This window comes from Ammospiza caudacuta, chromosome 30, assembly GCF_027887145.1.
Source record: "Ammospiza caudacuta isolate bAmmCau1 chromosome 30, bAmmCau1.pri, whole genome shotgun sequence".
Lineage (NCBI taxonomy): Eukaryota > Metazoa > Chordata > Aves > Passeriformes > Passerellidae > Ammospiza > Ammospiza caudacuta.
Window position 1 is genome coordinate 1,859,297 of NC_080622.1, and position 71,700 is coordinate 1,930,996.

At 55.5% G+C, this 71,700-nt stretch overlaps 1 pseudogene; it reads right to left on the reverse strand.

Moving 5' to 3' along the window:
• Positions 1–40,066: 40,066 nt before the first annotated feature.
• Positions 40,067–56,115, reverse strand: LOC131569332 (Fc receptor-like protein 3; annotated as a pseudogene).
• Between the last annotated feature and the right edge of the window lie 15,585 nt (positions 56,116–71,700).

A 71,700-nucleotide genomic window follows, 5' to 3' on the forward strand; every position in this document is an offset into this window, starting at 1 on the left:
GGATCCTGGAGGGTGGTGGCACGGGGGGACGCTGCAAGAGCCACAGGCTGTGGGATCTGGATGGGGTGACACTCGTGGGTGACGTGTCCCTCTGTGTGTGTCCCCCCTGTATTCACCCCTTGCCCTCTTGGTGACCACAACGTGGGTGTACAGCACCTCCCCCTCCTCTGGGGGGGCCAGGGGATCCGGGGGGGCCCTGAGGGAATAAATGGAATGTGGGGGAGGGAATGAGAGTCTTGGGGATTGGGGTAAAATGGAAGACTGTGGTTTGAGCTTCCCACTCACCTTTCTTGGTTCTTCCTGGCAGCTTCAAAGGAAGGAGTGGACAGGTGACTGTGGGGTCCCAGGACCCTGAACCCTCTCAGGATTCCTGAACTCCCATGGAACCCGCAATCACCCCCAAAGCCCCCCAGAAATTATAAACCTCTCCAAACCCCCCAACCAAGTCAGCCTCAAGAACGCAAGGCTGTTCAGGGACAGGAAAACCCATCACCCTCAGGGCCCCTGAAAGAACCCCAACATCCATGCAGGGCTCTCCAGCACCGAACCATACTCGACAGGATGCCCAGGCAAGGTCACAATATTTAGGCTGTGCGTGCTTCCCTATCGCTCCCCAACTCTGGGGGCCTCTACAGCTCCCTGGGACCCCCTGTCCCCACATTTTTACCCACCCACACGGTGCCTCCGGTGCCAGGTCACAATGACAGCCAAGAGCAGGAGCAGGAACAAAAGGGCCCCACCGACCCCTGCAGCCACTGCAAGAAACAGAGGGGGTCACATCAGGATCACCCATCACCCCAGGGGTCCTACACTCCCTGGTGACCCCGTGTGAACCCACCTGTGACCCAGGGTGAGCCAGGTGTCACCTCCAGGGCCAGCTCAGGGCTGAAGGCCTGGAACACACGATGCCCGTCCTGTCCCAGCTGGTTGGTGGCCATGCACTGGTAGGTGCCTGAATGTCCCACATCGATGTCCCTGAGCTCCAGGAGGGGACCCCGGGCCACCTGCTGCCCATTGTGCAGCCAAGTGAAGGTGACAGGGGCTGAGCCCACCTGCACCGAGCAGTGCAGGGTCACATTGTCACCTGCATGTATCTGGTGTGACAGGTGACCAGGGGTGATGGTGGCATTGGCCACAGGCACTGCAGGGACAAAGACAGGGCTGAGGCCACAGGGAGGGGCTGGCACCTGGTATGGGGGGATAGGGACAAGGGGATGGGGGATGTTGGGGATGGGGTCACATCAGGGAGGGGTGAAGGACACAGGAGAGAGGTGGGGAGACCCAAGAAAGGTGTCAGGAAGACCTGGAGGTCTCCAACCAAGGCACTCGGGGCGTCTCTAGGGGCTCCCTGTGCCCATCCCCACACTCACTGCGCACCGTGATGTGGATCCAGGCACTGCTCTTTCGCACGGCCCCACCCTCGGAGCGCACCTGGCAGCTGTAATTCCCCGAGTGGGACACCCCCATGGCGGGCACCAGCAGACCCCTGTGGGCCCCCCACCACCTGCCCGTCTTGGTAGAACACGTGCAGGAGGGGGGCTCGGGGCCGTAGGGGGCTGGGGGTGCTGATGCAGCTGAGAGTCAGGGGGGACCCCACGGTGGGCTTGGGGGGACCCTCCAGCACAGGCACTGAGAAGAGCTCTGGGTAGGAGAGGGGAGGTGAGGACTGTGACTCTGAGTGTGCTGGGAAGTGGCTTTTTGGGTGTCAGGATATTGGAGTTCCAGCCATGGGGATTCTCACCGTGCACTGTCACTGTCACTGGCGCTGACTGTGCCCACGATGACATTTCAGAATCCACGAAGCCCCTGCAGCTGTAGTTTCCACTGTGGTGCAGCTGCAGAGGGGACAACAACAGCTCGGTCCCACTACGGGACCCCTCCACCTCCTTGTCTCCATGGAAGAATCGCACCTTGGTGACAGGATAGTCCCGCCAGCGCTGGCAGCGCAGTGTCACCGCGTCCCCCTCCAGCAGCTCCCGTGCTGACACCTGCAACTCTAACCGGGCTGCAGGACAGGGGGGTCCTGTCACAACAGGGTCCCATTTGCATGGGGATCCTCCCATTGGGTCACACCCAGTGTACAAGGGGTCCCCAATTCCAACACGGGTTCCCCCACACTGAGATGCTCTGGGATGCTCACCTTGCACTGTCACTGTCACCTGCGGTGACTCCTGCTGCCCCCAGAATCCCACCCAGCCCCTGCAGCTGTACTTGCCGCTTTGGCTCAGCTGCAGAGGGGACAGGGACAGCTTTATACTATCACGGAGTCCCCCCAGTTTCTTCCCTTTGCGGTAGAAGGACACCGAGGTGACCGTGTTGTTCCACCGGCCCCGGCAGCGCAGTGTCAGTGTGTCCCCCTCCAGCAGCGCCCACGCTGGTACCTGCAGCACCAGCCGGTCTGGGGGACAGAGGGGTCCTGTCACACCCAATGGCACCAGGATCCCCCCATTATGTCACACCCAGAGAACCAGGGGTCCCCAGTTCTAACATGGGGGTCCCTCTACACTGGGATGCTCTGGGATTTCCCAAGAGCAGGGGACGGGCTCTGGTCACACAGCAGGTGACCCATGGAGCAGAGACCACTCAGAGCCCTCAGACACCCCGTGGGTGCCAGGCTGGAGACACCCAAATCCCCCTCACCGTCTGAGACTCTCACGGGAGAACTGAGCCCGGTGCCGGGTCTTTCACACGTGTAGGTGCCAATCTCAGTGACAGTGAAGAGATCACGCCTTTCCTGCCACCAACGCTGCCCATCCTTGTACCAGATGGTGGCACCAGCAGTCCCTGAGCCCTGGCAGGTCAGTGTCACCCGGTCCCACAGCACCGCTGGCCTCCAGGGGGGCTCCACCAGGAGCTGGGTGGTCTGGGCACCTGCGGGTGACAGGGGACACCAGCCTGCCTGGGCCACCATGGGGCTGGGGACAGCGGGGTGGGGCCATGGCATCCCCCGAGGACTCACCAGTGAGGCCGAGGGTCTGGGCTGGAAGGGAGAAGGGACAGGGCTGGTTGGGGGTGGCACTACAGGGACAGAGGCACAGAGGCATGGGGTTTAGGGGCTGTTGCCAAATAGTCTGTGTGGGGGCACTGGCATGGCACAGATGTCTCAAGGACAGGGACACAGCAGTCAAGCCATGCTCATGCATGGGGCGCCATTCTGGCACAGGTTACCCCTGCCAGCCCCATCCCCACATCCCCATGGCCCTGTGCCCATCGTCACATTCCAATGGCACCTGGACTCATGGCCCAAGCACATGGTACCGGTCCTGTTGTCCCTGTCCCAACATCTTTGTGTCCCTGTCCCCACAGCTGCTCAAGCTCCAAGGTTCCTTCTGCCACATCCTTGTCCCCACATTCCATCCCCCTGTCCCCACATCTGAGTTCTTTGTTCCTGTTCTGTGTTCCTGTCCCCAAAGCCACCCCACAACTCTGGTCACACTGGGCTCTGCGCTCTGCTGGCATTGGGGACGTCAGGGGACCCCACAGCTCCCCTGTGACCCCTCCCCTCCCCATCCCTGGGGTATCAGGCCCATGCCTGGGGCACTCACCCCACAGGAGCAGCGCCACCTTGCCGGCCATCCCGGTGTCCCCAGCCATGTGCACTGGCTGTCACTCGCTGCTGTGGCCACCGCTCCCCTGGCTGGCGGCTCTTCGGATGAAGGGGAAGGAAGCGAGGTCATGTCCGTCCCCATGTGTAGGTGGCCCTTGGTGGGGGCAGGGTGGCCACAAGCTGGGGACAGGATGGGGACAAGGCTGGGTGGGGCAAGGTGCGATATGGGTTCCCAGGAGGGGGGGGCTTGGTGAGTTTGAGGACGTGGGGATGGGTGTCCTGGGGAATGGAGGTCCTGAGGAGGGGGAATCACTGGGGATGGAGGGGCCAAGGGAATGGGTTGCCCAGGGCTGGGGGAACTCAGGGATGGGAGTCCTGGGGGAACGTGAGCTCCAGGGCTTTGAGGCCATGGGACGGGGACGCTGGGGGAACGGGAGTCCCGTGGGAATGGGCGTCCTGGGAGAATCAAGGTCCTGGAGGAAAGAGGATTTCGGGGAATGGAAAGAAGTGGAGATGGTTCCTTGGAAATGGGGTGCTGGGCCATGGAGATCCTGGGAATGTCAGTACTGGGATGGGGTCCCAGTCAAGGTGGGACTTAAGCAATGGGGCGCCCATGGTTGGTTTCCAGAACAATGGGGGCTGCCAGGGATGAGCAGTTTCTGGATGGCCACAGGGGTCTCAGCTCCTTCCCTGAATCCCTCAGATTTTGGGGTGACCGAGGGCCCAGCACTGCCCCTCCTGGGGTACTCATTCCCTGGGCAGGCAACACGTGGGGGTCTTGGGTAGCTCTGCTTCTGCGCCCTCCCCTGCCTTTGAACTTTCCTCTTTATTTCTCTTTTTTCCTTTTTTTTCTTCACTTTTGTGCCATGTCCCCTCACCCCCGGCTCCTGGCTCAGCAATCCCGGGGAGCACCTGAGCAAGGAAGGGGTTGGGGGCACCCAGGGGAGAGCGAAAATGCGGAGCAGTGGCTTCAGGGAGGGAGGGGGAGATTTTGGGGATGGAGGTGTTGGGCTGTGCCCTCTCTACACTTTCTTTTTCCTGGACAAGAAGGAAGAGGCCGTATGCGCTAAGAGTCAGATGGGAAAAGGGGGAGTTTCTGTCCTGGGGGGCACATCCAGGAGGGTCCTGTCCTGGGGAGATCCTGTCCCAGGGGGTGACACATCCTGGCATGTGGGGGTCCTGTCCCAGGGGGTGGCAGTTCCAGAAATGTCCCTGCACATTCCTGGCTGGGTGCCTGTCCCAGGGGTGGCACATCCTGGGGACCCCTGTCAATGCAAGGCTGGGGCCCAGCCATGGCCCAGCCCCACTGCACAGGGATGGCCATTGCCCAGCCCTGCTCTGGCCAGCCCCAGGGGGCAGCCAGGACCTGAGGGTCCCCATTGTCCCCTTGGCTTTGATTCTGGCAGCTTTAGAACTGCTGCAGAGGTGAGAATTCTGCATGGGCGGAAAGGGCCTGCCTGTGGTTTCCTCTTCCCTTAAAGCAGCACAAAAACCCAAAAGGAGCCCAATTGTTCTTGTCTTTGCAGTAGTTATGGGACCCTCTCAGTCCCTTGGGCAAAGGCACAAAATGATCAATTGTTGCATTTCCAGACTGGTTCCCCTACAGCTGCCCCTGCAGGGGTGGTTTCCAGCCAGCCCTGCTCTGAAAACCATCAAAGGCCCTCACAGAGCCACTGCTTGGGCTCTCTTTGAGTTTTGTGCTTCATGCAGAGCTGAGCAAACCACAGGCAGGCCTTTTCCGACCCCCCACAGAATTCTCACCTCTGCAGCAGCTCTAAATCTGCCAGAATCAAAGCCAAGGGGGAAATGGGGACCCTCAAGTCCTGGCTCCCACCTGGGGCTGGGCAGAGCAGGGCTGGGCAATGGCCATCCCTGTGCAGTGGGGCTGGGCCATGGCTGGGCCCCACCCTTGGAAGGCCACTGGCTTCAAGGAGCAGGAGTTTGGGAGCTCCTTCCTGCTCAGGGTTCCATTCCCCAGCTGCTCTTGCTGGCTCAGATCCAGCAGGGGACGAGCAAGAATGGAGAAGTCTGGACCCCTCTGAAGCTGCCAAGCTCCAGGACTGGACACTCTTCCCCAGCATGTGTCTGCCCTGGGACAGGATCCCCCCAGGACAGGAGCCTCCTGGATGTGCCCCCTAAGGACAGAACCCTCCCCACCATGTGAGAAAGATTTCAAATGGCCTTTTCCTTCTTCTGTGGGAGACAGAAAGTGAAAGTGTTGGGGGGTAAAAGCTGCACTCCCCCAACCCCCACAGCCTCCCCAGCCCTCCCTGCAGACCCCTCACCCCTGCTTCCCCCACCCTGGGCTTCCCCCACCCTGGCCTTCCCCCAGCCTGTTCCCTGCTCCAGGTGCCCCCAAGGACCATCAAGGCACGAACTGGGGGGATGTGAAATTGAGGGGTAAAATGATGGAAATGGAATAAAGAGAGGGAAAAATCACTGGAGGCTGGGGGACACAGACCCAGAGCAGCTCAGAATCTCTCTGGGGTGACACCCTGGACACCGGCACCATGTGGGGGTGGTGCTGGCTCTGGGTCACCCCAAAATCTGAAGCACCCAGGGAAGGAGCTGCAACCCATGGGCTCACCCACACACTGCCCATCCCTGGCACCCCCATTCCCCAGGGAACGGAAACATGGGACCTCCATTCCTTATGTCCCACTCTCTCTGCAGCCCCCATCCCAACACTGACATTCCCTAGCATCTCCATGGCCCAGCACCCCATTCCCAAAGAACCCCCTCTCCTTAATTCCATCTCCTGAAATCTTCCTAGGACCCACCATTCTCCCATCCCATGAACTCAAATCCTTGGAGCCCACATTTCCCTGGGACTCCCATCCCTGAGTCCCCCCAGGTATGGAGACGCTCATTCCAATGGCACCCCCATTGCCAGATATTCCCCCTCCTTAGGACCCCATTTACCAGTGACCCCATTCCTGCCTCCCCAAAACCACCGAGTTCCCCAATCCTGGGAATCCCATGACCCATTTTGTCCCACGCACCCGTGTCCCCAGCCTGTCCCCACCCTGCCCCCACCAAGGGCCACCTACGCATGAGGTTGAGACGTCACCTCGCTTCCTTCCCCATTATCCAAAGAGCCACCAGCCAGGGGAGCGGTGGCCACAGCAGCGAGTGACAGCCGGTGCACATGGCTGGGGACACCAGGATGGCCGGGAAGGTGGCACTGCTCCTCTGGGGTGAGTGCCCGGGGCACGGGCCTGACACCCCAGGTATAGGGAGGGGAGGGGAGCAGGGGGCTGTGGGGTCCCCTGAGGTCCTCAAGGCCAGCAGAGCCAGTCCATGTTACGCACAGTGGACCTGGGTAGGACTGGGGATGTAGGGTGGCTTTGGGGACAGGAAGAGGGGCAGGAATTTGGAGATTGGGATGTGGAGACAGGAATGAGGGAACTGACACCTTTGGGCTCAGGTATCTCTGGGGATAGGGACAAGGGAACTGGGATGCAGGGACAAGAACTATGAGGATGTGGCTATGGGGATGGGATCACGGGGATGGGATCATGAGCAGGTGGGGCCGACGTGGGCCAGCATGGGCTGTGTCCTAGGTGTCCTTGTGCTCGGGGTGTTCTCAGTGTCCCCATGTTCTGCCTCAGCCTGGGGTGGCCTCAATGTCCCTGTTCCCAAGGTGTCTGTGCCACATGGATGTGGTTCATGGGTGGCTGTGACAAAGACATATCCCCTTACCTGTCCAGACTTTTGGGGACCCCCCACACACTTTCCCACAAAAACATCTGTCCCCATGGGGACAGTTGGGGGACAGCCACCACACCCTGTACCCCGCGTGCCTCTGTCCCCATGGTGACACCCCCACTGAGCCCTGTCCCTTCTCCCTTCCAGCCCAGACCCTTGGCGTCACTGGTGACTCTTCAGGGGATGCCATTTCCCCACCCTGCTGTCCCCAGCCCCATATTGGCCCTGGCAGGCTGGTGTCCCCTGTCACCCACAGGTGTCCAGACCACTCAGCTCCTGTTGGAGCTCCCCTGGAGGCCAGCGGTGCTGTGGGACCGGGTGAAACTGACGTGTCAGGGCTCGGGGACTGCTGGTGCCACCAACTGCTACAAGGACAAGCAGCGTTGGTGGCAGGAGGGACAGGACTGCCTCAGTGTCACCGAGAGTGGCATCTACACATGTGACAGACCCGGAACTGGGCACAGCCCCCCCTTGACAGTCTTAGATGGTGAGGGGAGACCTTGAATAATCATGGGGGCCCCAGAGCAGTAAGGGTGGGCTCCATTCTGTGGATGTCCTCACACCCCTCGTGTGACAAGAGCCTGTGCCTTGCACACGGGGACATCACAGTGCACCCCAGAGCACCCCAGAGCACCCGCATGTCCCCGGTGCTTTGGGCACCCACCTCAGACCAGTCTCATCAGTGAGATGTGACCTTCCTGTCCCACAGACCTACGGGCGCTGCAGGTGCCAGCACGGGCACTGCTGGAGGGGGACACCTTGACACTGCGCTGCCGGTGCCGGCAGGACAACCATCTCACCAGGGTGCAATTTTACCGGGAGAAGAAGGATCTCAGGGGGTCCCTCAAGGGGACCAAGCTGTCCCTTTCACCTCTGCAGCTGCACCACAGCGGCCGCTACAGATGTGAGGGCGTAGTGGGGTCCTGGCAGTCACGGTCAGCAGCAGTGACATTGACAGTGCATGGTGAGCAGCCCAATGGCTGGAACTCCAATCTCCTGACACCTCCAAAGCCCCTTCCTAGTGGACTCAGAGTCACAGTCCTCGCCTCTCCTCTCCTTCTCAGAGCTCTTTTCAGTACCAGTGCTTGAGGATCCCCCCAAGCCCACCGTTGAGTGCCACCTGACTCTCAGCTGCCTCAGCACCCCAGCCCCCTGTGGCCCTGAGCCCCCCTCCTGAACATGTTCTACTGGGATGGGCAGGTGGTGGTGGGGGAGGGGAGGGGCGTGCAGAGGTCCTTCAGCTGCTGTTGACCATCATGGAGGTCTCCCATTTGGGCAATTATGGCTTTGAGATGCATTCCGGAGTGGGGGGGGGACGGGGGGTGGGGAGGCGTGTGGAAGAGCAGCACCCGGCTCTTCGTTAGAGTGTGCAGTGAGTGCAGGGATGGGCACAGCAAGATCCAAGGGCCCTCTAGGGTCCCCTGGTGTGACACCTCCATGTCCTCCAGACACCTTTCCAAGACCCTTCCATCACACCCTTTGTCCCTCACACCTCCATGGTGTTACTGCATCCCCAACATTCCCCATCACAACAATCCCTCCGTTCCTATCTCCCCACACCGGCTGCAAGTCCTGCGCTGTGGCCTCAGCCCTGTCTGTGTCCCCGCAGTGCCCGTGGCCAATGCCACCATCACTCCCGGTCCCCTGTCACATCAGGTGCGTGCAGGTGACAATGTGACCCTGCGCTGCTCAGTGCAGGTGGGCTCAGCCCCTGTCACCTGGCTGCACAATGGTCAGGAGGTGGCCCAAGGTCCCCTCCTGGAGCTCAGGGACATCGATGTGGGACATTCGGGCCCCTACAAGTGCGTGGCCACCAACCAGCTGGGACAGGACGGGCACCGTGTGTTCCGGGCACCCAGCCCAGAGCTGTCCCTGGAGGTGACTCTATTGAACAAAGGGACAAAGAGGGACTCAGGTGGGGTCACTCAGGGTCACCAGGGAGTGCAGGACTTCCTTGGGTGATGGGTGACCCTGATGTGTCCCCCTATGTTTCTTGCAGTGGCAGCAGGGGTCGGTGAGGCCCTTTTCTTCCTGCTCTTGCTCCTGGGTGTCATTGTGACCTGGCACTGGTGGCACCGTGGGTCGGTGACAATGGGGGCACGGGGGTCCCAGAGAGCTGTAGAGACCCACAGAATTTGGGAGCGATAGGACAACATCCACAGCCCCAGAAATGTGACCTTTTCTGGGGGTGCTGTAGAGTTTGGGGAGGAGCTGGAGGGTCCTGCAGGGATGTTGGGGGTTCTTTAAGGACCCCTGGGGGTGCTTGGGGGTCTCTGTCCTTAGCAGGCTTTGGGTTTTTGTGGCTGATTTGGGTGGGGGCACTAGGGAGGTTCATGAATTCTGGGGGGCTTCAAGGATACTTTGGGGCCCCATGGGAGTACAGGAATCCTGAGAGGGTTCAGGACAATGCAACCCCACAGTCACTCCTCCCTTGCTTCCATTGCAGCCGCCAGGAAGCAGCAGGAAAGGTGAGTGTGGGGCTCAAACCACACTGTCCCCTTTTACCCCAACCCCCAAGACCTCCCATCCCCTTCCACACATCCCCTTTATTCCCTCATGGCCCCTCCGGATCCCCCGGCCCCCCCAGAGGAGGGGGAGGTGCTGTACACCCACCTTGTGGTCACCAAGAGGGAAGGGGGTGAGTACAGGGGGGACACACACAGAGGAACACATCATGAGGGACACCCCGAGGGTCACCCCATCCAGATCCCACAGCCCGTGTCTCTCCCAGCGTCCCCCCGTGCCACCACCCTCCAGGATCCCCAGGTGACCTACGCGGAGCTGCGAGGACCCCACACGCGACTGCGGGAACACGGTGACATCTACAGGAATGTGCTGTGACACTGGGTGGAACTGTGGGGCACTGGGGGTCCCCACCCATGGGCACCCACTCTTGTGTGGGCTGCCACTAAAAACTGCACCTCTCCCTCCCCATGGAGACACAAAGATCCAAAAGGGCTGAGAGAAGAGCAATTTCCTGAAACATCAATGAGAGAAAATAAAACCAACAGCGACAGCAACAAGGTTCAGAGTTGAAATTGTCACACAACAAACAATTTCCAGGGAAAGCCAACAATAAGGAACAAACTCCAGATATTTCCCCTAAGCACGTTTCCTCCACCAGTAGAACCTGGCAGGGCCCTGGAACTTCCTTGATCTGATGGCCAAAGTGGCCTTTAGTAGGTTCTGGATTCTCTTGTCCCCTGTCCCAAACCGCTCCTCTGCCCTGTTCCCCACACAAGGATCTCACAAAGGACCTGTGGGGGTTCCAGAGCCTCTTCCTTTTCCAGGGCAGTCACGATCAGGCCATGGCACAGGACCAGGTGTCAGAGACAGGAAAAGTTTTATGTCTGGAAACATTTAGGAACAGCTATGTTGCAAGGGTGGGTGAGGCCTTGCTTTTGCTGAGACAGGGCCCCAAATGTCCACCAGTCTGTCAGCCATGGCACACTGGGGACAGTGTGACGCTCTGCCAAAGTCAGGTCCTGAGTGACCAGGTAAACAGAAGTGCCACCTGGAGAGAGGGCCCTGGGTGGCACAATTGGCTTTAAAGAAAGAGCATGAGGTGGCCAAGTCTCTGAACTTGTCTTCTCCTGGGGTGTCTGTCCCATCCACATTGGAACCCAGGAGCTGGTGTCTGGTTTAAATGAGAATTATCTGGAAGGAAAGCGGGAACATGCCTGGAATGGAAAGGAGACCAATGTCCAAAACCTTTTTTAATTTCAAAGATGATGTGTCTTTTAGGCAAAAGTACAGGAAAAGGAATAACAGCTCTTTACTGGGAAATTGATAAACCAGCACAGAACAAACAACACAAACTCAGAACTTTCCCTCCCACTAGCACTGTTAATTTTTGTGGCAGTTAAAACAGCGTCCAGCAGGGGGCGCTGCAGGGAGTACTCCCGGCCAGCAGGGGGCGCCCCGGTCCAGCTCCATCCCCTCAGCGGCCATGGCGGCCTCGGACGGGAGGCAGGAGGGGAAAATGCTCCTTTTGCAAACTCACGGCCACCAATCGGTGCCGGCACCACCATCAGCAATGGCCAGAAGCCGCCAAGGCAGCAGGTTGGATCCCAGTGCCCACTGGCAGCGTAGCAGTTTCCCAGGGCCAGACACACGCCCTGCGCAACACCCATGACTGCTCTCCATGATCCCGAATGGAAGGAAGGCAGCGCCTGACCCCAGGCAGGTCTCAGGTCCACAGCAGCACCTCTGGTGGCTTTACACCACAATTCCTGCAAATCCTCAGCCTTTTACTCAGGTGAGGAGGGCAGGGATTGAACAGCTTTGGGGCCACCTGGAATCCACACAGGATCTCTTCCCACAGCCCCACCACGGCCATGGGGCAGAGCCCCTGCCCAGTATTTCCACATTTCTCCCTTTTATCAGGTGGGCACATCCCAAACCAAAACATTTTTTCCATGAGGTTCCAGAAGGCTGCAGGTATTCTTCAAGAAGGAAGGTCCAGGTCAGGATGTTGAGCAGAATGTGGTGGATTGTGCCGAAGTTTTGTGGTTCTCTCTGTCCCTTACAAAGAGGAACAAATGATCAATTGCTACATTTCCAGGCTGGTTTCCTCACAGCTGCCCCTCCCAGGGAGCATTTTTCAGCCAGCCCTGCTCTGAAAACCATCAGAGGCCCCTCTCAGAGCCACTGCTTGGGCTCCCTTTGCAGTTTGTGCTTCTTGCAGGGCTGGGCAAACCACAGGCAGGCCTTTTTCCTCCACAGAATTCTCACCTCTGCTGCAGGAGCTTCATAGACCCAGAACCCCTCAGAATCTGTTTTGGGTGACCCTCAGGCTACCGGCACCTTGTGGGGGATGTGCTGGGCTCTGGATCACCCAAAATCTGAGGCTCCCAGGGAAAGAGCTGAGACCCATGGGCCCACCCAGGCACTGCCCAACCCTGGCACCTCCATTCCCCTGGAAATCAAATCATGAGTACCCCATTTCTTATGTCTCCCCCTCCCTGGAACCCATATCCCAGTATTCACATTCCCCAGGATCTCCATGGCCCAGGACCCCTCATTCCCAAGGAACCCTCTGCTGTTCATTCCATCCCTAAAATTCCCTTCTGACAGGACCTTGATTTTCACAGGACCCCCATTCCCGCAGGATCCTTCATTCCCCCAGCATCCCCATCCCATGACCTCAAATACATGGAACTCATGTTCCTCTGGCACTCCCATCCCTGAGACCCCTCAGCTGTGGGGACCCCCATTCCCAGTGACTCTCCATCCTCAGCACCCCCATTCCCAGGGACCCCATCCCTGGGACCCCCCATTCCCCTGGACACCCATACCCACATTCACAAACCCCTTGAGCCCCTCATTTCTGGGAACCGCAGAACACTGTGTCCCACCCAGCCTTGTCCCCATCCTGTCCCCACCCTGCCCACAGCCTGTCCCCAGCCTGTGGCCTCCCTGATCCCACCAGGTGCCACCTACGCATGAGGGTAAGACCTGACCTTTCTTCCTTCCCCTGTGGCCAAAGAGCCACCAGCCAGGGGACAGCCACCCCTGGCAGTGAGTGACAGTCAGTGCACATGGCTGGGGACATCAGGATGGCTGGGAAGGTGGCGCTGCTCCTATGGGGTGAGTGCCCTGGGCAAGGGCCTGACATCCCGGGGATGGGGAGGGGACGGGGCACAGGGGGGCTGTGGGGTCTCTTGAGGTACCCAATGCCAGCAGGGCATAGAGCCCAGTGTGACCAGAGTTGTGGAGTAGCTTTGGGGACAGAAACAGGAGACAGGAATGGGGGGACAGGGAGACGAAGATGTGGGGACAAGGATGTGGCAGAAGGAACCTTGGGGCTGGGGCAGCTGTGGGGACCAGGACAGGAACACAGGAATGCAGGGACAGGGACAAAGGGACAAACACCATGTTGATGGACCATGGGGACAGGTGCCATCAGAAATGGACCATGGGCACAGGGCCATGGGGATGTGGCTGTGAGGCTGGCAGGGATGACCTGTCCCAGCACAGCATCTCTATGCCTGAGCAAGGATTGGCTGCTGTGTCCCTGTCCTCAAGACATCTGTGCCACACCATGGCCCCCACTGAGACATTTTGGGAACAGCCCCACACTCCATGCCCCCGTGCAGCTGTCTCTGCGGTGTTACACTCACCCAGCCCTGTCCCTTCTCCCTTCCAGCCCAGACCCTCGGCCTCACTGGTGAGTCCTCGGGGGATGCCATGGCCCCACCCCGCTGTCCCCTACATGGTGGCCCAGGCAGGCTGGTGTCCCCTGTCACTCACAGGTGCCCAGACCATCCAGATCCTTGTGGAGCCCCCCTGGACACCACTGGTGCTGTGGGACTGGGTGACACTGACCTGCCAGGGCTCAGGGACCACCAGTGCCACCACCTGGTACAAGGACATGCAGTGCTTTTTGCAGGAGAGACAGGAGCACTTCACTGTCACCGAGAGTGGCACCTACTGGTGTGACAGACCCGGCACTGGACGCAGCCCCCTCGTGATAGTCTTACAACGTAAGGGGTTTTTGGTGTCCCTAGCCTGGCACCCACGGGCACTCCGATGGCTCTCGGTGGGCTCCGCTCCATGGAGCACCTCCTGTGTGACCAGAGCCTGTACCTGCTCTGGGGACATCCCAGAGCATCCCAGAGTGGGGGAAACCCTGTGGTAACTGGGGACCCCTGGGGTGCTGGGTGTCACAAAATGCGGGGGTCCTGGGGCCTTCAGGTGTGACAGGTCCCCTCTGTCTCCCAGCCTGGATGGTGCTGCAGGTGCCGGGGCAGGCACCTGATAGAATCCCCAACATCCCTGCAGGACCCTCCAACAGCTCCACAGGTCTCTGAGCCATGGTCACTGGGGGCTGAGTCCTGCCCTAGTCAGGGGCTGTGGGTGCTGCCCTATGGCCCCCCTTCTCTGGGGGCCTTCCCACTCCTCTCCTTGACCCCTGTCCTCTCATTGTCACCTACCCACACGGTGCCACCGGTGCCATGACACAATGACCCCTATGAGCAGGAGCAGGAACAAAAGGGCCCCTCCGACCCCTGCAGCCACTGCAAGTACAGAGGGGGACACATCAGGGTCACCCATCACCTCAGGGGTCCTGCACACCCTGGTGACCCTGTGTGACCCCACCTGTGTCCCTGCGTGTCACTGTCTCCGGCGGTGTCACCTCCAGGACACCAGGTGTAATGGTGGCATTGTCCACAGGCACTGCAGGGACACAGACAGGGCTGATGCCACAAGGAGGGGCTGGCAGCCAGGAATGGGATAATAGGGAAAGGGGGATGGGTGTGGTGGGGGATGTCTGGGATGGCATCACACCATGGAGGAGCGAGGGGACACAAGGAGTGATGGCAGGACCTGGTAAAGGTGTCTGGGGGACATGGAGGTGCCCAGGCAGGGCACTCAAGGAGGCTGTGGGGGCTCTCTGTGCCCAGTCCTGCACTCTCAGCACACCACAACGTGGAGCCGGCCGATGCTCTTCCACACAGACCCACCCTCGGAGCGCACCTGGCAGCTGTAATTCCCTGAGGGGGAGACCCCCACAGTGGGCACCAGCAGCTGCGAGGACCCCCGCAGGCCTCTCACCACCTGCCCATCCTGATAGAACACGTGCAGGAGGGGGGCTTGGGGCCGCAGGGGACTGGGGGTGCTGAGGCAGCTGAGAGTAAGAGGGGGACCACTGAGAGGGGTTGGGAGGACCCTCCAGCACCAGGAAGAGCTCAGGGCAGGAGAGGGGAGGGGGATTGATGATCCCGAGTGCCAGGGGAGGGGCTCTGGGGGTGTCGGGGTGGGGGGTGTGGGGTGCTCACCCTGAACTGTCACTGTCACTGGTGCTGACTCCTGCCACCCCCAGGGATTCACCCAGCCCTTGCAGCGATAGCTGCCACTGTGGTTCCGCTGCAGAGGGGACAGGGACGGCTCAGTCCCATTGGAGACCACCCGCAGTTCCTTCTCCTCATGATAGAAGGACATTGAGATGATTGGGTTGTTTCACCAGCCCCGGCAGCGCAGTGTCACCTTGTCCCCCTCCAGCAGTGTCCGTGCTGGCACCTGCAGCACCAGCCAGTCTGCGGGACAGAGGGGTCCTGTCACACTTGATGGCACTGGGACGCCCCCATTAGGTCACACAAGGGACACCAGTTCCCACATGGTTTTCCCCACACTGGGAAGCTCTGTGATGTCCTCAGAGCAGGGGACGGGCTCTGGTAACTCCAGGAGGTGACCCATGGAGTGGTGCCCATCCAGGGCCCTCGGGGTCCCCGTGGGTGCCAGGCTGGGGACACCCAAACACCCTCACCATCTGAGATGTTCACAGGGGGGCTGAGTGCACTGCCGGGTCTGTCACAAGTGTAGGTGCCACTCAGGGCGACAGTGAGGCGGTCGAGTCCTGGTTCCCACCAGCGCTTCCCGTTCTTGTACCAGGTGATGGCACTGGCAGTCCCTGAGCCATGGCAGGTCAGTGTCACCCGGTCCCACAGCACAGGTGGTGTCCAGGGGGGCTCCACGAGGATCTTGGTGTTCTGAGTGCCTGTGGGTGACAGGGGACACCAGCCTGCCAGGGCCAGTGCAGGGCTGGGGACAGTGGGATGGGGCCATGGCATCCCCCGAGGACTCACCAGCAAGGCTAAGGGTCTGGGCTTGAAGGGAGAAGGGACAAGGCTCAGTGGGGGTGGCACTGCAGAGACAGCAGCATGGGGAACCTGGCCATGGGGGCTGCCCCTGAAAGGTCTCAGTGGGGGCACTGGTGTGGCACAGATGTCTCGAGGACAGGGACACAGCAGCCAACCCATACTAAGGCACGGGTTCCCCATGCTCACAAACGTTATCTCCACCAGTGCCACAGCCACACACCCATGGCCTTGTGCCCATGGTCCAATTCCATTGGCACCTGTCCCATGGTAAAAACACATGATACTTGTCTCCTTGTCCCTGCCCCTGCATGCCTGTGTCCCTGTCCCTGTCCCTGCAGCTGCCCCAGCCCCAAGGGTCCTTCTGCCACATACTTGTCCTCACAACTCCATCCTCCTCTCCCTGTCCTCACATCTCGGTTCCACTCTTCCTGTTGCTCTTCTGCCACCCCACAACTCTGGTCATACTGGTCTCCATGCTCTGCTGGCATTGGGGACCTCAGGGGACCCTGCAGCCCCCCTGTGCCCCCTCCCCTCCCCATCCCAGGCGTGTCAGGCCCGTTCCCCGGGCACTCACCCCAAAGGAGCAGCACCACCTTCCCGACCATCCCAGTGTCCCCAGCCATGTGCACTGGCTGTCACTCTGTGCTGTGGCCACCACTCCCCTGGCTGGCGGCTCTTCGGATGAAGGGGAAGGAAGCGAGGTCACGTCCGTCCCCACGTGTAGGTGGCCCTTGGTTGGGGCGGGGTGGCCACAAGCTGGGTACAGGCTGTGGACATGATGGGATAGTCGGGGGACATGGCTGGGGTTGGTGCTGCCAGGAGTAGGGGTCTCAGGAATGAGGGGAACCAAGGATGGGTGTCCAGGAGAATGGGGGTCCAGGGGAATTGGGGGGTCCAGGGGATTTGTGTTCTCCATGCCTGGGGACATTCAGGGATGGGGGTGCTGTGGGAACATGGTCCCCAGGGATTTGGGGTCATGGCATGTGGGTGCCAGGGTTGGGAGTGCAGGGGGAAAAAGAGGACCTTCGGTAATAGGGGTTCTGGGGGAAGAAGCAGCCCATGGGATGGGATCAAGGCAATGGTGGTGCTGAGCAATGGCAGTCCTGGGATAGGGGTGCCCAGGGAGGAGAGACCAAGGCAATGGGGTTCCCAAGTTGAGTTCCCAGGAGAATGGGGGTGCCAGGGATGGGCAGCGGCTGGGTGGGCACAGGGGTCACAGCTCCTTCATGGGATGCCTCAGATTTTGGGATGACCCAGAGCCCAGCACAGTCCCCAGACTAGGGCACCCCAGGGCTGCCCTGGGAGTCTCTGTGTCCCTGCCCCACACACCCCTGGGTAAGGTCCCCCCATTTCCTGAGTCAGCCATCCCATGAAACATTGGATGCCCAATTGCTTGACACAAAATTACACATCCATAGAATAAAAGCAAAAATGTTTCCCACACCATTATTTTACCAATAAAGAACAAACTCAGCAAAAATAAAACTGACAAGGTATAAAATGCTCTGGTTTAGAGAATCCATTACTTTCCCGACCAATCTAGCACAATATACACAAAAGCAAATCCCAAAAAATGAGACTTTCTTGTTCCCTTTAGGAGCCCATTTGTACATCCCACAGCAGTAATTTGCTTGTGGATAACACAGAGCGTGGAATCTCCCTGAGTGTCCAACAGCCCCATGGGATTGTTCCCTGCCTGCTTGGCAGTAACCCAGCCTTGAAGGAAGCTTTTTCTTGGGGCCACATTTAGGAACTCTCCCCATTTTTCTCATTCCCACACTGAAACTTGACTGAATTCCCATGGAGGAAAGGAGGAAAGGAGGCACTGTCCATGCTTGGACAGTGCACAGGAATCTGTGGAAATGCCCATGTGTGCCTCAGGGTCTGATTCCCTGGTAAATCCACTCCAGCCTGCCCTGAATTCCCCTGCCTGGGCACTCCCTGCTCCTGCTGTGACACCCCTGTTCCCCAGCCACTCATATGCAGCCCCTGCTCAATATTTCCACACTTTTCCCTCTCTTCTGGTGTGCACATGCAGGACACAAACATTCTCTCTGGGAGTTTCCCTCAAGAAAGAGGGTCCAGGTCAGGTTGTTGAGCAGATTGTTGTTGAATTTGTAGTAGTTTTATGGTTTTCTCAGTCCTTTGGGCAAAGGCACAAAATGATCAATTGCTGCATTTCCGGACTGGTTCCCCCACAGCTGCCCTTGCAGAGGGGATTTCCAGCCAGCCCTGCTCTGAAAACCATCAAAGGCCCTCACAGAGCCACTGCTTGGGCTCCCTTTGTGTGTTTTGTGCTTCTTGCAGGGCTGAGCAAACCACAGGCAGGCCTTTTTCCACCCACAGAATTCTCACCTCTGCAGCAGCTCTAAAACTGCCAGAATCAAAGCCAAGGGGGCAAGGGGGACCCCCCACGTGCTGGCTGCCCCCTGCGGCTGGCCAGAGCAGGGCTGGGCAATGGCCATCCCTGTGCAGTGGGGCTGGGCCATGGCTGGGCCCCACCCTTGCATTGACAGACTTCCCCATAATGTGCCAATCCCTGGGACAGGTACCCAGCCAGGAATGTGCAGGGACATTTCTGGAACTGTCCCACTCTTGGATAAGACCCCCCCATGCCAGGATGTGTCACCCCCTGGGACAGGATCCTCCCAGGACAGGACCCCCCTGGATGTGCCTCCCCAGGACAGAACCCTCTTTTTCCCATCTGACTGTCAGCACAAACAGCCTCTTCCTTCCTGTTCAGGAAAAGAAAAGTTAAAGGGTTGAGGGGGCACAGCCCAACACCTCCTTCCCCCACAGCCTCCCCACCCTTCCCATCCTGCTCTCCATTTTCCCCCTGCCCTGGCTCCCCCCAATCCATTCCCTACTCAGGTGCTCTCCAGGACTGCTTATCCAGGAACTAGGAGTGAGGGGAACTGGCTCAAAGTGAGAAAAATAAGAAAAAAAAAGAAATAAAGAGTGGAAAATTTCGAGGGCAAGGGAGGGCACAGAGGCAGATCTATCCAGGACCCCCATGTGATGCCTACCAAGGAAATGAGCACCCCAGGGGGACAGTGTTTGGCCCTTAGTCACCCCAAAATCTGAGACACCCAGAGAAGGAGCTGAGATACCTGTGTCCATCGAGCAACTGCCCATTCCTGGAACCTCCGTTCCCCTGGGAACCCCACCATGCGACCCCCATGCCGTATGTCCCACCTTGCCTGAGTGCCCCATCCCTGTACTGACATTCCCCAGGATCTCCATGGCCCATGACCCCATTCCCAAGGAACCCTCTCCTGTTCATTCCAACCCCTGAAATCTCCCTTCCCCCAGGACCTTCATTCTCTCAGGACCCCCATTCCCCAACCTGCCACATCCGGACAACCCCCACCACATGACCCCAAATCCCTGGAGTCCACGTTCCCCTGAGATTCCCATCCCTGAGTCTCCCCAGCTCTGGGGATCTCCATTCCCATGCCCCCCCCCCGCCCCATCCTAGGTGACTCCCTCTCTTCAGGACCCCCATTGCTCAGGGACCCCATCGCTGGGACCCCCCATTCCCCTGGACACCCATCCCAGGCTCCCCAAACCCACTGAGCCCCCACTCATGGGAACTCTATGTCCCACCTTGTCCCACCCACCCTTGTCCCCAGCCTGTCCCCAGCTTGTCGCCACCCTGCCCCCACCAAGGGCCACCTACACATGGGGACTGACGTGACCTCGCTTCCTTCCCCTTCATCCAAAGAGCCACCAGCCAGGGGAGGCCACAGCAGTGAGTGACAGCCAGTGAAAATGGCTGGGGACACTGGGATGGCCAGGAAGGGGGCACTGCTCCTGTGGGGTGAGTGGCCTGGGCACAGGCCTGACACCCTGGGGATGGGGAGGGGGCACAGGGGGACTGCGAGGTCCCATGGGTTCCCCAATGCCAGCAGTGCAGAGAATGAGGTGACCTGAGCCATGGCATGGCTGTGGGGACAGGAGAGAGGAGAGAGGAATGTGGGGACAATAATAGGAGGACCAAGATTTGGGGTGGCATCATGGGGCTGGTGGGGGTGACCTGCGCCAGCACAGGGTGGCCGTAGCGTCCCCAGTTCAGGGGTGTCCACAGTGTCCCTGTGTTGTGCCTGAATAAGGGGTGGTTGAGGTTTTCCTGACCCCAAGGTGTCCATGTCACACAAGGACAGTTTCGGGACAGCCCCCACACCCCGGAACCTGGTGTGCCTCTGTCCCCATCGTGCCACTCCCACCCAGCCCTGTCCCCTCCCCGTTCCAGCCCAGACCCTCGGCCTCGCTAGTCAGTGTTCAGGGGATGTCATGGCCCCACCCTGCTGTTGCCAGCCCCATGGTGGCCCTGGCAGGCTGGTGTCCCCTGTCACCCACAGGTGCCCAGACCACCCAACTCCTTGTGGAGCCCCCCTGGAGGCCAGTGGTGCTGTGGGACCGGGTGACACTGACCTGCCAGGGCTCGGGGACCGCCAGTGCCGCAACTTGGTATAAGGATGGGCAGCGCTGGGGACAGTAGGGACACAACCACCTGACTGTCACTAAGCATGGCATCTACACATATTACAGACTGGCAGTGGGCATAGGCCCCCCTTTAGAGTCTTATATGGTGAGTGGAGGTCTTAAATCATCTGGGTGGCCGCTGATAGATCGGGGTGGGCTACACTCCATGGGTGGCCTCACACCCCTTGTGTGGTGCACGGCACACAGTAACATCCCAGTTCATCCCAGTGCACCCAAATGTTCCCAGTGCCATGGGCACCCTTCTTGGACCTGTCTCAAGCCCCTCAGTGAGATGGGACCCTCCTGTCCCACAGATGAGCTGGTGCTGCAGGTGTCAGCATGGGCACTGCTGGAAGGGGACACGGTGACACTGTGCTGCTGGGAGCTGGGACCGGCAGGACAACACAGTCACCAGGGTGCGATTTTACCATGTGGAGAAGGATCTGAGGGGTTCCCTCAGGGGAACCTGTTGAAGTGAGGGGGAGAACGACCATCCTATAATGCATCGAACGCCAAATTTATTGATCGATCAGTCACTTTAAATAACAGTGTTAATTAACTTCATGCATATTCCAAAATCCAGGTTTACGATAGGCTAACAGAGAAAACTCTAACCACTCCTTTTGTTTTACAATACCGTTGATTGTTTACATCAAACAAAATCAGTGTTCTCACTGTGATACGAACGGTTCTCAAAACTTCCATAACTGTTCCCAGGGTGCCATCTTTTCCCAGAGAGGATGTTACCTTTGTTATGGGAAGACTGCCTGAGAACTTTATTGTTTATGCAAGGATGCCTGAGAGAGACTAATTGTTTATAGAAGTCAGGCTGGGAACTGCTTTGAAGCTGCTCCACAGCTACCTGTTACTTTTCTCTCAGTTGCATGGCTTCGTGGCCTTTTTCCTCAAGCCATGCCTGAACTAAACTCTCCACACTTCCCCCGTTTTTTTCTTTAAGAGAAAGGAGGTTAGTTTGCCAGGTCTTCTCTATCATCCTACTAACCATCTTTTGGATACAGCCACAGAAACAAGGTAATATAAGTAAAAGCAATAAGAGTACCTCTAATATCCCTATAGCATATGTTATAAGGTTTCTTAGCCAGGGTCCCAATCCGAAACTTTTAAGGCACTCATCAATACCCAATCCTTCTTCTTCCTTAAGGCTGTTAAGCCCTAGCCGTAGCTCTTTCAACTTAGCATGAATAGATACAGAATGATTAGACAGGTTCATGCAACACATCCCTTTAAACTCCTCACATCCATGGCCTTGAGCCAATAACAAGAAATCTATAGCAGCTCTATTTTGTAAATCAGTGTGGTTAACACTTTGTACATCTGAAGATAACATATCTAATATCTGTGAAGTTCTATTTAATTCACCCTTAGCCCAACACCCTATTTGTTTTGCTAGAGTCATTGCTTTGCTTGCAGCACTCCATGGTAGGAGAGCTGGAACAATCACTTGTTTAAATCTATTCCAGAACCATGGATCCCCCACTGGACTACAGTCCAAGTCATGTAAGCTGCGCCCTTGCCTGCTTGTCTTATGACTTAATTGCATTAACACAAATATATTAGGGTGAAATAGTGATAACTTGCCTAAATAACAAGGTCCACCCTGAGGTTGGGCTGGTATACCATTCCAGGCTCTATCTCCACAAACCAGAAATATTCCTGTAGGTAATTTCTTAGGTGTCATGATGCTAGAGCCTTTACAATGGCTGTAGAGTTGTTTAGACACTATGTTTGGCTTTAGAGCTGAATCCAGAGTAGCCCATGTTTGTTTATATGGATTCATCTTTTGAGGATTAGAATAATCAAAGCTAAACCATCCACTGTTGGAAGTGCTGGTCACGCTGGCATTTGCACTTCCAAAAAGCTCCAACTCCTCAGGTGGAGAATGCAAAGGAGTATTAAGTGATTGAATTAACAGACATTGTTGGTAGCCATCACTCTGACTGGCAGTATACCCTTTCTGTGCAGGCAATTTAATATTTACCATATTGTGCATACATAAAGCACGATTATTAATAAGACTGCAGAATTCTTGAGGAGACGATACTGGCAATGCTGAGACAAAGCGACGACTGATTAATCTGTCTAGCAAGTGTTATTCATACATTATCTCTAGGTTGATTAAACTGTATTACCCTTAATTCTTCAGCTACCACTACACCTAGCAATATAACAAAAGTAAACCTCATTTTTCTGTTTTTACTTTGACCTTTTTTTTCTTATCAGTTTTTAACCTTTAACCCTTCTCAAAATACACTGTACCTCCCACCGATAATAAGCCAAGATTTTCTGCTCATGTGATTCATAAAGATCTAAAGCTGAGGCAGTGTTTAATCCTGTTTCGTTCCGTAGAGCCCACTCCCAATTATGTTCCCAGTTATGTCTATGATTACAGGTATCACACCATAAATGAAAAAGTGACAACTGATCCACCCAAAAGGTCTCATCACAACCTCCACAACACAGTGCAACCCAAGCGGCACAATTTGGGCTGTGACATTCAAGGCAGTTCTCTTTTGCCGGTCCTTTTATATGGAAAGATGATAATGATTCAATAATGTCAATCAGTTCCCTGGTCGTCCGGCAACAGCGTTTTATCCCAAAGGGTTAAAACCACCCCCAGCTGAGCCACAATGTCCGGCCTTATCAGGCTTTGCACGGTAGGTGGTAATTGGACTAAGAAAAGAAAGCTGTTAGCTGTTTTCATTTATGTGAACCTGGAGAGGAGGTGAATGGCAAGTCTGAAAACGATCTTTTCTGTCCTTGAGGTTTTCACATCCACCCCTTCCCTGGGTTTCTCAAAAATGTTCAAAATCAGTTTTATAGTCTGTAATCCTTTAGTCATTTGGCTGAAATGGCATCAGCTGGGCGATTCTCAGTCCTTTGTTGATTTGGAGTGGTGAGAAAGTAGTATGCACTTGAAGCACTTAAAATACTTAACTTAGCAGACTTATTTTCAAATTATTAGAACTTAACTGGCTTCAAAATTCTATGGGCTAACTGTGCTACACTCTTTGCAACATAAGAATAGGCAATTCTAATAACTAAATAGTATTTTCAGCTAGCAAGGTTTCTCTGATGTTCACAACAACACTTTGAACACAAGTCATAAAACAAACACCTATCGTAAAAGCATAAATCTATCTAACATCACTTAAACTTAATAGCACTTATACTTAAAATACTTAAACTTAAAATATTTAAACTTAATAGAACTTAACATTACTTAAACTTATCTTTACTTAAACTTAATAGAATTTTAAATCAACAGAACTTACATGTAAAATCTCTTAATTCTAACAAAACTATAACAAAATCTAACTGATTTTAGACTTATTTGTAAATAATGTAAGATCAAACTTAACAGAATCTAACTTATCTTAAACCTAATATGATTTAACCTTAACAGACCTCGAACTTAACAGAAAATAAACTTAACAAACTTAACCTTAATAATATTTAGCATTTAATTTAACTTAAACTACTTAATAACAGATAAAACTTACTATAGACATAAAATATAGCATTTACTATAACTTACTTACAGGCCTGATTCTAAAATATTAAGCTAAAATAACTTTGTTCACGTGTTTGCTATAGCATTTCTATATCAAAAAGCACACTCACAACATCTCACTCATACAATCAGTCTAACATATCTTAACATTTTTAAACTTTTCAAAATATAATTCTAGAGTCTGATGTTCCACTGACTGAGCCATCTGGGCTTCTGATGTTAAAGTCTCTGCCAATACAGGTGATTTCAAGACAGCATAACCAATGCCGAGCCAAACCGGCCGAAATTTGACCCATGCATACAGTACGCTGATTCCTGTTTCAGTCTCTGCCAGGAAGAACTAAAGTGCCTTTAACTTTCCTTGTTTACCATCACTTGTTTCTTAATTTCAACAGGGATCTTTTCCTTTTGTTGACAAAAGTTACATCCATTAGGCTGTTAGGTCTTAAACTGAAGCTTTTGCCGGCTGTGGGGGGAGGGAGAAACGCTCCCGCTGCAAAAAGCGCTCCAGTCCCGCGGTGCGTGTGTCGGAGCGGGCGAAAACCCCCCCCTGCGCTGGGCTCTTTGTTTACTCGCCGGCAGGCTGACTCTGCTGCAGGCACCGCTGCACCCGTGGCTCCCCCCGCGGCGGCTTCGCTCTCCCCCCGCGGCGGCTTCGCTCTCTCCCGGGGCGGCGCGCCTCGGCTCCCGCGGCGGCGGCTCCGCTCTCCCCGCCGCTGCCTCCGCTCCCGCCGCTATAGCACAGCATTTTAGGCGGTCGCTCACCGTAGCTGCTCCCCATGGCGGAGCGCCCGTGCCGAGTTCGGAGTAGCACAGACTCGGAAGCGCCACAAGCTGCGACCGCTGTCTTGCACTCAGAGAGATAGTAAAATAGTGCACCATATATCACTCGCCATGGCCTGCTTAGCTTCTTGGCAGTTTTACCACTCTCTAAAGCAGCCTCTGACAATAAATCACCGAATTCACGCAATTCCGTTAACTCGTAAACTGTGTGGGGATTCACAAAGACTCCCCGTTCCAGACCATAAGCCAAAAGACCTTGCAATTCCTTCCGTAAGTCTATTCCCTTAATTTGCCTTTTTTGCAGAAACATAATAAAAAGTTCATATGCGGCTTGTCTTTCCATACCTCTTTTTAAGTGCGCACTTTCACCTAGCAGCGTTTTCCCATACTTATGCCGCACAAATCAGCTGGTCCCATCTATATAGTCGCCAGGGCACGGCGCGTATCGGAGGTTTTCTTTTTTCCTCCGCTTTAATTTCGCGCTTATTGCCGCTCCCGCTGCTTCGGAGCCTGAACCATTCCTCACTTATCCTTTGGTGTTCGCAATCCCCGTGATGGCCGCGATCGTCGTGGTGTCCGCTATCACGTCGGGGTCACCAATTTGTTGAAGTGAGGGGGAGAACGACCATCCTATAATGCATCGAACGCCAAATTTATTGATCGATCAGTCACTTTAAATAACAGTGTTAATTAACTTCATGCATATTCCAAAATCCAGGTTTACGATAGGCTAACAGAGAAAACTCTAACCACTCCTTTTGTTTTACAATACCGTTGATTGTTTACATCAAACAAAATCAGTGTTCTCACTGTGATACGAACGGTTCTCAAAACTTCCATAACTGTTCCCAGGGTGCCATCTTTTCCCAGAGAGGATGTTACCTTTGTTATGGGAAGACTGCCTGAGAACTTTATTGTTTATGCAAGGATGCCTGAGAGAGACTAATTGTTTATAGAAGTCAGGCTGGGAACTGCTTTGAAGCTGCTCCACAGCTACCTGTTACTTTTCTCTCAGTTGCATGGCTTCGTGGCCTTTTTCCTCAAGCCATGCCTGAACTAAACTCTCCACAGGAACCGATCTTTTGCTGTCCCCTCTGCAGCTGCACCACAGCAGTCGCTACGGCTGCATGGGCTTGATGAGGTTCTTTATGTCACGGTCAGCAGCAGTGACAGTGACACGGCACAGTGAGCACCCCCAAGGCTGGAACTCCAATCTCCTGACACCTGCAAAGCCCCTACCCAGTGTACTCAGAGTCACAGTCCTCACCTCCCCTCTCCTTCCCTGAGCTCTTCATGGCGCTGATTCTGGAGGGTCCCCCCATGCCCACCGAGTGGTCCCCCCTGACTCTCAGCAGCCTCAGCCCCCCCAGCCCCCTGCGGCTCCGAGCCCCCCTCCTGCACGTGTTCTACTGGGATGGGCAGGTGGGGGGTGGGGGGCCATGCAGAAGAGCAGAGCCTGGCTCCATGTCAGGGTGCACAGTAAGTGCAGGGATGGGCACGGGAAGTCCTCACAGTCTGCTAGGGTCCCCCATCACCATCTGGGGACCTCCATCTCTCCCAGGAGACCCCATCCCACACTGAGTCCCTTATACCTCCCTAGGTCACCTCACCCCTATCTGTAGTCCCATCACATTCCCCAGGACTCACCATCCCCTCCTTTGGATTCCTGTACCCTCTCCAGTGTCAGCCCCCTCCTTCACCAGGTGTCCCCTCCCTGAACCCCTAGTCCTTCCTTGGAGTCGCTTTCAAGCCTTGCCAATCTCTGCACCCCCTCTCCCTCACTGGGATCCCTGTCCTGCTCACTGATCCCTGGGTCTCTCACTGTCTCCTTCTCTTTCCCCGCTCCCGCAGGGGTCCCACTCTCGGGGGTGTCCCTGTCAGCGCAGCCCCCCAGGGGACAGGTGGAACTTGGGGACCACCTGGTGCTGAGCTGTAAGGTGGCCGTGGGGACAGGTCCTCTGTCCTTCTTCTGGCACCGGGAGGGCTCGGGGGCACTGCTGGGCACCGGATCCCACCTGGAGCTGCGCCACTTTGGGGACAATGACAGTGGCCAGTACCAATGCCGGGTCCGAAATGGTACTGGTCAGTGTGGCCAGGAGTGACCCCCTGAATGTCACCGTCCTGGGTGAGCGGGACCCTCAGGCTGGTGGTAACCCCACCCATGGCATCCCCATCCCACCTTGCCAAGTGCCACCCCTGTCCCGACAGTGCCCGTGGCCAATGCCACCATCACCCAAGTCCCCTGGCACACCAGGTGTGTGCAGGTGACCACGTGACACTGCACTGCTCAGTGCAGGTGGGCTCAGGCCCTGTCACCTTCACCTGGCTGCACAATGGGCAGGAGGTGGCCCAGGGTCCCCTCCTGGACATCAGGAACAATGATGTGGGACATTCAGTCAATTATCAGTGAATGGACACCAACCAGCTGGGACAGGACAGGCACCGCGTGTTCTGGGCACTGAGCCCAGAGCTGGCCCTTGAGGTGACAGCACAGGACACAGAGACACACAGGGTCAATGGTGGGGTAACACAGGGATACTCGGGGGTGCAAGAGCCCTGGAGTGATGGGTGATCCTGATGTGTCTCCCTCTGTTTCTTGCAGTGGCCTCATGAGTCGGTTGGGCCCTTTGTTACTGGTCCTGCTTGTGGGTGCCATTGTGGCCTGGCACCAAGGGCACAGTGTGGGTGGGTGACAATGGGGGGACAGGGGTCCCAGGGAGATTCAGAGGCCCCCAGATTTGGGGAACGATAGGACAGCACCCAAAGCCCCAATATTGTGACCTTGGCTGGGGGCCCTATAGGGTTTGGATAGTTGCTGTTGGGGGTTCTTTCAAGGGCCTTGGAGGTGTTTGGGGGGTCTCTGTCCTTAGCAGGCTTTGGGTTTTTGAGGCTGAGTTGGTTGGGGGAACTGGCGAGGTTAATAAATTCTGGGGTGCTTCAGGGATGCTTGGGCATCCCATGGGAGTTCAGGAATCCTGAGACGGGTCAGGGCCCTGGGACCCCACAGTCACCTCTAGCCTCTCTTCCCTTCAGCTGCCAGAAAGGAATGGGAAAGGGTAGTGGGAGGCTCAAACCACACTCTCGCCTTTTACCCCAACCCCCAAGACCTCCCATTCCCTCCCTCACATCCCCTTTATTCCCTCAGGCCCCCCTCCAGATCCCCCGCCCCCCCAGATGAAGGGGAGGTGCTGTACACCCACGTCATGGTCACCAAGAGGAGAGGGGATGAGTACGGAGGAGACACATGCAGAGGGAAACATCACCCACGAGTGTCACCCCACCCAGTCCCCACAGCCTGTGTCTCTTGCAGTATCCCCCCGTGCCACCATCCTCGAGGATCCACGGGTGACCTACACAGAGCTGTGGGAGCCCCAGGGGCAACCGCGGGAACCTGGTGACATCTACGGGAATGTGCTGTGACACTGGGGGGAACTGGGGAGCACTGGGGGTCCCCACCCATGGGCAGCAACTTGTGTGTGTGCTGCCAGCAAGAACTGCCACACTCCCTCCCCATGGAGGCACAAATATTCCAAAGGGCTGAGAGGACAACTATTTCCTAAAACAGCAATGAGAGAGAATAAAACCAACAGCAACAGCAACAAGGTTCAGAGTTCTAAGGATCAGAAAATGAATGATTTCCTGGGAAAGCCCCCAAAACAGAGGCAAATCCCAGATGACTGTACCACCATCTTTTCTCCACCTGCAGGGCCCTGATTGCTCTGATGGCCAAAGTGGCCTTCAGGAGGTTTTGGACTCTCTTGTCCCCTATCCTTAACCACCTTCTGCTGTGTTCCCCACACGAAGACGTCACAATGGCCCTGTGGGGGTTCCAAAGTCTCTCCCTTTGCCAGCCCCTGCCCTTTGCCAGGATAAGGCCATGGCACAGGGTGGGGTGTCAGAGACACGAAAACTTTGATGTCTGGAGACATTTTGGAACAGCGGTGTGTGGCAGGGGTGGGTCAGGCCTTGCTTTTGGTGAGACAGGGCCTTGTCTGTCCATCAGTTTGCCAGCCATGGCACACTGGGGGCAGTGTGATGCTCTGCCAAAGCCATCTCCTTAGCGTCCGCGTGACCAGAAGTGCCACCTGGGGAGAGGGCCCTTGATGTCCCAACTGGCTTAAAAGGAAGAGCATGACATGGCCAAGGCCTTGACCATGTCTCCTCTTGGGGTGTCTGTCCTATCCACTCTGGAACCCAGGAGTTCACAACTCATTTAAATGAGAAATGTCTGCAAAGGAAATTGGGAATGTTGCTGGAACAGACAAAAGACCCATGCCTAAAATGTTTTTTGATTTCCAAAATAATGGAGATTCCAGGCAAAAGTGAAGGAAAAGGAATAACAGCTCTGTAGTGGGAAATTTATAAAACAGGAGAACACACCGCACAAACCCAGCTCTTATCCCCCGGCTCAGCGCTATATATTTTTTTTTGCAGTTATAACCGTGGCCAGCAGGGGGCGGTGCAGGGAGCACTCCCGTCCAGCAGGGGGCGATGCAGGGAGCAAGCCCGGCCAGCAGGGGGCGCCCCGGTCCAGCTCCATCCCCTCAGGGGCCATGGCAACCTCGGACGGGAGGCAGGAGGGGAAATCGCTCCTTTTGCAAACTCACGGCCACCAACTGGTCCCGGCACCACCACCGGCAATGGCCAGAAGCCGCCAAGGCAGCAGGTTGAATCCCAGTGCCCACTGGTAGTGTAGCAGTGTCCCAAAAGCCAAACATTCCTCCCAGGCCATTCTAAAGGGCTGCAGGTTTGAGGCAGGAAGGAGGAGGGACCGGTCAGGTTGTTGAGCAGATTGCTGCAGGATATGCAAGGTTTTTGGAGCTCTCTCAGACCCTTTGCGCAAGAGACAAAATGATCAATTGCTGCATTTCTGGACTGGTTCTTGCACAGCTGCCCCTGCAAGGGGTGATTTCCGGCCAGCCCTGCTCTGAAAACCATCAAAGGCCCTCACAGAGCCATTGCTTGGGCTCCCTTTGGGCTTTGTGCTTCTTGCAGAACTGAGCAAACCACAGGCAGGCCCTTTTCTCCCACAGAATTTTCACCTCTGCAGCAGCTCTAAAGCTGCCAGAATCAAAGCCAAAGGGGCAGGGGGGATCCTCAGGTGCTGGCTGCCACGTGTGTCTGGCCAGAGAAGGGCTGTGTAATGGCCATCCCTGTGCGGTGGGGCTGGGCCATGGCTGGGCCCCACCCTTGGATGGCCACTCCAACAACATCAGCCACTCCACTATATTTTTCACTATCCGAACAATATTGCAATATTTTATAAACAGTATAATCAATAACATAATATCAATTCATATAATATCCAGCAAAAATCAACTTCCAATATCTTGTTTCTTTCAATATATACTAGTAAAGAACTGTTATTCCTCCTCCCACATCGTTGCCTAAAAGCCCCATAATTTCAAAGTTATAATAGGTCAGAGAGAAGGGGGTCATATTTTCCATTGCAAGCGAGGTTCCCACCTCCCTTGACTCAGCTGAAAAGAGAAGCACCATTTCTGCCAGTTTAACCAAAGAGCTGCATTTTTGTCCCAGGAGTGGGGAACCAGATCCTGTGCCCCCTTGGAACTGGGATGGGCACCTGTGAGCCACTTTAGTGGGAGCACTAGGAGAGGGATTGCAGAGCCACTAGGCACACTGGGGTTAAGAGGAACAAATCTGATTTTGATTTATGTCTCAACATATGCTACACATGAGGTGAAAAATGACTCTGTGGTTGTACATGTGCTGGGAGCCCTGTCCCTGGCGAGGCTTCAGGCAACAGTTGATCAGGAGAGAGAAAGCTTCAGTGATCGGGCTGTGAGTGACCCCCACTGGCTGGTGGGACAGAGTCCTGGGAAAAATGTATGGGAAAAAGTTCCCAGGAAATCGGGCTGTGAGAAGAAACTTTGCAAATAAAAGCAGCAAACTGTGACACAACAGGAGCATTTTGCTTTGGGTTTCTTGCAGGGATCAGGGGCTTGCACAGAGGGTCAGGTTTGGCCCTCCTCCCCTGTGGGATTCACATTCTCTGAACCTGGGAGAAGCAGTGAAAGAGGCAAAGAATGATCCAAATAAATCTCTTCTCATTTACTGCTCCTGTGTTGTTCACACGTGGAATGCATGGTGGAAGATTGTTTACCTGAAGGGAATTGCTAATTGGATTCTGGTGTGAGTGTTTTGATTCACTGACCAATTGAACCCAGGTGTGTGTGTGTGGGGACTGTTGGCTGACAGTCACGAGATTGTGTGCAGTGGAGTGCAGTTGAGTGCTTGGCTGATTCAGTTTAGATGTAATGGAATATAATATAGAATAATATAGTATTATAAAGTACTTAATAAGCCTTCTGATAAGATGGAGTTAGATGCATCATTCCTCCTAGACATCCGGTAAAAATATCATCGACAATCCCCTCCCTTGCCTTTTCTTTCAGTGGTCCTTCTCCCCTGCCTCTATCCATTCTTTCCTGCTGATACTCCCCTCCCTTGTGTTTTCCTCCAGTTCTCCTTCTTCCCTCCCTGCATCCATTCTTCTCTGCTTCGCTGCTTCCCCAAGGAAGCTCATTCCTGCTCATCCTGGACATTCCTTCATTTCCTCCCCTACAGAGTGGATGCTGCCTGGACCCACCCACTGCCTCTGCCGTGTTTCCCATGCTGCCCACAGCACCGAGCCTGCTGCACCTGCACACCGCAGCCCCGGCCCGCGGCAGCCAGACCAGAGCCTCCAGTGCCACAGCACCAGCCCACAGCCAGCCCGCAGCAGCCAGCCTGCAGCCATCGCTTGCCCATGCCAGAGACACACAGGTGCCGTCCTTGGAAATCACGCCCAGCCACTCACAAAAGCCATGTGGGCTCGCCCTGGCTTGCAGCACATACACTCCATCTGCTGAGCTGATGCCCACAGAGTGCCCGGGCTCCTTGTGGTAACGCTGTCCCTGTCTTCGGTTTCTGTCTCTATCCTTTTCCCTTTCTACTCCCTTCTCTCTACATTCAGTAAGAACACTTACCCTCTGTGAAGGTCCGCCCGAAATAAACGGGTGACAAATGATTTTTGGGTGCAAAAATAACCAACAAGAGGCACAGGGGTTTTGCAGTAACAAATCAACAAGGTGCAATTTATTGATTATAACCACAGCTAAATATGCGTTTGGTTAAGGGATCCGGGGAAGAGAAGGGTAAGAAGGAAAAAGAGAGGAAAGGAGGTCAGGGAATGGGGTATAGCTACCAAAACGTGATGTCTTCGGGGTCCCGCCGCCGAAACTCGCTGGTACACGTCTTGGGGAGATCTCAAAGGACAGTCGGACCGAACCCCAATATATATACTGTTCTTGGTTGGGGGAAGGGTGGCTGAAATTAGGTTTCCATGGAGGGGAGAAGTCCATTGTTTTCATAGCCGAATGCTCACAGGTACGTTAGGTTTTTCCCCCTCCCTGAGTTGGGAGGGAGTACAGTCCCAGCCTCTGGAAGGAGGTTGCCAGGGGGGTGCCATGGGGGTGCCAATAGGGTGCCAGAGGGGTTCTTGGTTCCTTGACGAGGGGATTCGCATCTCAGTTGGTCTGTCACGGTGGTTGAAGACAGGCAAGAGGGGTCTTCTCATGGAGCGGGGGGGAGCCACCCCAGAGCTCAGTCCAGCCAGCTCAGGAGTTTGGAAGAAAGTTCAGTTCAATTGTCCAGAAAAGGGCAGCATGCCCCCTTCGAGTACAGCATGGCGTGTTCTGCAAACATCACTTGTGAACACACTAGATAAGCAGGAGACTTTCTTTCCCAACCGGCTCAGCAGTTTTAACCCTTCGGTAGTCTTTTCTCATGACAATTGTGAGGCAAAAAATGTAGGATTTTCGGATGGACTTCTACACCCTCATAAACAGTTCTCTGATATAATATTGCCATGTTTGTCCTTCATTTTCACCTTAGAAACCTTTCAGCAAGAATCCTCCCCGACTCCCCCTTTTACAGTGGCATGAGACAGGGGTAGTGGGAGGGGGAATGGGGAAGCCCTGGGTGTACTGCAAGCACTGTGGGGAGAGAATGGGGCAGTCCCTGAGGGTACTTGGGCACTTGCATGGGGCTGGGGAGCTCCTGCAGGTACGAGCAAAGGGATGGTGGGCCCTTAGGAGTACTGGGAGAGGAAATGGGGAGCACAGGATGCCCTTTGTAGCCTCCCACTGACCCATGACCACCTCCCTTGGAAGAATGGGCAATCAGAGGAGGCAAGGAGGGAGCACCCCCAGTGTCACCCAGTGCCTCCTGCTTCCCAGAGCATCACAACTTTTGGTGTAGATTGTCATAGATGTCACTGGGTTCCCAAGGTTGTCTTTGCAGCTCCATGTACATCGCCTGAGGATCCTCCACTGGGGGTGCCAGGCGGTCTTGGGGGGCCCTGTGGGAATAAGGGGGTGTGGGTAAGGGGATGGGAGGTGCAGGGAGTTTGGATAAAAGGTGTATCATGGCTGGAGGCTGCACTCACCTTTCCTGGTGCTTCCTGGCATCTGCAAAGGAAAACTGGAGGGGTGACTTTGGAGACCCAGGGGCTCCCATCCATCCTTGGGAATGCTGAACCACCACCAGACACACAATTCTCCCCAGGCACCCCAGTATCCCTGATGCCCCCGCAGTATCCCTGACCCACCTCACTTGCACCACCACCCTGAGCTCACAGAACCCCGCGCCCAGTAGGGAGGGCGACCCCTGACAAAACCCCCAACATCTCTGCAGGAACCTCCAACAGCTCTGAGCTATGGTCACTGGGGGCTCAGCTCCTCCCAAGTCAGGGGCCGTGGGTGCCGCCCTATGGCCCCTCTTCTCTGGAGACTTTCCCACCTCTCTCCACAACCCTCATCACCCCATTGTCACCCACCCACACGGTGCCACTGGTACCAGGCCACAATGACAGCCACAAGCAGGAGCAGGAACAAAAGGGCCCCACTGACCCCTGCAGCCACTGCAGGAAACAGGGCAGGACACATCACGGTCACCCATCACCCCAGGGGTCCTGCACACCCTGGTAGCCCTGAGTGACCCCACCTGTGTCCCTGTGCTTCCCTGTCTTCGGTGGTGTCACCTCCAGGACACTGGGCGTGATGGTGGCATTGTCCACGGGCACTGCGGGGACAGAGACAGGGGTAAGGCCACAGGGAGGGGCTTGTAGCAAGTGTGATGAGATAGGGACGGGAGAATGGGTGGGGTGGTGGATGTTGGAGATGGGGTCACACCAGAGAGGGGTGAGGGGACCCAGGGCAGATGTGGGGCAACTAAAGAAATACTTCTGGGGGACATAGAGGTGCGGAACCAGAGGACCTGGGAGGTCTCTGGACGCTCCCTGTGCCCATCCCCACACCCACTGGACACCGTGATGCAGAGCCGAGTGGTGCTGCTCCGCATGGCCCCACCCTCAGAACTTTAATTCTTCGAGGGGTAGCCCCCCATAGCGGGCAACACCAGCTGCAGAGACCCCTGATGGCCCCCCACCACCTGCCCGTCCTGGTAGAACACGTGCAGGAGGGGGGCTCGGGGCTGCAGGGGGCTGGGGGTGCTGAGTCAGCTGAGAGTCAGGGGGGACTCGACGGTGGGCTCAGGGGGACCCTCCAGAACTGGCACCGAGAAGAGCTCTGGGAAGGGGAGAAGAGTGGAATTTGAGAACCCGAGTCTCTGGGGAGGGGCTGTGGGGGTGTCAGGGTGGTGGCTGTAGGGTGCTCACCCTGCACTGTCACTGTCACTGGCGCTGACTCCTGCCACCCCCAGGATCCCACCCAGCCCCTGCACCTTTAGTGGCCACTGTGGTTCAGCTGCAGAGGGGACAGGGACAGATCGGTCCCGCCGCAGAGCACCCCCCCAGTTCCATCTGCTCTCGGTGGAAGGACGCCAAGGAAAACGTGCTTTCCCACCTGCCCCGGCAGCGCAGCGTCACCATGTCCCCCTCCAGTAGTGCCTGTGCCAGCACCTGCAGCACCAGCCAGTCTGGGGGAGAGCACTGGGACACCCCCATTGGGTCACACCCTGTGCACAGGGCTCCCCAATTCCAAAACGATTTCCACCCACACTTAGATGTTCTGGGATGTCCCCTGAGCAGGGGACAGGATCTGGTTACAGAAGAGGTGACCCATGGAGCGAAGCCCACTCAGAGCCCTCGGGGTCCCTGCGTGTGCCAGCCTGGGGACACCCAAACATCCCCTCACCTTTTGAGACTCTCACGGGGAGGCTGAGCCCACTGCCGGGTCTGTCACACTTGTAGTTGACACTCTCGGTGAAACGGAGAGTGTTGTGTCCCTGCCACCAGTCCTGCCTGTCCTTGTACCAGGTGGTGGCACTGATGGTCCCCAAGCCCTGGCAGGTCAGTGTCACCCAGTCCCACAGCACCGCTGGCATCCAGGGGGGCTCCACCAGGATCTGGGTGGTCTGGGCACCTGTGGGTGAAAGGGGACACCAGCCTGCCAGGACCAGCGTGGGGCTGGGGACAGTGGGCTGGGGCCATGGCATCGCCCGAAGACTCACCAGCGAGGCCGAGGGTCTGGGCCGGAAGGGAGAAGGGACAGAGCTGGGTGAGGGTGGAACCAGGGAGACAGCAGCACAGGGGTACAGGGTGCGAGGACAGTCCCCAAACTGTCCCTGTGGGGACAGCAGTTCTTGTTGGAAAGTGCATGGTGGTGCTCCCCTAAAGAGTTAGTGAGGCAGGGGGACATGTCTACTTCATAGCCACCTGTGCACCATGTCCGTGTGGCACAGACACCTTGGGAGCAGGGACACTGAGGCCATTCTGGGCTGAGGCAGAACATGGGGACACTGTGGAAACTCTGGGCATGAGGACACCATGGACACAGCCCATGCTAGCCCAGGTCACCCCCACCAGCTCATGCTGGCCCATCCCCATGATCCCATCCCCATGGCCACATCCTCACTGTTCTTGTCCCTTCCAGTCCCTGCATTCCCATTCACTTCTCCCTATCCGCAGAGCTTCCTGAGCCCAAAGGTGCCAGTCCCCACATTCCTGTCCCCACATCCCCATCCCCAAATTCCTGCCTCCCTGTTCCTCTCTCCAAAGCCACCCTCCTTCCCTGTTCCCACTCATGTCCACTGTGGGTAACATGGACTGGCACTGCTGGCATTGGGGACCTCAGCAGACCCCACACCCCCCTGTGCCCCCTCTTCTCCCCATCCCCGGGATGTCAGGCCCATGCCTGGGGCGCTCACCGCACATGAGCAGCGCCACCTTCCCCGCCATCTGGGTGTCCCCACCCATGTGGACTGGCTGTCAGTCACTGCCAGGGGCAGCTGTCCCCTGGGTGGTGGCTCTTTGGGCAAAGGGGAAGGAAGCGAGGTCGCGTCATGTGTAGGTGGCCCTTGGTGTGGCAGGGTGGCCACAAGCTGGGCACAGGCTGTGTGCAGGGAGGGGAGAGGATGGGGACAAAGCTGGATGTGACAAAGTGTGACATGGGATTCCCAGAAATGTTGGGCTCAGGGGGTTTGGGGTCCATGGAATAGGTGTCCAGGGGAATGGGGGGTCCCTAAGGAATTGGGGTCCTTGGAAATGGGGGTGCTGAGGAGGAGGAATCCCTGGGGATGGCGTTGCCATGGGAATGGGGGTCACATGGCTGGGGGGACTCAGGGATGGGAGTCCCAGGGGAACGTCGGCTCCAGGGATTTTCGGTCATGGGATGTGGATGCTGGGGGAATGGGAGTTCCTGTGGGAATGGGAGGTTCCAGAGAGAATCAAGGTCTGGGGAAAGGAGGATTTCAGAGGATGGAATGAGTAGGAGAGGGTTCCTTATGAATGATGGACCCTGGGCCATGGAGTTCCTGGGGAATGTCAGTACTGGGATATGGGTTTCAGAGAGAGTGGGGACATAAGAAATGGGGTACTCATGATTTGATTTCAAGGAGAATGGTGGTGCCAGGGATGGGCAGTGGCTGGATGGGCCCATAGGTCCCAGCTCTGTCCCAGAGTGCCTCAGATTTTGGGGTGACCCAGGGCTGAGTACAGCCACCACAAGGTGCTGGTGGCCTGGGGGTCACCCCAGAAAGATACCTAGGGGCTCTGAGTGTGTGGAGCTGCTGCAGAGGTGAGAATTCTGTGGGGGGAAAAAGGCCTCTCTGTGGTTTGCACAGCCATGAAAGAAGAACAAACGCCAAAGGGAGCCCAAACAGTGGCTCTGGAAATACAGCTCCATACAGCTCCATCATTTGCTCCTCTTGTTAAGGGACTAAGAGAACCACAAAACTACTGCAAATCCCACAACAATCTGCTCAACAACCTGACCCGGACCCTCCTCCTCCTCCCTGCCTTGCTGTGCATGGACAGTGGCCGGGTGCCCCATACCAACCACAGCCACTCTCTCACTGCCCTCCACACCTCGATGGGGAGAGAAAATCGAGCAAAGGGTTCCTGGCTTGAGACAAGGACCAGGAGAGATCACTCATCAAATCCTGTCACGGGTAAAACTGCCTCAGAATTAGAGATACGAATTGAATTTATTGCTGACAAAATCAGAACAGGATAAGGAGAACTCAAATAAACCCTTCCATGTACCTTCTCCCTGTTATGAATAATTTTGTAGTCTTTTGTTTTCCCTATTCTATTGGTTTTTCCAAATTATTTTGATATAATACAGGTTGGAATCACTTTTTCACTGCTTTTGATTTGACAATTTGTCAGCCTGTTTACCCTAATCCCTGTGTAGAACATATATTTTAGTGTGATAAATACATTATAGTTTAGGCTCTCCCAAAATATCAAGATAGAGACAATGTGCATTGCAACATTAACTGTTGCATAAGAAGCTAATGCCTTTATTTGTGTAACTAAGTGACAATGGTGAGAATAAGTAAAATAATTTTGTGAAATAGCTAATGTTGATTTAATGTACTGCTGGAGTATCTCATCTGTATGAGAAGAACACATTGAAAAGTAGCAAAAAAATAAACATCAAAAAAGAGAATGCAAAGAGGAATTTACCCCTGACTCTTGGGCTATCAAGAACTGTCAAACCACAGAACAGGGGAGCCTTGTGAGGACATGAAATATATAAATTTAATCTGCAGTTTGGCATGTACTTCATGACAATGAATCAAGGATCAAACCAAGCATAAGAATTCCCAGAACATGTGAACTGGAAAGAATGTTTGAATATGTATAACCCTCCTGAGTATATATTTCGCCAATACAATGAAAAGGTATGTAAGAAGAATTGCTGCAGTTATCCATGTGCCTCTGGCAGCTGCCAAGCTCCCAGCAGTCTCTTTACAGACCATTTTATCCCTTATTAAACATTTAAGAAATTTACAGAGTGAGCCTTGTTTCTCACACAGTTTGACCAGAAAATTTTGAGTACAATAAGACGGAAAAATGTTGTGTGCTCCTTCAAAACTGGTAGGGGGAATGAGGAGCCCCATGGGGTGCAGTGAAAAGGAAGAAGAGACCCCTGAGGGGAAACAATGCCCCCAATGGCCCCCAGTACCCTCCAGTTCCCCCCAGTGCCCACAGTGTCACAGCACGGTCCTGAAGCCCCCGGAACTTCTGCACCACCGCAGGACCCCAACCCCCTGGTGCACCCAACCCTCTAAGTCCCCAGAACCCCAAGCCTGGCAGGGAGGGGCACTCCCAAACTCCCCCAGGATCCAAAAAGATCCTCCAACGTTCCTGCACAGCCCTACAGGAGCTTCCCAAACCCTCCAGGAGCTCCCAGTGCACCTCAATGTTCCTCAAAGCCCAGCCAGGGATGGCCCTGGAGCCCAACCAAGAATCTCCAAATATGCCCCAAATCCCCAGGACCCCCAGTCAAGGTCACTGCAGGCTCAGTGTCCCCCAGCTCAGGGGCCCTGGGTGCTGCTGATTTCTGCCCCAACTCTGGGAGCTCCCCATCACTCCAGGACCCCCATCACCCCCATTGTCACCCACCCTAGTGGTGCCACCAGTGACAGCCCCCGATGACAGCCAGGAGCAGGAGCAGGAACAGGAGGGTCCTGCTGACATTCACAGCCACTGCTGGGGACAGAGGGGACACACCGGGGTCACCCTGAACTACAGAGGCCCTGAACCGCCTAGCAACACTGTGTGACCCCACCTGTGACCCAGGGTGAGCCAGGTGTCACCTCCAGGACCAGCTCAGGGCTGAGTGCCCGGAACACGCGGTGCCCGTCCTGTCCCAGCTGGTTGGTGGCCATGCACAGGTAGGTGCCCGCAAGTCCCACATTGATGTCCCTGAGCTCCAGGAGGGGACCCTGGGCCACCTCCTGCCCATTGTGCAGCCAGGTGAAGGTGACAGGGGCTGAGCCCACCTGCACTGAGCAGTGCAGGGTCACTTTGTCACCTGTACACACCTGGTGTGACAGAGGTATGGGTGGGATGATGGTATTGGCCACAGGCACTGTGGGGACACAAACAGGGCTGATGCCACAGGAAGGGGCTGGCAGCCGGTGTGGGGGGATAGGGGTGGGGGCGATGGGTGTAATGGGGGATGTTGGGGATGGGGTCACACCATGGAGGGGTGAGGGGACACAGAGCAGAGGTGGAGGGACCCCAAAAAGTGTCAGGGGGACATGGAGGTGCCCAAGCAGGGGATCCAGCGTGCTTGTCGGAGCTCCCCGTTCCCATCCCTGCACTCACTGCACAACGTGACACAGAGCCAGGCGCTGCTCTTCCGCACAGCCCCTCCCTCAGAGGGCACCTGGCAGCTGTAATTCCCCGGGTGGGAGACCCCCACAGGGGGCGCCAGCAGATGCGGGGACCCCTGCGGGCCCCCCACGACCTGCCCATCCCGGTAGAGGACGTGCAGGAGGGGGGCTCGGGGCCACAGTTGGCTGGGGCTGCTGAGGCAGCTGACAGTCGGGGGGACCCCATGGTGGGCTCAGAGGGACCCTCCAGCTCCGGCACCGAGAAGAGCTCTGGGAAGGAGAGGGGAGGTGAGGACTCTGACTTTGAATCTGCTGGGAAGTGGCTTTTGGGATTGTCAGGAGATTGGAGTTCCAGCCGTGGGGGTGCTCACCGTGCACTGTCACTGTCACTGGTGCCGACTGTGCCCATGGTGACATTTCAGAGTCCACCAAGCCCCCTGCAGCTGTAGCAGCCACTGTGGTGCAGCTGCAGGTGGGACAGTGACAGCTCGGTCCCATTGAGGGACCTCCTCACCTCCTTGTTTCCACTGTATAATCGCATTCCAGTGACTAACATGTCCCGCCAGCACTGCCAGCACAGTGTCACCGTGTCCCCTTCCAGCAGCTCCCACAACAACACCTGCAGCACCAACCAGCCTGTGGGACATGGGTGTCCTGTCACACTGGGGATCCCATTTTCATGGGGATCCCCGCATTGGGTCAAACGCAGCACACCAGAGATCCCCAATTACAACACGAGTCCTCGCACACTGAGATGCTCTGGGATGCTCACCCTGCATTGTCACTGTCACCGGCACTGAACCTCACAGAACCAGGACCTCACCCAGCCCTGCAGTGATAGTGGCCATTGTGGTTCAGCTGCAAAGGGGACAGGGACAGCTTGGTCCCATTGCCGAGCCCCTTCCAGTTTCTTCCCCTCGTGGTAGAAGACATCAATTTGACCGTGCGGTTCTGCCAACCCCGGCAGCGCAGTGTCACCGTGTCCCCCTCCAGCAGCGCCCCCAATGGCACCTGCAGCACCAGCGAGTCTGGGGGACAGAGGGGTCCTTACACACCTGATGGCACCAGGACTCCCCATTGGGTCACACCCAGAGCACCAGAGATCCCCAAATCCAACAAGGGGATCCCCCTCCACTGGGATGCTCTGAGCTGTCCCCAGAGCAGTGGATGGGCTCTGGTCACACAGGAGGTGACCCATGCAGAGGAGCCCACGTAGAACCCTCGGGGTCCTCACAGTTTCCACGTTGAAGACACCCAAACATCCTCTCAACATATAAAATGCTCACGGGGGAGCTGTGCCCTGTGCCAGGTCTGTCACACTTGTACGTGCTACTCTCGGTGACAATAACGTTGTCATGTCCCTGCCCCCAGTGCTGCCAATCCTTGTACCAGGTGGTGGCACTGGTGGTCCCTGAGCTCTTGCAGGTCAGTGTGACCCGGTCCCACAGCAGTGCCGGCCTCCAGGGGGGCTCCACCAGGATCTGGGTGGTCTGGGAACCTGTGGGTGACAGGGGAAAACAGACTGCCAGGACCAGCGTAGGGCTGGGGACAGCGAGGTGGGGACATGGCATCCCCTGAGGACTCACCAGCGAGGCCAATGGTCTGGGCTGGAAGGGAGAAGGGACAGTGATCAGTGGGGGTACCTCCGTGGGGATAGAGACACATGGGGCACAGGGGGTGGGGGCTGTCCCCAAACTGTCCCCATGGGGACAGCAGTTCTTATGGGAAAATGTGTGTGGGTGGACCCCAAAAGATTTTGAGAGGCAGGGGGAATATGTCTGTGTCACAGCCACCCGTGCACCACATCCCTGTGCCACAGACACCTTGGGAACAGGGACACCAAGGCCACCCTTGGCTGAGGCAGAACATGGGGATTCTGTGGATACCCCGGGCACGAGGACACCATGGACACAGCCCATGCTGGCCCACGTCACCCCCACACGCTCATGATCTCATCCCCATGATCCCATCTCCATGGCCACATCTTCACCGTTCTTGTCCCCTTCTGTCCCTGCATCCCAGTTCCCTTGTCGCTATGCCCAGAGCTCCATAAGCCCAAAGGTGCCAGTCCCCACATTCCTGTCCCCACATTCCCATCCCCCAATTCCTGCCCCGTCTTCCTGTCCCCAAAGCCACCCTACATCCCCAGTCCCACCCAGGTCCACTGTGGGTAACATGAATTGGCTCTGCTGGCATTGGGGACCTCCGGGGACCACTAAGCCACCCTGTGTCCCCTCTTCTCCCCATCCCCGGGATGTCAGACCCTGGGGCACTAACCCCAGAGGAGCAGTGCCACCTTCCTGGCCATCCCTGTGTCCCCAGCCATGTGCACTGGCTGTCACTCACTGCCAGGGGTGGCTGTCCCCTGGGGGGTGGCTCTTTGGCCAAAGGGGAAGGAAGCGAGGTCAGGTCTCATCCTCATGTGTAGGTGGCCCTTGGTGGGGGCAGGGTGGCCACAAGCTGGGCACAGTCTGTGGGCAGGGTGGGAACAGGATGGGGACAAGGTTGGATGTGACACAGTGGGACATGGGGTTCCCAGGTGTGGGGGGCTCAGTGACTTTAGGGAGCCAGGGATTCATATCCAGGGTAATAGGGAGTCCCAGGGATGGGGTCCCTGGGAATGGAGATCCTGAAGAGGGGGAGTCACCAGGGATGGGGTTGCCATGATAATGAGGTTCCCCTGGGCTGAGGGGACTCAGGGATGGGAGTCCCAGGGGAATGTGGGATTCCAGCGATTTGGGGTCATGGGATGGGGATACCGGAGAAATGAGGGGTCCCGTAGGAATGAGGGTGCTGGGAGAATCAAAGCTGTGGAGAAAGGGAGATTTCAAATGTTTTAATGAATGGGAAAGGGTTCCTTGGAATGGGGTCCTGGGCCATGGAGATTCTGGGGAATTTGAGGACTATGATGGGAGTCCCAGGCATGGTGGGACCTAAGGAATCGGACTCCTATAATTTGGTTTCCAGGGGAATAGGAGTGCCAGGGATGGGTTGTGCCTGGATGGACCCATGGGTCTCAACTCCTTCTCTCAATGCCTCAGATTTTGGTGTGACCTAGGGCCCAGCAAAGGCCCCATAAGTTGCTGGCAGACTGGGTATGACTCCAGACAGATTCTAAGAGACTCTTATGCTGTGGAGCTGCTGCAGAGGTGAGAATTCAATGGCAGAAAAAGACCTGCCTGTGGTTTGCTCAGCCCTGCAAGAAGCACAAACTCCAAAGGGAGCCCAAGGAGTGGCTCTTTTGAGAGACTCTCCTTGGTTTTCAGAGCAGGGCTGGCTGGAAACCGCCCATGCAGTGGCAGCTGAGAGGGAACCAGTCTGGAAATGCAGCAATTGTTCATTTGTTCCTCTTTGTAAGGTACCGAGAGAACCACGAAACTACGGCACTCAGCTCAACAACGTGACCAGGACCCTCTTTCTTGAACTAAACCTGCAGCCTTCTGGAACCTCATGGAAAGAATGCTTGGCTTCAGGCCATGGCCAGCAGAAAGGATTGAAAAGTTTGGAAATATTGAGCAGGGGCTCTGGCCACAGCCATGGTGGGGCTGTGGGGAGTGACCCTGTGTAGATTCCAGGTGTCCCCAAAGCTGCTCCACCGCTGCCCTCCTCACCTGACTGAAGGGGTGAGGTTTTGCAGAAATTGTGGCATAAGGCCACCAGAGGTGCTGCTGTGGACCTGAGACCTGTCTGGCCTCGGGCCCTGCCTTCCTTCCATTTGGATCATAGAGAGCATTCACTGGTGTTGTGCAGGGCGTGTGCCTGAGCCCGGGCCACTTCTACGCTGCCAGTGGGCACTGGGATCCAACCTGCTGGTGGTGGTGCCGGCACCGATTGGTGCCCATGAGTTTGCACAAGGAGCGATTTCCCCTCCTGCCTCCCGTCTGAGGCCGCCACGGCCACTGAGGGGATGGAGCTGGACCGGGGCGCCCCCTGCTGTCCGGGATTGCTCCCTGCAGCGCCCCCTGCTGTCCGGGATTGCTCCCTGCTGCGCCCCCTGCTGGCCGGGAGTGCTCCCTGCAGCGCCCCCTGCTGGCCGGGTGTGCTCCCTGCAGCGCCCCCTGCTGGCCGCAGTTATAACTGCCACAAAAACCAACAGTGCTGTGAGGCAAAGTGAAAATTTTCCACAATAGATATCCATTTTAATTTAGGTGAAATCTACATGTTTGAGTTAAGTCTGTGGTTAGAAGCCATAGTTATTTAGCCAGACTGCAAGGCCTAAGTTCAGTGAAGTTACTTCAGTGAAGGACAGCGATAAAGGCAGGGAGACAGAAGATGATAGAGAGAGACAGGGACTGCTGTAAGGGCAAGTCAACCTGATCTCAGAATTCTTTCTTATAAAAAGGAACTAGAGGCAAATGTCTCGCGAAACCCATAAAAATGAATACGTATGAACCTAATGTGAAACTGTATTCATACGTATTTGAGAAAGAGATAAACAGAGACCTTAAGTTCTCAGAGGTCCACATGCCTTTTTTTGAGGAGACCAATCTCCGCATGCGTCCAGCGCTGTAAGAAACATACCAAGCTTTACAACTTTTACAAAGTTGTGGGGTACTTTTTATTTTCTCCGCAAAACATTATGGCACCCTAGATGGGACTTCTCTGTCCCCGCAGGGGCAGGGGAGATAGACAGACCTCCAAGGCTCGCCCTAGGGTTTTTTTTCTTGGTGGGGCTCTGCTCGTCTCGATTTGCCTCCTGTGAGGACAGACAAGGACCTGCTGGCCTGCGTCAGATACAGTATGTACAGAACAGCCCCCGGGGGAAAAGAGAGCTAGGGTGTAAATCACTCAGAGACGTCTGGATGCTCAGCCTATGGATGCAGTTGATGGAGCAGCTGGATTAGAGACAGGGGTTCACTGTCTGATAGGGTGGACCGCGAGCGACCCTGGGGGTGAGTCAAGTGAATCTCTATGTGCGTATGTGTGTCAGAGACTGTATCATTATATGGTTAATGCATTGTGTGGTTAATGTGAATGTTCCTCTGTAATTGTGTGAGTGTGTGGTATGTGAAAGAGAAAGCAAACCAGTGAGGTCACCCATGGCGCGGGGATGTGAGTATTACCCATGTTTGAGCAGCTGAGTGAGGCCTGAGGTGCCAGCTGCAGCAGGGTGTGGGGGGGTACTGCCCCGCAGAGAAGCAGAACGAGTGGAGGAACATCAGTGACAGTATTTATTGTGTTTAAATGCAGTGATTTGTTTAGATTTGGTATATTTTAACCATGAGTACGAGCTCAGAGAGTTTCTTTGCCCTGGATCTTTGGACTTAATCTCTGGACTGTGTGCTGTTATTTTGATTGTGTCCAGGGAAAACTGATGGGAGTAAATGCTTCATTATCGTATGCTGTGTTGTGTTGAGAAAAGTGGGCACTTTGAGAGATATGCCCTTTCCCAGTGATTTTGTGTGGTGATTTTCTTCCACTGCATTATGGCAATTTGATTCTCGAATTATATAGTGGTGCTTGTGGAGATTTTAAGATTTTGTTTGAAACAAGGGTAGCATTTTACACAGAAGAACTATGGTATGGTGATTTATGTCTAACTATGGTAAAGCAAATTAAAGGAATTCAAGAATTCTCCCCTCCACAGCAATTCAAGCCTTGGCTCTAGTGAATTTGAGATTGGGGGGGGGGGGGGGGCGGTGCGTGTGTCTGTGTCTGTGGGCATATCATAGTTTCTGCTGTGACAAGCACAGCCTTTTTGCAAGGCAGTAAAACGAGGGTAAGTAGACACAGTGCTTAATTAGATTGTGCAAGGAGAGAACTAGAAAAGACTGATATTTTGTAAAACAGAGTTTAGATAGAAGAGATGAAAGAGTTTGTGGACTTCAGCTGGTACTATAGTAAGTCTGGACTGGGAGCAGCCTGCCGTAGGGGATTTAGAGTGCTCTGTAATAAACGGAATAACCGGCCTCTGCCGACAATTCCTGAGAGCCTTTGGTGGATCAAGAGGCTGTCACGCTGCGTTAGTATTATTGCAGTGCAGAGTTTGTGGGAGACGCTGGTATTGCTGTTCTAACACACGTCAGGGCACATGCCCTAAGTCTAAATTAAAGTTTTCTGATCAAGCTGATTCAAACCCTAAGATCTTAAAGCTCGTGTATGAGAAATCACATCTGATACCTGCTACCTGGAGCTGTTTGTGGGAGAGTGGGAGGAAGACTAAGAAACTACTGTGAAGCTTTGTAAAGAGAAGTTTGGGTGGAAGTGAGATAGGGCAAGGAGAAAGAGATAATGAGAACTGACCAGAGCAAAGAGGTTCCAAAATTAGCCCCTTTTAGGAGGGCTGACTGGGAGAAGGCTGCCAGTAGGAGCAGCTCAGAAAATAAAAAGATTTATAATATTTCATTGCAGTTAAACTGTTTTAAAATAAGAAGCTAAATGGGATGGGGTTTTGTATGCTGATATGTGTTTTTGTTTTAAGAAACCACCCAGAATGGCAAAGAGACTGTGAGATCAGACCGTCCTCTGGTCTTGGCCCTTGAAAAGGAAAACAAGGCAAAGAGAAAGCAAATCAAACCTGTTGTTCAGCATGCAGCATAAGATAGCAATGTATGAAGTCAGACAAAGATTATCATGCTGAAACGCAAAGCAATTACAGTTCGTAAAATGACTACACATGATTTTTTAAAGGCTCTTCCCAAGGTAAGGGAGGAAGGATAAAGATGACCTCCCCAAAAGGGAAGAAGACTTAGGCTCCAAAAGTATACCCACTCGAACCCATCCCCCTCCTGGCAGTTCAATTTCATCCAGAACCAGGAGGTAACAGACCCCTCTGCAAGAGGCAGTGGGATCAGAAGAAAGAAAAGGGTAGAATTTTAGTCCACGCAAGGGCCATATATTCAGTTTTAAATAAAGCTTTAGTACCTGTGGAGAATGTTTGTGCTGTAGTGTGGGGAACAACTGGCCAGTCTGAGAAGGAATACTTTTGCAAACCTTTAAAGTAACATGTGTACTATATGTACTTAGAAGCTTTTGTACAATTTGCTCAATTCGCTAAACAGTCTTAAATGAGAAAGGTTACTTTGGAGGCAAATGATATAAAGATGTTAGGCTTAACATTAACAGCCATTGAAATTAAGAAAGACATTAGTAAAGAGATATTAGAATAAGAAAATAAGTGTTTTCAAGGGTATGGGCCTCTGCTGTACCAGGGACGGTGAAAAATGCCCCCACATAGTAATCAAGCTTAAGGAAAGAACACAACCAGTGAGAATTGAGCAGTACCCTCAAAAGGAAGATAGGGAAGGAATCGGCCCAATAATTGATAGTACTGGATTGAGGGCTGTCAATAAGATAACACAGAATTTATACCCTGTGGTAGCAAATCCATATACTTTACTAACTTGTTTAGCACCTGAGCTAACCTGGTTCACTGTTTTAGGCCTAAGAGATGCCTTCTTTTGCCTCCCTATCCACAAAGCCAGCCAGAAAATTTTTGCATTCAAACACAGCTCACATGGTCCATGTGCCCGAAAGCTTCAAAAATTCCCCACTCCAATTGGAGAACAGCTTGCAAAGACCCTGAGACCCGGGAAGCTCCACAAGAGGAAAGGAGGCTGTTGCAGTACATAGATGACCTTCTAGTCACCACTTGGACAAGGGAAGCCTGGATGGTAAGCCTTTTGTATTTCCTAGGACTCCAAGGATACAGATATCAAAGAAAAAGGCACAGGTAGTGAAACAGAAAGTAATCTACCTGGAGAAAGAAGTGAGTGCTGAGCAGCAGACTTTAAGGCATGGAAGCCATATGCCAAACCCCAAAACCCCAGACAACAAAGGCACTCCAAACCTTCTTAAGCATGGCAAGGTGGTGCCAGCTATGGGTTTATAATTACAGACTGCTCGTCAGACCCCTCTATGCTGTTATTGCTGATGGAAACAGAGATCTCCAGTGGACAAAAGGAGTCACACGGGCCTTTCACCACCTAAGAGTGCCCTCATGTCAGCTCCAGCTTTGTGACTTCCAGATGTAAGTAAACCATTCTTTCTATTTTTCCATGCAAGGAATTGCCCTGGGAATACTGGTACAGGACTTGGGTCCATACCGAAGGGCAGTTGCTTACTTCTCTAAGCAACTAGATGCAACCGCCAAAGGATGGCCAGGTTGCCCCAGAGGTGTAGCAGCAGTTGTGCTGAATATTCAAGAGGCACCCAAGTCTACCCTAGGACACAAATGACTGTGCTAGTGTCCCACACAGTGTCCGCAGTACTGGAAGTAAAGGGTGGCCACTGGCTTTCACCACAGAGGTTTCTGAAATACCAGGCCATCGTAGTAGAGCAAGATGATGTAGAGATAATGGTGACTAATATTGTCAACCCAGCTTCTTTTCTCAGTGGAATCAAAGAAAAGCAGTACACCATGATTGCCTAGAGACCATTGAAGCTACCTTCTCCAGCCGCACAGACTTAAAGGACACTCCTTTGGACGATGCAGACACCTGGTTCACTGACGGGAGCAGCTACATTGCCAGTGGAAAGCAACATGCAAAGTACACAGTGACTACCTGCAGAGAGGTAATAGAGTCTGGACCCTTACCAACAGGTACCTCTGCACAGAAGGCTGAGATAAATGCATTGACCCATGCCTTAGAAACAGCAAAAGGCATTCAGAGTCGTGCATGCACATGGAGCCATCTGGAAGGAGAGGGGACTGCTAACCTCACAAGGGAAGAAGAGACAATGCGGCTGCTGGAAGCAGTTCAGCTACCTGAAAAAGCATATTAAGGCACACCAGAGAGTGAGCCTAAAATTTGAAGAAAGAAATGAGCTGGCAGATGGAGAGGCAAAGAAAGCAACAAAGGGTGAGGTAATTATAGACAGATTTTCCTCGAAGGTAAGCCAGAATACAGTAATACTAATCAAAAGAGACATACACCTACAAGGGGTGGGCTACCATTGAAAGAGGGCTAGTAATCCCTTCCCATTTTCATGGTTACTAGTGAGGGAAGAGCACTAGAAAACACACTAGGGCCTAACTGCTTAAAAGCTTTTTATAGAGTGTGGCTCCTTTCCCAAAATGACCAAGGCTGCCAGTGATACAGAGTGCATTTAAATGAAGTGTTGACTTTGAAGTAGTAATTTCCACTGGCTTTCTAGAACATACATCTGATTGAAAGAATTTATTGTTGTCAGGAATTTATATGCCACTATCACTCAGGTAAGCCGACAATGTGATCCTTGCCTCCAGACTAACCCCAAAAATACCCCAGGCCAAAACTCGGTCAGACCGAGAGAGGCCACGGGCCTGTACAGCAGTGGCAAATTAACTTTTCAGAACTCCCAAGGAAAGGGGGGTATCATTATTTACTCGTATTGATAGATACATTTTCAAGGTGGCCAGAAACATTCCCCACTAGAACTGTCAAAGCTCAAGAGATGCCTAGAGTATTGTTACAAGAAATAATACCATGCTTCAGAGTTCCAGCCACAATATCCTCAGATAGAGAATCATATTTCATTTCCAAAGCAGTGCAACAGATTAGTAGCCACCTGGGCATAGATTAGGAACTTCACACTCCATACCGCCCCAATCAAGCAGCCAGGTACAGAAAATGAATCATTTGATTAAGCAGCAGATTGTAAGACTGGGGCAAGAAGTTCATCTACGCTAGCCCCAAGCTCTTCCACTGGCACTGTTGCGAATTCGAACTAAACCTTGAGCTAAAAGAATGCTGAATCCTTTTGAAATGCCTTATAGAAGACCATATGGAATACAAAAGGAAGGTCCACCCACATTAGGGTGATAACACTGGCCACCTACATGGTGGCTTTAAGCAAATAACTCAAACAAATTGAGAAACATGTGGCTGAAACTCGGAGCAAGGAGTTAGATAACCTGGGGATGATGTATATGTTAAGTCTCTTACAGAGAAGACTTTGGAACCACAGTGGGAGAGACCGCTGCAAGTAATTCTCACCACCTTCACTGAAATCAAAATCAAAGAGCAGAATGCCTGGATCCATCACTCTCGAGTGAACAAAGCCCTAGAAGTCCCTTGGAGAGGGGCACCAGAAGACAATGAACTGAACTAAAACTTACTCAGGCAAAATGAGTATATTGCAGTCGGGGGTAGTTCATACTTTACAGAATTGTTTTGTATGTAATTATAACTGAAGTTTCACAACTATAGAGTACCTCTATCCAAAGCAATGGGGAATGGCCTTGGTCCCAGGCTTTTAATCAGTATACTGGATCCATGAGAGAACTTCCTGAGATAAAAGATTTAAACATATCTACTGTAGTAATCCACGGGAATCGGGTATATGAGGAGCAAGAATGGCAGGAATGAGAACCGTGGGCACTTCAAAGAATCAGAGGAGAAGAAATCAAAGTAAGGTGCTGGGTCATCAATAACACGGCTTATGAGAGACCAGATGCAATTAGTGACTCAACCTCTCCTGGTGTATATGAACACCAGGAAGTTTGTGATAGCCTAAGTCAATCAGACTGTTGGTGTAATTTCACCTTAATACAGCCTGTAGAAGTGACCTGCCTTTGAGCTCAAGTTGCTATCAGACTTTCATTTAAATTCAAAGTAGACACTGCACTTTTTACAACAGCAGGGCCTTATACAACCCATACTAGGACTCAAATAGTTCAGACTCTACCCAAATTTGAAGCTGAAGTGTATGAAATAGGCCTCTACGTAGTAAAGAATGTAAGAGAACAACAACTATTATTCAATCCAGAATGGTCTCTAAAAATGTGTTGAGTTGCTAATGCAAATTAACATCTCAAAAATCCAACCAGCCTGCTCCTCCTTCCTAAAAACATCCTTTGAAGGCTAGACAACAAAGTTACAAAGACAACTATATCTCCAGAGCAGAATAAGAAAAGATCTAACTGAGATATTAAGGAGAAGATTAACAGTTTTAAATGGAATTGATTCAAAAATACTGATGAATAAACTGACCACTGCAGCAGGTAGCCTAACAAAATTGAAGCAGCCTTTACAGTCATCTCTATTGGCATTGAGAACTAGCCAGTGGCAGATTTCAAAAGTACTGCCAAAGTAAGAAAGTACAAAAAAGCCAGGGACCAAGACCACAAGTTAATAGCAAAAGCACTTAGTACAGTTCAGGATAATGTGTCTTTAGCTTTCAGTTGTATACAAGCACAGTTATAGATGCAAACAACAGCAGCTCTGATCATACGGGAAAGGGGTGAAAGTAATTTTCCTGCAGAAATTTAGAAAATTGTTTGAGATAATGCAATTGATTTTGAAAGGAAGTTTCAATCCTGGTAGACTATGGTGAATTTCACCTATGATCCTGCTTCTAATGTGGCCACTGCCTTTGTGCTTACCATACGTAATGCCACTGTTTATGTTATCCATCCCATCATTGCACTAAGATTAAACCATGAAAAAACAATACTCTACCCTTCAGAACATAGAGTGTGGGCACAAAAGATGAATGAAAAGTGCAGACAGTAAACTTAGAATCCTGCATTACCAGAGAACAGATGAGATTCATTTGTGAAAGCAATACTATTAATGCCCAAGATATATGTTTAGACAGTGAACAGAGTATTTGTCACTTCGAAGTTCATCCAGTCACTGACCAAAAACTGTGCTCGTATATGCTAGAAAAGAGTGTGTGTGCCTGAGAACTGCTTGTGCTGCTGTAAAAATTGATAGCAATGATGTTATTTTGTCTAGTAGAAATCCTTCTAATTTCTGTATTTGTAATTTGTTAAGATTATCAAGTGTAGTTTTTCGTACTTAGACCGAGTGACATCCCAACAGCTGATTGAAAGCAATTACACAATGAATCACAGACTATCACCTACTCCTATTAGAATGGACCTTAGATTAGTAAAACAATTAATTAAGCACCAAGACTATTCTACTAAAGATCCTAAAGAAAAACTCAAAGAAGCAGAGAGAACTGTCCAATGTGATACAAAAAGAAATAGCTAGAATTCTGCAGAGTAAAACAAAATGCAGATCATCACTGGTGAGATGTGGTCTTTAAGAAGTCACCAACTGCAAATAGAATCTTTAATAAGTTGTGTCATCCTACATCCTACTACCAAGATTAACAAAAATAGTTTTGTTAGTATTAGTTAGAATAAGTTTAAGATTATCCATTATGAAACGTACATGGTAAAGCTCTAAAGTACACTTGTTGTTCTTTTACTTTGTACAAATAAGAATTTGAACAAAGTAAAAGAATTTACTTCCCCCTTTTAGGCAAGGGGAGAATGAGGCAAAATGAAAATTTTCCAAGATAGAAATTCATTTTAATTTAGTTATTTAGCCAGACAGCAAGGCCTAAGCTCAGTGAAGTTATTTCAGCGAAGGACAGAGATAAAGGGGGGAGACAGAAGATGACAGAGAGAGACAGGGACTGCTGTAAGGGCAAGTCAGCCTGACCTCGGAATTCTTTCTTATAAAAAGGATCTAGTGGCAAATGTCACAGGAAACCCATAAACCATATTGTGAATCTGTATGCATATGTATTTGAGAGACAGATAAAAAGAGACCTGAAGTTCTCAGAGGTCCACATGCCTTTTTTGAGGAGAGCAATCTCTGCATGCGTCCAGCGCTGTAAGAAACATACCAGCTTTAACACTTTCAAAAAGTTGTGGAGTACTTTTTCTTTTCTCCACAAAACAAATGTGTCCCTGCCCCCCCATACTCAGTCCATGCCCACTCGGTGCCCACGATGTGGTTATTGAGCACAGCCCCCTCCTCCTGGGGGGTCCTGTGGGGATAAGGGGGATGCTGGTGGTGTCTGGGGAGGGAGAAAGGGGAGTCCCAGCCTGAGCCCCCCACTCACCTGTCCTGGAGCTTCCTGGTGGCAACAAGGAAGGGGGGTGACCGAGGCGACACTGGGACCCCTGAACCTTCCTGGGATCTCAGCAGCTCCAATCACCCACGGGACCCCAATTCCCCATTTCAACCCCAATTCCCAATGAACCCCTGATTCTACCTGGACACTCTAAACACCCCCAAGGCCCCCAGAAATTCTGCACCACCGCAGGACCCTAATCCTCTGGTGCCCCAAACCCTCTTTGTCCCTAGAACCCCAAGCCTGGCAGGGAGGGGCATCTCCAAACTCCCCCAGGACCCAAAAAGGTCCTCCAACATCCCTGCACAGCCCTCCAGGAGCTCGCCAAACTCTCCAGGAGCTCCCAGTGCCACCCCAACGTTCCTCAAAGCCCACCCAGCGATGACCCTGGAGCACAACCAAGACCCTCCAAATTCCCCCCACATGCCCAAGACCTCCAGCCGAGGTGACTGCAGGCTCAGTTTCCTCAGCTCAGGGGCCCTGGGTGGTGCCAAAATCTGACTCCACTCTGGGGTCTCCCCCTCACTCCAGGACCCCCCATCCCCCCCATTGTCACCAACCTTGCGATGCCACCAGTGACAGCCCCCGATGACAGCCATGAGCCGGAGCAGGAACAGAAGGGTCCTGCCGACATTCACAGCCAGTGCTGGGAATAGACTGGGACACACTGAGGTGACCCTGAACCATGGGGGTCAGTAACACCCCGGTGATCCTGTGTGATCCCACCTGTGACCCAGAGTGAGCCAGGTGTCACATCCAGGGCCAGCTCTGGGCTGAGTGCCCAGAACATGCAGTGCCCTTCCTGTCCCAGCTGGTTGGTGGCCACGCACTGGTAGGTGCCCGAATGTCCCACATCAATGTCCCCGAGCTCCAGGAGGGGACCCTGGGCCACCTCCTGCCCATTGTGCAGCCAGGTGAAGGTGACAGGGGCTGAGCCCACCTGCACTGAGCAGTGCAGGGTCATGTTGTCACCTGCATGCACCTGATGTGACAGGGGACTGAGGGTGATGGTGGCATTGGCCACGGGCACTGTGGGGTCACAGACAAGGCTGGCACTGGGTGAGGTCGGATGGGGGTGCCATGGGTAGGGTCACCCCCAGCCCGAGGGTCCCGCTCACCCAGGACGGTGACATTCAGGGGGTCACTCTCGGCCACGCTGTCCCCGTCGCTGACCCGGCACCGGTACTGGCCGCTGTCATTGTCCCCAATATGGCGCAGCTCCAGGCGGGGGCCAGTGCCCAGCAGTGCTGCTGAGGCCTCCCAGTGCCAGAAGAAGGACAGGGGACCTGTCCCCACCGTGCAGCCCAGCACCAGGCTGTCCCCAAGTGCCACCTGTCATCCTGGGGGGCTGTGCTTGACAGGAACACCCCCGAGGGTGGGACCCCTGTGGGACGGGGGGACAGCAGAAGACAGTGAGGGACCCGGGGCAGTCAGGGAGGGGCAGCAGGACCCCAGTGTGGGAGAGGGGGCACACAGATGGGAAGGCTTGGAAACAGGGGAATGGGGCGTTCAGGAGGGGAGACACCTGGAGAGGGAGTGGGGCAACACCAGGGACGGTATTGGGACACAGGAAGAGGATGGAGGGACCTGGGGAACGTGCGGGGACCTCAGAGAGGGGTGGGGGGAAGCAAGAAGGACTGAAGGGACCCGGTGAGGGATGGGGAGACATAGGCGAGGAATGGGGCACCTGGGGAGGGACCTGGGGCAGGGAGGGCAGGACATGGAAAAGGTGTCAGGGAAGGATGGGAGTACCCATGTAGGGCTGGGGGATCAGGGGAAAGACATGAGAAAGGAGGGGAGTCAGGGACAGATCTGGGAAAGGTTAGGGCCATGGGGCAGGTGTTAGGGAGCGCTGGGAGTCCCCATGCAGTGCTGGGGGCCCAAGGAGGCTGTGGGGGCTCCCAGTGCCCATCCCCACACTCACTGCACACCGTGATATGGAGCCGGGCGCAGCTCTTCCACACGGCCCCACCCTTCGAGCGCACCTGGCAGCTGGAATTCCCCGGGTGGGAGACCCCCACAACAGGCACCAGCAGCTGCAGGGACCCCTGCTGGCCCCCCTCCACCTGCCCGTCCTGGTAGAACACGTGCAGGAGGGGGGCTCAGGGCCGCAGGGGGCTGGGGGTGCTGAGGCAGCTGAGAGTCAGGGGGGACCCCACGGTGGGCTCGGGGGGACCCTCCAGCACCGGCACCGAGAAGAGCTCTGGGAAGGAGAGGGGAGGTGAGGACTGTGACTGAGTCTGCTGGGAAGTGACTTTGGGAGTGTCAAGATATTGGAGTTGCAGCCGTGGGGGTGCTCACCATGCACTGTCACTGGCACTGGCACCGACTGTGCCCACATTGACATTTCGGTGTCCACTCAGCCCCTGCAGGTGCAGTGGCCACTGTGGTGCAGCTGCAGAATTGACAGGCACAGCTTGGCCCCATAGCATGACCTCCCCACCTCCTTGTCCCCATGGTAGAATCGCACCTCTGTGAGTGGCATGTCCCACCAGTGCCGGCAGCGCAGTGTCACCGTGTCTCCCTGCAGCAGTGCCCGTGCCAACACCTGCAGCACCAACCGGGCTGCAAGACACAGGGGTCTTGTCACACCGGGGGTCCCGTTTTCATAAGGGTCCCCCCCATTGGGTCACACCCAAGGCACCAGGGGTACCTGTTGGAAAATTTTGCTCAGACATGGCTTGAAGGAAAAAAGGACATGAAAATATACAGCTGATGGAAAAGTAAAAGGCAGCTGTAAGCAGCTAAGTCTCAAGCCTGTTTCTCAGGCACATTTCTATAAACAGCAGAGTTCTCAGGCTGTTTTTTCATAACAGGTAAACATTCTGTCCGTGGCTGCTACACAAAGCAAAAGTGACAAACATGGAGGCCTTGAGAACCATTCATATCAGGGTGAGAACACAAATCTTGGCTTCAATAACAAAACCACAGGTATTGAAAACAAAACGAGGGATTAATGTTTAATCTGTAACTTATGATAAGCTCGGGTTTTGCAATATGTATGAGCTTAATTAACACTGTTATAAAATGTGCCTGGTGGATCAATGAATCGGAGTTCGATGCTGATCAGAGGATGGGTCATCTCCCTTCACTTCATCAGGTACCCAATTCCAACATGGGGTTCTCCACACTGGGATTCTCTGGGATGTCCACAGAGCAGGGGACGGGCTTTGGTCACACAGGAGATTACCTACGGAGCAGAGACCACCCAGAGCCCTTGGGGTCCCCATGAGTGCCAGGTTGGGGACACCTAAAACCCCTCACCGTCTGAAACTGTCATGAGGGGGCTGCACCGAGTGCCAGGTCTGTCACACATGTGGGTGCCTTCCACGTTGACAGTGAAGTGGTCACGTTCCTCCTGCTATAGGCGTTGCTTGTCCTTGTACAAGGTAGTGTCACCGGCTGTCCCTGAGCCCTGGCAGGTCAGTGTCACCCGGTCCCACAGCACCGCCGGCTTCCAGGGGGGCTCCACAAGAAACTGGGTGGTCTGGGCACCTGCAGGTGAAAGGGGACACCAGCCTGCCAGGGCCAGCGTGGGGCTGGGAAGAGCGAGGTGGGGCCATGGCATCCCTTGAGGACTCACCAGCTAGCCAAGGGCCTGGACTGGAAGGGAGAAGGGACAGGGCTCAGTGGGGATGGAACTGTGGGGACAGAGTCACCTGGGGCACAGGACATGATGGCTTCCCCAAGCTATCCCCATGGGGACAGCAGCTCCCACTGGGAAAGTGTGTGATGGTGGTCCCCAAAAGTTATTTGGTGAAGCAGGGAGACATGTCTGTGTCACAGCCACCCAGGCACCGCGTCTATGTGGCACAGACACCTTGGGAGCAGGGACACTGAAGCCACCCTGGGCTGAGTCAGAACATGGGGGCACTGTGGACACCCTGGGAATAAGGACACCACAGACACAGCCCATGCTGGCCCAGGTCACCCCCACACACTCATGATCCCATCACCATGATCACATCCCATGGCCACATCTTCACCATGCTTCTCCCCTTCTGTCCCCACATCCCAGCTTCCTTGTCCCTATCCCCAGAGCTACCTGAGCCCAAAGGTGCCGGTCCCCACATTCCCGTCTCCCACATTCCCCATTCCCAAAATTCTACATCAGTCAGAGTCCCATCAAGGTCTGCTGTGGGAAACATGGACTGGCTCTGCTGGCATTGGGGACCTCAGGGGACCCCACAGCCCCCCTGTGCCCCATCCCCTCCCCATCCCCGGGGTGTCAGGCCCGTGTATAGGGCACTCACCTCACAGGAGCAGCGCCACCTTCCCAGCCATCCGGGTGTCCCCAGCCATGTGCACTGGCTGTCACTGCTGCCGGGGCTGTCTGTCCCCTGGGTGGTGGCTCTTTGGCCAAAGGGGAAGGAAGCGAAGTCAGGTCTCATCCCCATGCATAGGTGGCACCTGGTGGGGGCAGGGTGGCCACAAGCTGGGCCTGGGCTGTGGGCAGGGTGGGGATAGGATGGGGACAAGCCTGGGTGTGACACAGTGGGACATGGGGTTCTCAGGAGTGGGGGGCTCAGAGAGCCAGGGCTGAGTGTCCAGGGGAATGTGGGGTCCCAGGGATGGGGTCCCTGGGAATGGGGATCCTGAAGAGGGGGAATCACCAGGGACAGGGGGTGCCATGGGAATGGGGGTCCCCAGGGCTGGGAGGACTCAGAGATGGGAGTCCCAGGGGAATGTGGGCTCCAGGATTTGGGGTTCATGCAATTGGTATGCTGGAGGAATGTGGGGTCCCGCAGGAACTGGGGTCCTTGGAGAATCAAGGTCCTGGGGAAAGGAGGATTTCAGGGGATGAAATGAATAGGAGAGGGTTCTTTTGGAATGGGATACTGGGCCATAGAGATCCTGGGGAATGGGGTAGATGTCCCATGCAATGCAGAACATATAGGAATGGGACACCCATGATTTGATTTCCAAGGGAATGGAAGTCCCAGGGATGGGCTGTGGCTGGGTGGACCCATGGGTCTCAGGGTCCGTCCCTGGGTGCCTCAGATTTTTGGGAGACTCGTGGACCAGCACAGCCTCCACAAGGTGCCGGCAGTCAGGGCGACACCCCAGACAGATTCCAAGGGGCTCTGAATCTGTGGAGCTGCTGCAGAGGTGAGAATTCTGTGGGGGAAAAAGGCCTGGCTGTGGTTTGCTCAACCCTGCAAGAAACACAAAACCCAAAGAGAGCCCACGCAGCGGTTCTGCGAGGGCCTCTGATGGTTTTCAGAGCAGGGCTGGCTGGAAAAAGCACTGCAGGGGCAGCTGCGGGAGAACCAGTCCAGAAATGCAACAATCGATCATTTTCTCCCTTTGCCCAAGGTTCTGAGAGAGCCCCAAATACCCTTCAAAAACAACAACAATCTGTTCAAAAACCTGATCAGGTCTATCATCCTTCCTGTCTCAAACCTGCAGCCCTTTCTAACAGCCTGAGAAGAATTTTTGGGTTCTGACCATGGGTGCTAGATATGAGGGAACAGTGTGGAAATATCGAACAGGGGCTCACCCACAGCCATGGGGGGGCTGTGGGGAGTGACCCTGTCTGGATTCCAGGTGGTCCCAAAGCTGCTCCATCCCTGCCCTCCTCACCTGACTGAAAGGCTGAGGGTTTGCAGGAATTGTGGTGAAAAGCCACCAGAGGTTCTGCTGTGGACCTGAGACCTGCCTGGGGTCAGGTGCTGCCTTCCTTCCATTCAGGATCATGGAGAGTGGTCCTGGGTGTTGTGCAGGGTGTGTGCCTGCCCCGGGATACTGCTACGCTGCCAGTGGGCACTGGGATCCAACCTGTTGCCTTGGCGGCTTCTGCCCACTGCCGGTGGTGGTGCCGGGAGCGATTGGTACCCGTGAGTTTGCAAAAGGAGCGATTCCCCCTCCTCCCTCCTGCCCGAGGCCGCCATGGCCCCTGAGGGGATGGAGCTGGACCGGGGCGCCCCCTGCTGGGTGGGAGTTCTCCTTGCAGCGCCCCTTGCTGGCCACGGCTGTAACTGCCACAAAAACCAACAGCGCTGAGTGGGAGGGAAAGTTCTGGGTTTGTGTTGTTTGTTCTGTTCTGGTTTATAAATTTCCTAGTAAAGAGCTGTTATTCCTTTTTCTACACTTTGGCCTGGAAGCCCCATCATTTTTGAAATCAATAAAAGTTTTAGCATGTGTCTTCCTTTCATTCCAGGACAGTTCCCACTTTCCTTGGCAGACATTTCTCATTTAAATGAGTTGTCAACTCCTGGGATGAGACAGACATCCCAAGAAAGACAGGGTCTGGGATTTGGCAACCTCATGCTCTGCGTTGTAAGCCAGTTTGGCTACCAAGGGCCCTCTCTCCAGGTGGCACTTCTGGTCACCTGGCCACTCAGGAGCTGGCTTTGGCAGAGCCTCACACTGTCCCCAGTGTGCCATGGCTGACAGACTGATGGACAGACGGGGCCCTATCTCACCAAAAGCAAAGTCTGACCCATCCCTTCCACACACAGCTGTTCCACAATGTCTCCAGACATCAAACTGTTCTTGTCTCTGACATCCCACCCTGTGCCATGGCCGGATCCTGACCTGCTCTGAAGAAGGGGGAGGCTCTGGAACACCCACAGGGCATTTGTGACATCCTCGTGGGGGCAACAGGGCAGAGGAGGAGTTTGGGACAAGGCACAAGAGAATCCAGAGCCTCCTGAAGGCCACTTTGGCCATCAGAGCAAGGAAGTTGCAAGTTGCAGGTTCCTCTGGTGGAGGAATTGTGAAGGGGAGAGTTTCCAGGGTTTGTTCCTTTTGGGGACTTCCCAAGGAAATTGATCTTTTTGTGAAAATTTGGAATCTGAACATTGTTGCTGTAGCTTTTGGTTTTATTCTCTCTCTCTGCTGTTTCAGGAAATTGTTCTTCTCTCAGCCCTTTGGGATCTTTGTGCCTCCACAGGGAGGGCAGTTGTTAGTGGCAGCACACACACAAGTGGGTGCCCATGGGTGCCCCCAGTGTCACAGCACAACCTCATTGATGTCACTGGGATTTCTTGGTCGTCCTTGGGATCCCCGCAGCTCCACGTAGGCCACCCAGGGTTACTGGTGGTCGGTGATGCCTGAGGGCCCTGCAGGACAGAACGGTTGGGGGGACCAAAGGGGAAGGGGTGACACCACTGTCACTGTCCCCCAATTCACAGTACTCACGCTGCACATGTTTGGTGCTCACAACGTGGGTGTACACAACCTCTCCCTCCTCTGGGGGGGGTGGGGGATAAGGGGAGGGGCTGTGGAGAAAAAGACAATGTGTGGGAGGTGATGGAGACTTGTGTCATGTGGGAAAAAGGGCACTCATGGTTGAAGAAACCCACTCACCTTTTCTGCTGCTTCCTGGCAGCTGCAAAGGAAAGAGGGTAATGGTGACTGTGGGGTCCCAGGGCCCCGCCCCCTCTCAGGATTCCTGAACCCCCACAGGACCCTCAATTCCTCTCACGACCCCCAAGCATCTCTAAAGCCCCCCAGTTTATGAGCCTCCCCAGTGCCATGGACCAATTCAGCCTCAAGAATTCAAAGCCCAGCAGGGACAGACATGCTCCAAACACTGCCAGGGCCCCTGAAAGAACACCCAACATCCTTGCAGGACCCTCCAGCACCTCCCCAAACCCTACAGGACCCCAGGGCAAGGTGACAGTTCTGGGGCTATGGGTGCTGCCCTATCATGCCCACACTCTGGGGCCCTCTACAGCTCCCTAGGACCCCCTGTCCCCCCATTGTCACCAACCCACACGGTGCCACTGGTGCCAGGCCACAATGACACCCACGAGCAGCAGCAGGAAGAAAAGGGCCCAACGGACACCTGCGGCCACTGCAAGAAACAGAGGGGGACACATCAGGGTCACCCAGAACCTCAAGGGTTCTTTGACCCCGAATGACCCTGTGTGACCTTACCTGTGTCCCTGTGTCCCCACGGTGTCACCAACAGGGCCAACTCTGGGCTATGTGCCCGGAACACTCGGTGCCCATCATGTCCCAGCTGGTTGGTGGCTATGCACTGGTAGGTGCCTGAATGTCCCACATAGACTGCCCTGAGCTCCAGGAGGGGACCCCGGGCCACCTCCTGCCCATTGTGCAGCCAGGTGAAGGTGACAGGGACTGAGCCCACCTGCACCAAGCAGCGCAGGGTAACGTTGTCACCTACACGCACCTGGTGTGATAGGCTGCCAAGGGTGATGGTGGCATTGGCCACAGGCACTGTGGGGACAGAGACTGGGCTGAGAGCACAAGGAGGGGCTGGCAGCTGGTGTGGGTGGGTAGGGAAAAGGGGGGTGGGTGTGATGGGGGATGTTGGGGATGGGGTCACCCCACAGAGGGGTGAGGGGACACAGAGCAGAGGCGGAGGACACAAGCATGGTGTCTGAGGGACATGGAGATGCCCAGGAAAGGGAACTAGAGGAGGCTGTGAGGGCTCCCCGTGCCCATCCCATCACGCTGCGGACCGTGATGCAGAGCTGGGCGCTGCTTTTCCGAACGGCCCCCATGGGAACGCACCTTGCAGCTGTAATTCCCTGAGTGGGAGACCCCCACAACGGGCACCAGCAGCTGCGGGGACCCCTGTGGGCCCCCCACCACCTGCCCGTCCCAGTAGAACACGTGCAGGAGGGGGGCTTGGGGCCGCAGGGGGCTGGGGCTGCTGAGGCAGTTCAGAGTGAGGGGGGACCCCTGGGTGGGCTTGGGGGGACCCTCCAGTACTGGTCCCCGGACAAGCTCAGGGCAGGAAATGGGGAGCTTTGGGAACGGTGACCCCGAATCCCTGGTGAGGTGCTATGGGGCTGTCGGGGTGGCGGCTGTGAGGTACTCACCATGCACTGTCACTGTCACCGGCATTGACTCCTCCCATCCCTGTGATACCCCGTTGTTCACCCAGGCCTTGCAGTGGTAGCGGCCGCTGTGGTTCCGCTGCAGAGGGGACAGGGACAGCTCGGTCCCATTGTGGAGCCATTTCAGTTCCGTCTCCTCGCGGTAGAACACCGGAGGGGCCGACTTTTCCTGCCTGTACCGGCAACGCAGTGTCAACGTTTCGCCCTCCAGCAGTGCCCGCGCTGGCACCTGCAGCACCACCTGGTCTGGGGGGCAGAGGGGTGCTGTCGCATCACAGGGGTCTGGAGGGTCCTGATATCATCAGGACCCCCATATTGGGTCAAAGCCAGCCCACCAGGTTTCCCCAATTTCAACACGAGGGTCCCCCCATAGTGGGATGCTCTGGGATTTCCCCCTCTATAGGGGACAGGCTCTGGTAACACCAGAGGGTGACCCATGGAGTAGAGCTCATCCAGCATCCCCGGGGTTCCCGTGGGTGCCAAGCTGAGGACACAAACAACCCTCACCGTCTGAGACAATCACGGGTGGGCTGCACCCACTTCCAGGTCTCTCACATGTGTAGGTGCCATTCTCAGTGACAGTGAAGTTGTTGCCTCCCTCCTGCCCCCAGCGCTGCCCATCCTTGTACCAGGTGGTGTCACCAGCAGTCCCCGAGCCCTGGCAGGTCAGTGTCACCCGGTCCCACAGCACCGCCGGCCTCCAGGGGGGATCCACCAGCAGCTGGGTGGTCTGGGCACCTGTGGGTGAGAGGGGACACCAGCCTGCCAGGGCCCTTGCAGGGTTCGAGACAGCAGGGTGGGGCCATGGCATCCCCCGAGGACTCACCAGCAAGGCTGAGGGTCTGGGCTGGAAGGGAAAAGGGACAGGGCTGGTGAGGGTCATGGGGACACTGTGGACACCCTATGTTTGCACTGCCCACCTCCACCAGCCCTACAGCACCTGTCCCCACGGCCAAGTCCCATGGTCCTGTGCCCATGATCCCATTCCAATGGCACCTTTCCCCATGGCCAGGTGACATCTGCATGTTACATGGCCCCATTCCATGTCCCAGTATCCCTGTTCCCCTGTCCCTATCCCCACAGTCCTCAAGCCCCAAGGATCCTTCTGCCACATACTTGTCCCCACATCTCTATCCCCCTCTTCCTGTCTCCACATCCCAGTTCCCCTATTTCTTTCCCTAAAGCCACCCTAAATCTCTGGTCACACTGAGCTCCATGCCCTGCTCTGCCTCTGCTGCCATTGGGGACCTCAGGGGACCTCACAGCCCCCCCGTGCCCCCTCCCCACCACTCTCTGCCAGGGCCCATCCCACGGCTGTCAGGCCCGTGCCCGGGGCACTCACCCCACAGGAGCAGCGCCACCTTCCCGGCCATCCCAGTGTCCCCAGCCATGTGCACTGGCTGTCACTCGCTGCTGTGGCCACCGCTCCCCTGGCTGGCGGCTCTTCGGATGAAGGGGAAGGAAGCGAGGTCACGTCTGTCCCCACGTGTAGGTGGGCCTTGGTGGGGGCAGGGTGGCTACAAGCTGGGGACAGGCTGGGGACAAGGCTGCATAGTCTGGGGACATGGTGGGGGATGGTGGGACATGGTGGGGACATTGTATTGTCACAATTTTGAGTCTAAGGCTGTGTAGGGAGCCAGGGATGAGTGTCCAGGAGAATGGGGTGCCCAGGGATGGGGTCCCAGGTAAATGGGTGTCCCAAGGGTTGGGTAGACTCAGACTTGTGGATGAGGGTCCCAGAACAATGTGGCCTCCTGGGATTTGTGATCATGAAATGGGAGTGCCAGGGGAAAGGGGGACCCTGTGAGAATGGTGGTCCTGGGGGAATCAAGGTCTCCAAGGGCAGTGGTGTCCCATCGTCTGGAATTACTGGGATGGTGTTCCTTCGGGTTGGAGATCCTGGGGAATTGCAGTCCAGGAATGGGGGTCTCATGGAAGGGGTGGCTGAAGGCAATTGGGTTCCAAGGTTGGGGTCCCTGAGGAATGGGGGTGCCAGGGTTGGGCACTGTGGGAGGGAACATGGGAGTCACAGCTCCTTCCCTGGGTGCCTCAGATTTTGGGATGAGGCTAGGCCCCGCATAATCACCCCTGGGGTGTTCGTTTCCTGGCCAGGCATTGCATGGGTGTCCTGGGTAGTTCGACCTCTGTGCCCTCACCTGCCCCTGACTTTTTCCTCTCTTTATTTCTCTTTTTTCTTATTCTTCTTACTTTTTGCCATATCCCCACACCCCCGGTTCCTGGATCAGAAATCCTGGGGTGCACCTGAGCAGGGAACGGGTTGGGGGACCCAGGAGGGGGGGGAAATGGGGAGCAGGGGATGCAGGGAAGGGTGAGGAGGCTTTGGGGGATGGAGGTGTTGGGCTGTGCCTGCTCAACACTTTCACTTTCTTTGTCCTGGAGGAGAGAGAAGAGGCTGTTTGTGCTGAGAGTCAGATGGGAAAAGGGGTCATTCTCCATTTCTAGGGGGGCACATACAGGGGGCTTCTGTCCTCTAAGGTCTCTCCTCTGGAGTTCAGCTGGGGGATCCTGACCCAGGGGTGACACATCCTGGCATGGGGTGTCCTGTCCCAGGGGGTGGCAGTTCCAGAAATTTCCCTGCACATTCCTGGCTAGGTACCTGTCCCAGGGGGTGGCACATCCTGGGGACCCCTGTCAATGCAAGGGTGGGACCCAGCCATGGCCCAGCCCCACTGCACAGGGATGGCCATTGCCCAGCCCTGCTCTGGCCAGCCCCAGGGGGCAGCCAGCACCTGAGGGTCCCCCCTAACCCCTTGGCTTTGATTCTGCAGCTTTAGAGCTGCTGCAGAGGTGAGAATTCTGTGGGTGGAAAAAGGCCCCCCCACAGGATGAGCTGAGCTGTGGTTTGCTCAGCCCTGCAAGAAGCACAAAACCCCAAAGAGTGCCTAAGCAGTGGCTCTGTGAGGGCCTTTGATGGTTTTCAGAGCAGGGCTGACTGTAAAAACCCTTGCAGGGGCAGCTGCGAGGGAACCAGTCCAGAAATGCAGCAATTGATCATTTGGACCCTGAGGCACACAGGGGCATTTCCACAGATTCCTGTGCACTGTCCCAGGGATGGACAGAGCTTCTCCCATTCCTACAAGGGAAGTCAATCAAGTTTCAGGGTGGGAATGAACAAAATGGGGAGAGTTCCTAAAGATGGCCCATGAAAAGGCTTCCTTCAGGGCTGGGTTGCTACCCAGCAGGCAGGGAACAATCCCATGGAGCTGTCGGACACTCAGGGAGATTCCCCACTTTGTGTTATCCCCAAGGAAATGCTGCTGTGGTATGTACCAATGGCTCCTAAAGAGAACTGAAAACTCTCATTTCATTGTGATTTGTTTGCGGTATTTTTGTGAGTGACTTATTGGGAAAGCAATGGATTCTATAAAGCAGAGCATTTATACCTCGCCAGTTGTATTTTCACTGAGTATTTACATATTGGGAAAACAATGGTGTGGGAAAGATTTTTGGTTTTATTCTATGGCTTTGGTCTGAACCAACTGGTATTCAAGGGTTGCCTGGGATTGCTGAGCCAGGAAATGGGGGGACCTGATCTGGGGGTGTGTGGGGCAGAGACACAGAGACTCCCAGGACAGCCCTGGGGTGCTTCAGGTATAGCGCTTTGCTGGGCTCTGAGTCACCCCAAAATCTGAGACATCCAGGGCTGGAGCTGTGAATCCTGTGCCCACCCAGACACTGCCCATCACTGAAACCCCCATTCCCATGGGAACCCAACCATGGGAACCCCATTGCCTTGGTCTCTCCTCCTTGGAGACCCCATCCCAGGACTGCCATTGCCCAGCACCACCATTGCCTTGATCCCATCCCATGGGCTGCTTCTTCCCACACAACCCCTATTCCCAAGGTCCCCTTTATTCCCCCTGCACCCCCCACCTTGGGACCCACATTCCATGACCCCAAATCCCTCAGTGGGCATGTTCCCATAGCACCCCCATCCCTGAATGTCCCCAGGCATGGAGACCCCAATTCCCCTGGACCCCATTCTCCTGGACCTCCATTCTCCTGGACACCCATTCTTGGTTCCCCACATCCCCTGAGCCCCTTACTCCTGACTACATCATCCCCACCATGTCCCCATATTATGCAGCCTTGTCCCCAGCCTGTCCCCAGCTTGTGGCCACCCTGCCCCCACCAAGGGCCACCAAAGCATGGGGACAGACGTGACCTCGCTTCCTTCCCCTTCATCCGAAGAGCCGCCAGCCAGGGGAGCGTTGGCCACAGCAGCGAGTGACAGCCAGTGCACATGGCTGGGGACACCAGGATGGCCGGGAAGGTGGCGCTGCTCCTGTGGGGTGAGTGCCTGGGGAACGGGCCTGACACCCCAGAGATGGGGAGGGGAGGAGGCACAGGGGGGCTGCAGGGTCCACTGAGGTCCCCAATGCCGACATTCCAGTCCATGTTACCCACAGTGGACCTGAGTGGGAACCCACACAGGTCGCAGTAATACACCCCCATCCCTGAATGTCCCCAGGCATGGAGAACACAATTCCCCTGGACCCCCATTCTCCTCGACACCCATCCTTGGTTCCCCTCATTCCCTGAGACCCCTACTCCTGGCAGCACCAATGCCAACCATGTCCCCCGACTATCCCATCATGTCCCCAGCCTGTCCCCAGCTTGTGGCCACCCTGCCCCCACCAAGGGCCACCAACGCATGGGGACAGACGTGACCTCGCTTCCTTCCCCTTCATCCGAAGAGCCGCCAGCCAGGGGAGCGGTGGCCACAGCAGCGAGTGACAGCCAGTGCACATGGCTGGGGACACTGGGATGGCCGGGAAGGTGGCGTTGCTCCTGTGGGGTGAGTGCCCTGGGCACGGGCCTGACACCCCGGGGATCGGGAGGGGAGGGGCACAGGGGGCCTGTTGGGTACCTTGAGGTCCCCAATGCCAGCAGTGCCAGTCCTTGTTACCCACATGGGATCTGGGTGGGAAAAGGGATGTTGAGGTGGCTTTGGGGAAAGGAACAGGGGTCAGGAATTTGGGGATGGGGATGTGTTGCCAGGAATGTGGGGACTGGCACCTTTGGGCTCAGGGAGCTCTGGGGATAGGGGCAAGGGAACAGGGATGCAGGGACAGAAGGGGACAAGTTCCTGTTCTCAAGGTATCTGTGCAACAGGAATGTAGTGTATAAGTGGTTGTGACGCAGACATGTTCCCCTGCCTATCAGAATCTTTTGAGGAGCACCCAAACACGCTTTCCCACACTGCAGCCCCCATGGAGACAGTTAGGGACAGCCCCCACACCCTGTACCCCTGTGCCACTGTTCCCATGGTGCCACCCCCAACCAGCCCTGTCCCTTCTCCCTTCCAGCACAGACCCTTGGCCTCGCTGGCGAGTCCTCAGGGGATGCCATGGCCCCACCCCACTGTCCCCAGCCCCACTCCGATCCTGGCAGGCTGGTGTCCCCTGTCACCCGCAGGTGCCCAGACCAGCCAGCTCCTGGTGGAGCCGCCCTGGAGGCCGGCGGTGCTCTGGGACCGGGTGACACTGACCTGCCAGGGCTCGGGGACTGCTGGTGACACCATCTGGTACGATGGGCAGCACTCGGGGCAGGAGGGACCCGACCACTTCACTGTCAATGTGAAAAGCACCTACGTGTGTGACAGACCCAGCACCGGGTGCAGCCCACCATTTACAGTCCCAGATGTTGAGGGGACTTTGGGTCTCCCCAGGCTTGCACTTGCAGGTACCCCAAGGGCTCTGGGTGAACTCTGCTCCATGGGTCACCTCCTGTGTAATCAGAGCCTGTCCATTGCTCTGGGAACATCCCAGAGTGGGGGGATCCCACTGTCGGAATTGGGGACCCCTGGTGCGCTGGGTGTGACCCAGTGGGGTATCCCCATGAAAATGGGACCCCCAGTGTGACAGGACACCCATGTCACCCTGACTGGCTGGTGCTGCATGTACCGGCGCGGGAGCTGCTGGAGGGGGACACGGTGACACTGCGATGCCGATGCTGGCAGGACCAGAGTGCGATTCTACCATGGGGACAAGGAGGTGGGGAGGGCCCACTATGAGGCCAGCTGTACCTGTCCCCTCTGCAGCTGAACCACAGTGGCCACTACAGCTGCAGGGGCTGGCTGGATGTGGAAATGTCAATGTGGGCACAGTGAGTGCCAGAGACAGTGACAGTTTATGGTCAGCACCCCCACGGCTGGAACTCCAATCTCCTGACAGCCCCAAAGCCACTTCCCAATGGACTCAGAGTCACAGTCCTCACCTCTCCTCTCCTTCCCAGAGCTCTTCTCGGTGCCGGTGCTGGAGGGTCCCCTTGAGCCCACCCTGGGGTCCCCCTGACACTCAGCTGCCTCAGCACCCCCAACCCACTGTGGCCCCAAGCCCCACTCCTGCACATGTTCTACAGGGACGGGCAGGTGGTGGCGGGCCCACAGGGGTCCCTGCTGCTGCTGGTGCCCAAGGTGGGGGTCTCCCACTTGGGGAATTCCAGCTGCCAGGTGCACTCTGAGAGGGGGCTCTGCATCATGGTGCGCACTGCTGAGTGTGGGATCGGCATGGGGAGCCCCTACAGCCTCCTTGGCTACTCCAGCACTGCCTAGGGATGCTCAACCCTCCTTGACACCTGCCCTGTGGCCCCCAACTTTTCCTGGATCCCTCTCTGGCTCTCCCATTCTTTCTCAGGTCTTCCCCCGGGTCCCCTACCCCTACATGTGTACCCCCATCCTCCCCGACACCTCTTCTCTGTCCTGCCATTCCTGCCCCGGGTCCCTCCCCAAATCCTCCATTCCTGGCCTGTGTCTCCCCATTTTTCACCGAGTGCCTTCACTCCTCCTTACATCCCCCCACCCCTCTCTGAGGTCCCCACACATTCCCCAGGTCCCACCATCCCCTCCCATGGTCCCCATACCCTTCCTGGTGCCTCCACCCCCCCCCAGATGTCCCCTCCCACAACCCTCCATCTCCTCGTTTCCAAGCCCCTCCCCATCTCTGCATCTCCTCTCCCTCACTGTGATCCTCCTGCCCCTCCCCAACACCCCCCAGGTCCCTCACTGTCCCCTACTGTACCCCTCCCACAGGGGTTCCACTCTTGGGGTGCCACTGTTGGCGCAGTCCCCCGAGGGACAGGTGGCACTCGGGCACTGCCAGGTGCTGAGCTGTGTGGTGGCTGCGGGGACAGGTCCCCTGTTCTTCTGGCACCGGGAGGGCTCAGGGGCACCGCTGGGCACCAGCCCCTGCCTGGTGGTGTTGGGGACAATGACAGCGGCCAGTACCGGTGCCGGGTCAGCAACGGGGACAGTGTGGCTGAGAGTGACCCCCTGAATGTCACCGTCTTGGGTGAGCGGGACTATCGGGCTGGGGGTGACCCAGAGTGTGCCTCAGGGTCTGATTCCCCGGTAAATCCATTCCAGCCTGCCCTGAATTCCCCTGCTTGGGCACTCCCCGCTCCTGCTGTGACACTCCTGTTCCCCAGCCCCTCGTGTGCAGCCCCTGCTCAATATTGCCACACTTTTCCCTCTCTTCTGGTGTGCACATCCAGATCACAAACATTCTTTCCATGAGGTACCAAAGGGCTGCAGGTTTTGTTCAAGAAGGAAGGTCCAGGTCAGGTTGTTGAGCAGGTTGGTGTGGAATTTGCAGTAGTGCTGGGGCTCTCACAGTCCCTTGCTGAGAGGGACAAAATGACCAATTCTCACATTTTCGAACTGGTTCCTCCACAGCTGCCCTTGCATGGGGAGTTTCCAGCCAGCCCTGCTCTGAAAACCATCAAAGGACCTCCCAGAGCCACTGCTTGGGCTCCCTTTGGAGTTTGTGCTTCTTGCAGAGCTGAGCAAACCACAGGCAGGCATTTTCCCCCACAGAATTCTCACCTCTGCAGCAGCTCTAAAGCTGCCAGAATCAAAGCAAAGGGGGCATGGGGGACCCCCAGGTGCTGGCTGCCACCTGGGGCTGGGCAGAGCAGGGCTGGGCAATGGCCATCCCTGTGCAGTGGGGCTGCGCCATGGCTGGGCCCCAGCCTTGCAGGGGTTCCCAGGATGTGCCACCCCTGGGACAGGCACCCGGCCAGGAATGTGCAGGGACATTTCTGGAACTGCCACCCCCAGGTCCCCCCATGCCAGGATGTGCCGCTCCCTGGACTGGTTTCCCCCAGGTCATCCCCACAACAGGGATCTCACAGGGCAGGATCCTCCCGGATGTGCCCTCCCAGGACAGACACTGCCTCCCTTTCCCATCTGACTCTCAGCACAAACGGCCTCTTCCTTTTTGTCCAGGAAAAAGAAAGTGAAAGTGTTGAGGGGGCACAGCCCAACACCTCCATCCCCCACAGCCTCCCCATCCTTCCCTGCAATCCTTGCTCCCAATTATCCCCCTCTCCTGGCTCCCTCCAATGCATTCCCTGCTCAGGTGATTCCTGGGATTGCTGAGCCAGGAACTGGGGTTGAGGAGACATGGCATAAAAGTGAGGAAAGTAAGGAAAAAAATAGAAATAAAGAAAGAAAAATTCAAGGGCAGGGGAGGGCACAGAAGCAGAGCTACCCAGGACCCCCCTGTGATACCTGCACAGGAAATGAACATCCCAAGGGGGCATCACCTGGCCACGGGTTACCCCAAAATCTGATACATCCAGAGAAGGAGCTGTGACCCCCATGTCTCCCCAGCCACTGCCCATCCCTGACACCCCCATTCCTCTGGGACCCCAATCATGGGAATCCCATTTCCTTTTGTCCCTCCTTCCCTAAGACCCCTTCCCTGGACTGCAATTCCTCACAATCTCCGACCCCAAAGAACCCCATCCTGGTAACTCCAGTCCCTGGGAGCCTCATTCCCTTGGGGACATTGATTCCACCAGGGCACCCATTCTCACAGGGTTCCCCTTTCCCCTGGCACCTCCATCCCTTGGCCCCCATCCCATGATCACAGATCCCAGGAGGCCACATTGTTCGGGCACCTTCATCCCCAAGTCTGAGTCCATCCATCCACTGGGACCCCCATTCCCATGGGACACCCATACCTGGGCACCCCATTCCTCTGGACACCCATCCCTGGCACCCTACATCACCTCAGACTCCAAGTTCTGTCCCCACCATGTCCCCACCATGTCCCACAAGGTCCCCACCCTGCCCACAGCCTGTCCCCATCCTGCCCCCTGCAACGGCCACCTACACATGGGGACGAGATGTGACCTCGCTTCCTTCCCCTTTATCCGAAGAGCCACCAACCTGGGGAGCGGTGGCCACAGCAGCGAGTGACAGCCAGTGCACATGGCTGGGGACACCGGGATGGCCGGGAAGGTGGCGCTGCTCCTGTGGGGTGAGTGCCCCGGGCACGGGCCTGACACCCCAGGGGGGCCCTGGTGAGGCAGAGACTGGTGAGGAGAGGGCACAGGGAGGCTGCTGGGTCCCCTGAGGTCCTGAAAGGCCGCAGAGGCAAAGCATGAGGTGACCAGGGCTGTGGGGACAGGAGAAGTGGGACAATAACAGGGGGACAGGGATTTGGGAAACTATCATGGGGCTGGTGGGGGTGACCACTGCAACCACTGCTGAGTTTCCATTTCCGGGTGTCCAATGTCCTAACTGAGCAATGGCTAGTCAGTGTGTCTCTATCCCCAAGAGGTCCTTGCCACATTATGACAGTTTATGGACAGCTCCCACACCCAGTCCCTCCCTGCCAATGTCCCTGTGATGCCACCGTCACCCAGCCCTGTCCCTTCTCCCTTCCAGCCGAGACCCTTGGCCATGCTGGTGAGTCCTCGGGGGATGCCATGGCCCTTCCTGCTGTCCCCTGCCCTACCCTGGCCCTGGCAGGCTGGTGTCCCCTCTCACCCACAGGGGCTCAGACCACCCAGCTCCTGGTGGAGCCCCCCTGGAGGCCGGCGGTGCTGTGGGACTGGGTGACACTGACCTGCCAGGGCTTTGGGACAGCCACCATCTGGTACAAGGACGGGCGACGCTGGTGGCAGGAGAGACACGATCAGTTCACTGTCACTGAGAGTGGCACCTACACATGTGACAGACCCGGCACCGGGCAGAGCCCCTCTGTGACAGTCTCAAATGGTGAGGGGGTTTGGTTGTCTCCAGCCTGGCACCTGCGGGCACCCCGAGGGCTCTGGGTGGGCTCTGCTCCATGGGTCACCTCCTGGTGTGACCAGAGCCTTTCCCCGGCACACAGGGACATCCCAGAGCATCTCAGTGCAGAGGGACCCCAGTTCTGTATTCAGGGACCCCTGGTGCAATGGATATGTTCCAATTCGTGGGTTCTTTGAGAAAATGGAATGCCCCAGGTATCCTAAGACTCCCATGTCCCGCAGGCCGACTGGTGCTGCAGGTGCTGGCGCAGGAGCTGCTGGAGGGGGACATGGTGACACTGCACTGCCGGCACTGCGCGAACATGTCGGTCACTGGGGTGCAATTCTACCATGGGGACAAGGAGGTGGAGAGGTCCCTCAGTAGGACCGAGCTGTCCCTGTCCCCTCTGCAGCTGAACCACAGTGGCCGCTACAGCTGCAGGGGCCGGGTGGACTCTGAGGTGCCACCATGGGCGCTCTGGGATCCAGTGACAGTGACAGTGCATGGTGAGCACCCCACAGCTGCCACCTTGATATCCCCACAGCCCTGCCCCAGGGACTCAGGCTCACAAATCTCCCTCCCCTCTCCTTCCCAGAGCTCTTCTCGGTCCCAGTGCTGGAGGGTCCCCCCAAGCTCACCGTGGGATCCCCCCAGACGCTCAGCTGCCTCAGCACCCCCAGCCCCCAGCGGCCCCGAGCCCCCGTCCTGCACATGTTCTACCAGGATGGGCAGGTGGTGGGGGGCCCGCAGGGGGCCCCACAGCTGCTGGTGCCCGCCATGGTGGTCTGCCACTCAGGGAATTA